Source organism: Gymnoscopelus microlampas (genome assembly GCF_963454915.1).
Source record: "Gymnoscopelus microlampas genome assembly, chromosome: 15".
Classification (NCBI taxonomy): domain Eukaryota; kingdom Metazoa; phylum Chordata; class Actinopteri; order Myctophiformes; family Myctophidae; genus Gymnoscopelus; species Gymnoscopelus microlampas.
In genome coordinates this window covers 42655719-42727807 of record NC_139952.1, presented here as the reverse complement: position 1 = coordinate 42727807, position 72089 = coordinate 42655719, and the positions used below count along the sequence as shown (strand labels likewise).

At 41.0% G+C, this 72089-nt stretch overlaps 1 protein-coding gene across 1 annotated transcript; it reads left to right on the top strand.

Moving 5' to 3' along the window:
- The first annotated feature begins 18536 nt into the window (after positions 1-18536).
- sla1a (Src like adaptor 1a) lies at positions 18537-32279 on the top strand. The gene is made up of 8 exons (XM_084080158.1): positions 18537-18717; positions 19620-19738; positions 21404-21497; positions 22778-22864; positions 23884-23987; positions 25741-25872; positions 29190-29319; positions 30583-32279. The coding sequence occupies exons 2-8, from the start codon at positions 19648-19650 to the stop codon at positions 30791-30793; spliced, it is 849 nt and encodes a 282-aa protein (XP_083936284.1). The 5' UTR covers positions 18537-18717; positions 19620-19647; the 3' UTR covers positions 30794-32279.
- The last annotated feature ends 39810 nt before the right edge of the window (positions 32280-72089 follow it).

Genomic DNA, 72089 nt, shown 5'->3' with positions numbered 1-72089 from the left:
TGACCATACTTTGTCTGTCTGTCTGTCTGAAACACTACTTACTGCTCCCCTCGGTCGCTGTGTTAAAGCTGCACTATGTAACATTCCTCTTCTACCCCGGATTTGAACCCGGTTTCCTGCGCATGAAGTGCTGATTTTCTTTCTTTTTTTTTACAGTTGAGCTAATAGAGCCTGCCTGCTGCTTGCTCAGGGGATACATTTAATCTTGACCATCGACTCAAAATTTGAGTTACAGTAGATCATGTGTCTAGGTGAGACGTGACCTTTGACACGATCTAAATGTCTCAATAGAAGATCATGGAGACCAAATACAACCACCCCACTTGGAGAAGTTATATATTGTATTAACATACTGTACATTACCATATAGAATGGACAAAATGCTACTAATGGTTAGGATGGGTGACAAGTTTAGACAGACAGACAGACAGACAGACAGACAGACAGACAGACAGACAGACAGACAGGGTATGGTCACCATTCCAACACTGTCAGCCTGGGCCTCGTACCCTTATTATATTCCCAGTGCTGGACAGTAACCATTAACAAACGGACACGTTCTGTAGTACTGTACTTAACCCATTAAGACCTGAAGCGATTCTTACATTTCTTTTCTAAATCCTAACAGTTTTTTGAAATAAATCTTAAAAAAAAAATGCAAGATTTGCAAGAAAAATAGCAGATCTACAAGCTCATAGCACGGCACTTTGTGCCGCGCTATGAGCTTGTAGATCTGCTATTTTTGAATAGCCAAAGAAATCTAAAGTGACACAGATGCGTTCCAGGTCTTAATGCTGCACTACGTCACTTTCCAGTTCTATCCTGGATTTGAACCCGTGTCTCCTGTGTGCAAGTGCTGAAATATTTTACCACTGAGCTAATAGAGCCATGTGCCCGCTTGATCATCAGGGGAGACATTTCATGTTGACCTTCAGGTCAAAGAATTCGTGTCAAACCAGAAACAGGATCGTGTCAAAGGTCGTGTGTCACCTAGACACAGGATCGAAATGTCTCAATAGAAGAGCAGGGAGACCAAATACACCCACCCACATTTATATTATACTATGTAAAAGTATCAATAATGCAATGTATAAATACTCTGTTACAAGTAAAAGTCCGGAATTCAAAATGTACTTGAGTAAAAGTACAAAAGCATTGGTATCAAAATGTACTTAAAGTACCAAAAGTAGAAAGTACTCATTATGCAGAATGTCCCATTTCACAAGTTTTCAAATGTATAAATTACATACAAGAGAGAGAGAGAGAGAGAGAGAGAGAGAGAGAGAGAGAGAGAGAGAGAGAGAGAGAGAGAGAGAGAGAGAGAGAGAGAGATACATTGACAGGTATATTACTGGTTGGTCTAAAATATGCTGCAGGGCATAGTCTCTAGTTGACTTCCTGTGCTCTGTGTGTGTGTGTGTGTGTGTGTGTGTGTGTGTGTGTGTGTGTGTGTGTGTGTGTGTGTGTGTGTGTGTGTGTGTGTGTGTGTGTGTGTGTGTGTCACACAAAACGTATCCCTGCCATAACTCGGGCAGCGTCCGACCGTCCGGTCTCAAACTGTGTCTCACATAACTCCGAGGTGTGCAGAGCCCAATGGCTCAGGGGCCAAGCCGTAACCACTAGGATATGGAGACGAGACAAATTATCACCTTTTCATCGTTGTCCTTGAATCCAACCATCATAGACAGACTGGGGAAAGATCTGAAGACTTTCTACACAAGTATTTCTGGCTCTGCACATTCCAATGTGACATACTGTGGAGAGAAAAAACACGGGCGCACACACACACGCACGCACGCACGCACGCACGCACGCACGCACACACACACACACACACACACACACACACACACACACACACACACACACACACACACACACACACACACACACACACACACACACACACACACACACACACACACACACACACACACACACACACACACAAAGGGAAAACAGCCAGTTACAAAGTGCATGTAAGGCAGAGCATTGTTACTGTACATATAAAAAAAATGTTGCCATACTTGTCAAACACAGCGGACAACAATCATGGGTAAAGGAAACAACGCCTCCTCCAAATTGAGCGGCTTCCTATAATAGCTGATACTGAGCAGTACCTTGCTAATTGTTTAGCCCTCCTTTTGGAGAGGCCGGCCATTTGAAGGCCCCTCACAACCAACTTGTGTACATGCCCTAGGCTACCAAAGATAAAAACCAAAAGTTTACATCTGTAGCCTAGCTGAGAGATGGTCTGCCCGAGCTGATGATATTTTAGCACTTTGGTTAGTGCTGATGTTATGGGCTTGCCAGCAGAAGCAGAGGGATCAAGCCATGGATCCACATTTAGATAGTAGTCATTACAGTAGGAGAACCCAGTGAACCACAGCTACACATAACTACTGCTGACCTGGTGCTCATGGAACCAACATTGTTTTTAGGGAAAGAGGGAACTTTGTAGAGTGTCACTGTGACAACATTCCTCACTCTGTTCCTCACCAGAAACACACTTGAACCCCCTATACATATACTTTGCCCAGGGCTCTGTACTTGGTCCCCGTCCCACGGCTCCTTTAGCAGTTCACCGAATGTTGGCCTATTGTCGCTGGATGTTTGTCTGTACTATTATTTATGTCCATGCCCAGAATAGCCATGCTGGGGTTCATGGTTAAGACGTATTGTCTCTGTCGGGTTGGAAACCTCATACTATATCCTACTATCCTACTATAATCCTACTATAATTCTAGTAACCTCTGTGCGTTTGTAGTGGTGAAGACACCCGGTTCTCCTCACTGGCTGGACCAATTGCTCTGATTTTGCACACAGCCATTGACCATTACCATCTGAACTTAACTGTGAAGCCCGTTTTTCAATTTCATCAAATCTCAGCTTCTTATTAGCGTTTTTGTGTCAAACACTGTTGAGAGAGGGTTACGGGGCTGCCCAGCTATGGGACGAACTGCCTCCCGGGTTGCCAGATCATGTGCGCATATCCCCCCACGGATGCGCTGCGCCGACCGGGTATGGTCTAGTGTACAAAACTGTTACTTTTCAGGATTCGAATTCAAAAATAGCAAAAGTAGCAGATCTACAAGCTCGAAACGCGTCGCTTCGCTTGTGGTTCTGCTACTTTTGCGTGACGCTTTAGTATGATCAAGTAGGGCGTTAATTTACGAAAACACACAAAAAGTAAAAACTTGGAGATAAGAGGTTTCTGCCCTGACAGCAACAATAAATACAGTTCAATTCAGTTCAACTCAACTCAATTGTATTCCATGGCCTTTTCTGGTGGTTAAGGATAACCGCCTATCCGACTGACTCGATACCAACCGCTGCACTCCCTCGGGGGTGATCTGTGACGCCTGTGGCGAATTTGAAGTCGGTTGGTCCAACGGTTCTCGAGATATGTGAATTACAGACCCTGCATTTATTGTAAAATGTGATTACCTTATTGTAAGTCGCTCTGGATAAGAGCGTGAAATGTCTACATTGTAAATTGTATAACAGTCCGGAGTCATATTCCATGGTAAACCCTCAATCCACAGTCGGGGGTCTGCAGTCACTGTCAATGGGAGTTACGGTATATATTATGCCCTCATCCTCTCAATATAGACATGGGAAAAAGAAAATAAAAAGATCAAGGGATTTTTTTCTTTCCTCTTTTTTTTTACAGGTTGCAATTTCAGACAGAGAGGGCGTGGAAGTGAGATATCCTTGAAATGTTCAAACACATCCAGAGTTCAACGCAAAACATCAGGGCCGGAACGGAACGGAACACGCTGCCAACGGAGGGCAGTGGCAGCAGCCCACAGACACAAACCAGCTGCCTCTAACAGAGAGAGAGGGGGGGGGGAGAGAGAGAGAGAGGGAGAGAGGGGGAGCGAGAGAGAGAACGCAAGGGGGAATGGAATGGGCAGTCCTGCAGTGGTGTAAAAAGTACTCAAATGTGTTACTTAAGTAAAAGTATCAATACCACAATGTAGAAATACTCGGACATTACAAGTAAAAGTCCGAAATTCAAAATTGACTTGAGTAAAAGTACAAAAGTATCGGCATCAAAATATGCTTAAAGTACAGAAAGTAAAAGTACTCAGTAAGCAGAATGTCCCATTTTAAGTTTTGAAAATGTATAAAAATCTTTTGAAAATAGCAGATCTGCAAGTTCACAACGCGTCACGATGCGACGCGTTGTGAGCTTGCAGATCGGCTATTTTCAAATGGCCGAAATGTATATAGGGCTGAAGTGGTTAATGTATTTGTAGATTTAGAATGTTTTCTAAATCTACAAAGTATCTAAAGTTTTCAAATAATGGTAGTGGAGTAAAAGTACAACATTTGCCTCTGAGATGTAGTGGAGTAGAAGTACAAGTATTGAAAATTGAAAACACTCCACTAAAGTAAAACTACCTCAAAATGTTACTTAGTACAGTACAGTACAGTACAGTACTTCAGTAAATGTACTTAGTTACACCGCTGCAGTCCTGTAACGCAGATACAGCGGAGGAAAAAAAGCGTACAAATCATTGGCCATGTTCAAAGCCAGAGGATACTTCAGACAACCATTCATGCGAGGAAGTTCAGCCCCCGTCAGCCAAAACGTTCACCTTTACAACCCCCCCGTAACACCTGCAAACCGGCTGCAGCTACTGTTATTTACGACCACTTTACGAGAATCAATACGCCTGTAAGAAAACGCACCATCCTGGCTGCATGGATCTGTAAAAAGATAATGTTTGTAATCATAGTTTAACCACTGAATTACAAAGAGACACTGGTTGTAAATTACTGGAGCGTTCACACGTTTGACATTTGTATGTATAGCCAGTAGCTAAATGTCTGCTGTAATTGTCTCTTAACTATTTTTTTTTGCCTGCCGTCTCGATTTTGGGCATGCCCATTATAACCTGAAATATTCCAGAAGTTTCAAAAAATAATAATTAAATAGCAAAGAAAATATGGCCACATCTACAAGCTCACAATGTGTCACTTTGTGAGCTTGTAAAAGCGTCTATTTTCGCTTGCCTACTTTACAAAAAAAAGGAAAGCATAAAATGGGGCCTAAGAAGTGGTTAATGAAACGTGATACATCTCATTTTGTTCAAATGACCCTTGTCTGCACAGGCTCAGCTGGAATTCATGTTTACAGACAATTCAAAGAGGAATCCTGAACAATTTACCTCAGAGAGAACTGGTGAATGTGCAGCCAGCCAGCCAGCCAGCCAGCCAGCCAGCCAGTCAGACAGTCAGTGCATCCCATCCCAGGCTAACAATGTGTTCATTGAGTTGGAAGCAGACGGGCCCATTAAGTTTGGTTTCACCTGTGTTATGTCTGAGGCCTCCTTCTGACTCATACAGCATGAGGCACACTGGGACACTGCATGGCCCGCCGTCCAAAAAAGTGAAACTCTGTCACCGGATGACTGCTAATAGGAACTGACTCAAACTTCTCAAGTGCTTTCTCAAACTTTTTCAAGTGAAGGACCCCCAAATTCATGTGTATTTGGACCCCATCTGAAAATGTTTTTTGCCAGCCTGCCAGGGATTCCAGAAGAGAAGATTTGTGTATAAAAAAAAAGATTCCAAAATTATTCAGCATCTGATATTCAAAAATAGCAGACGTAGAAGCTCGCAGAGTGGCGCTAAGTGACACGCTGCAAACTTGTATATCGGCTATTTTCGAATAGGCAAAGTGTAAAATATGGTTAACTAACACTTAAAGCACCTATAAATATGTCAATGTATAACGCACACACAGTAGGTGGCCAGTGACTTTGACCAGTTTCACTTTCAAAACCTTTGCACCATGCATGTCACACAAACAGAATGCGACACACACAACACCAATAGTTTTGATAATGTGGATTGTGGAAGTTAAAGGTAGGGTAAGTGATATTTTTGGTATTTTTTATTATTTTGTTAGTACTATATTCTGATAGTAATCATTGCTACAGAGCGTTTGTTCGGTCACAGGGGTCTATCCAGCTCTTTAGTAAACAGAATATAGTACATTTTCAGGTACGTGACAAAATGTAAGCCAATCAGGAGAGAGCACTGAAAATGCATATTCTGTTCAATAAAGAGCTGGAGAGACATGGAGACTCCTTTTACTGAACAAACACTCTATAGCAATGAGTACTATCAGAATATAGAGCTAACCAAAGTAAATCACTTACCCTACCTTTAAATGGTGGATTTGTGGAAAGGACTCTATATGAACACACTTGTTATATCAACAAAACACATTGCATTCTGTTTGTGTGACATGCATGGTTTTGAAAGTGAAACTGGACAAAGTCACTGGCCACTTACTATAAGTGCAGTACATTGGTGCTGCATGATAAGAAAAAAAGAGGAACTGTAACTTCGGGGTAGAATAAAATTAGAATAGTTTATAACAACAAAGGTGTCACGTCACGTTGTCAAGGCTGTCAAGGCTGTCATCGTCCCAAAATGAACTCAGCAGCAGCCCACATGGGGAAACCTTAAAACAAGAGTTCTATTCTTAAAGATCAAAGCATGGAACTGAGAAATATTTAGAGAAGCAGCTCCCCACACCTAGCTTGGCCAGATGACGCTCTAATTTGGCCTGGTACGTATTTATTTTAGTCGTCCAGAACCCACAGAGACTTCCTTCCTGGTGATGACCACAACGGTTATGACACCGCCACTTGACACTAACCAACACCCAGCTAACGGTAGCTAACTGCTTCTCACTGGAGGGGTGAACAAAGTGCTCAAAGTACTTAAGTACAGAAGACCGGAGGCCGATTCTACAAATTCCTTCTAAATCATTATAGTTCTCAAACCTTTTCGTGCCAAGGACCCTCTTTCCTTTACTTTCTCTCCCCTTCACTCTCTAGCCTTCACTCACTCTCTCTCTCCCCTCTTATCTCTCTAATCCTGTAGGAGCTCCAGGAAATTCTCACAAATTCCTCAGATGTAGACAGCAGGGTGTTTTGCATGTCATTCATGAGGTCATGTTTGGGTGCTTTCGAAAATCCCCCCCAAGCGATTGAAACCCCCCCCTCCCCTCCTCTCTCTTGCTGTTTTTGTTTTCATAGGAACCCTGACCATTTTTCTACCTTAGGTGGCACCCTAGGGTGGCGTGACGCCAGGCCAGGGGTGACGAAGATTACTTTGATAATATTTGGAATTCATCAACATCACTTCAGTTAAACCACTTAGACCCTCTCTAAGCTTAGTAAAGCAGACCTGAGTTACACTGTACTTGAGGAGTTATTTTTCCATCTACCCCAGCTCTCTCCACCAAAAATAGCAGATCTACAAGCTCACAACGCGTCACGTTGTGACGAGTTGTGAGCTTGCAGATCGGCTATTTTTGGTGAATGTTCCCCCCCAGACTAGGGATGCTGGGGTTTAAGTGGTTAAATGTCAAGTATAAATGTATTTTCAGTCTGTTCTAATAGAAACGGATATTCCTCTGTGACATACTGTATCGTAGGGGGGAAAGATTTGCATATTTACGTAGTGTAATATGACCATAAGATAAAAAAAATAACAGTGTAATTTCAGGGGTGCCGTGGTTGAAAACGTTATTTACAGGGGTGCCCTGAGTCAAAAGAGTTGGAGAACCACTGCACTAGAGCAGTGTGGTGGTGTTTACCTGCAGAAACACACTGCCCTCTCTCTGTATGTTGATGTGTTTTCACTGTTTGTTTCGGTTGCCCCAAAAACATCCCTGTCTACAAAAACAAACAGTGGAAACACCAAAATACAGCGACACCTTTCTTATGCCTATGATGGCATAGCCTCCCAGGCACTCTAAAGGGAAAGCCCCACCTTGTGTACTTTTATAACACAACAAAAACAAAATGTATGGTTAAAATGTATCAAAAGGTATATGTGGGTTTTTGTTTTGTTCTGTTTTGACAGGTTGTTGCTGTGGTATATTTGTATGTATGTGGGACTACGGATGGAAATGAGCTATATTTACATGTTTATAGATCGAAATGTTCATTAATGCATTAGTTCTCAAAGTGGGGTCCGATGACCCCCAGGGGTCCTTGAGGGAGTTCCAGGGGGTCCTCAGCTAAATGATGGATAGTTAGGAACCAAATGGACCCTTATGGTAACGGGTCCATTTGGTTCCATTTGTACACTCTCAGAGTTAAATTAACATTGATTTTACAATATGAATTGGAGTCCCAGAGATTAAATTAAATTAAATGGGGGTCCGTAGCCCTGATGCATGTCAAAACTGGGGGTCCTTGAAATTAAAAGGTTGAAAATCACTGTTAGAGCCGTAAAAATCTTCTCGTATGGGGGTCCCTGGCATATCTTTTCAAATGGGGGTCTGGGGGCTAATAAGTGTCAATTTGGGGGGTCCTTGACATGAAAAGGTTTGAGAACCACTGCATTAATGTACACTGTCCCAGAAATAAATAAATAAATAAAGTAAAGTGCAGTTTCAAGAAAGGTGGAAAGAGACAAGAGAGAGAAAACGCGTGCAGGACGAGGCCGTTAAATAGCAGCAGATGTGATAACAGATGAATCCTATCCTGACCTGTCCAGCAGCACCAACACTAATGTCTGCCAGGATGGAATCAAACCGGGGCCCGCTATGCTTTTATGATCCACAGAGAAATGAAACACACGCAACTACACGCATGCTTTATATCTCTGTGAGCACAGCACACCTGAAATTAAACACATGCAACTACATGCAGGCTCTTTGTGAGCACACACACACACACACACACACACACACACACACACACACACACACACACACACACACACACACACACACACACACACACACACACACACACACACACACACACACACACACACACACACACACACACACACCTGCAGCCCGCTTCACGCTCCCATGATAAACTATACGGTCCAATAAGAAGCTCACATGAATGCCTACCATGCACCAGTGGTGGATGAAGTACTCAGATTTTATGTATAAAATATAAAATACTCTGTAGTAAAAGTTAAGTGAAAGGTCTGTGTTAAAAATGTTACTTGAGTAAAAGTACAAAAGTAGTATTTGATTGCCATCAAAATATATTCATCCTTATGCAGAACGTCCCATTTCAGAATTGTTCTAAATCTTTCAAAAATAGCAGATCTACAAGCTCTCAGTGAGTTGCATCGCCACACTTTTTGTGTTTAACCCTGAGATTGGGAGGTCAGGGTTCGATTCCCCGGCCAGGTCATACCAAAAACTTAAAAAATGGGACCCAATGCCTCCCTGCTTGGTACTCAGCATCAAGGGTTGGATTGGGGGGGTAAGTCCCTGTGTCATGTCCAGGGGGTTTACTTGTACATCATGTCCAGGGGTAGTACATCATGCCGAGGGGGTGTACTTGCTTGCACATCATGCTGCCTCACACTACAGAAACAGCTCCAGCCCCTATGGACAACATGGCTCGGCAAGGCTTACGACCATGATCTGGTAACACCCAACAAAAGCACCCAAAAAAAAACAGCCAAATTTAGAACAAACATGGGAAAATTCTCATTCTACCACTCTGCCAGTAAAATGTGGAATGACCTGACACCATCCATTAAAGCATGTGAATCACTGGTTTCTTTCTGAAAAAACATCTATCAGGAGACCACAAGGGGAGGTGAATGTAAATTCCCATAGAAAGGAGGTGTTATTCTCTGCTGCTGTGTTTCCTTTTTCTCCTTTGTACATATAGTGTTTGTATGTGTTGATGACATGTATTATTGAGGGAACTTTGTTATGCTATGTTGATGAATTGCATACATAGGACCACAATGGAAACAAGTCCCGAGGACTTTTTTTGTGTTATCCTTTTAGCCTTAATGTCTGACTGTACCACGTTCTGTTTACATTTCTGACTAGTATTCAGTCAATCAAAAACGTACAGTGCACTACTTGAGTAAATGTACTGCTAGCCCACAGGCCTCTCTGAAGAAGAGCAAGGTGCGGGCGTAGCTGGTCTGGTGTCAGTTTTCCTCCAATCGAGCCGCAATGAAGTGAATGAATGAATAGTCACGGTTGGCTGACTGGAGAACCTGATTCATCTGTTCAGCGGTCCGGTGCTGACAGACAGGCTGCTCACTATCAGATAACAGAGAGAGGAGATTAGATTGGAGTCTGTTGTTGAAGATTAGAAGCAGCAGCAGCAGTTAGTTGGTCTTTAGATAAGGCTTTAGGCATGTCATGTGTGTGTCTGTGTGTGTGTTGTTGTGGACTGGCTGTGGTTTCTGATCTGCATGCAAGAGGAAGCAGCAGAGAGATCAGCCGACGGCATGTGTTCTGTAAACAAGCTGAGGAATTCTATTTGTCCTAATAAAATACAGCACTGCAGGACTGAGTCCATCAGTGACCACACAGGGCAGAGAGAGAGAGAGAGAGAGAGAGAGAGAGAGAGAGAGAGAGAGAGAGAGAGAGACAAACAGGTCAGTGAGAAAGAGACAGAGATCAACATATTTTTTTCCCCTCTTTTAAAATGCTAGTCGGTGTTTACACTGGCATTAATAACAACGCGTCACTCACAATGTATCACTCACAATGCAATCATAACGTGACGCATCGTGCACACAATGCGCTGTGCCCACAAGTCCACAACGCGCCACGTTGTGGACGAACTACAAGCCCACTTCCGGCTGTGGCGCCTCACTTGTGTGTCAATAATAGAGTAGCAAAGTTCTGACGTCACTCCCACTACTGAGCATTGAGTAATGTTCACGTTGTGACGCGTTGTGGGCTTGTACTTGCACTAGATGCGCCCAGGTTTCTGTTTATGCTATGGTGTTTCACGTATGTTGAAGTCCTGTGCTGTTTGTATGTTTTAAACCACTACCTCTTTGCTGTAAACCTAATTGCCCTCTTGGGACATTAATAAAGACCTTGAACCTTGAACCTTGAACCTCGAACTGTAGTTCGCCTATTTCCAGCAAAGTCCAAATTTGTTATTTTGTTTTACATTTTCGAAAAAAAATAGCTAATTTAACATCACGGTGCCCCACTCTCCCTGTATCCATTTGAGGGAGTGGCTGAGTGCACCATTGTCTTTGTAGGAGCCAACAACACAGGTATCAGCACTGAGTTTGAGAGACTATACTATAACAATTTACAATGTAGGCATTTAGCAGACACTCTTAGTCCAGAGTGACTTACAGTAAGCAAGGTAAACACAAGGTAATACATCAAATGCATAGAGACAGTGTGGTGCATCAGTAATCTAGTATCATAGGTAAACCAAGAACCTATCATCAAACATTATAATATTAAAAAATATATATATATGTACATTGAAACTATACAAACTATAATATGCCAGGTCAATAAAATGAACTTGACTGCAAGGTCGTCAAGGCTAGGGCAAGTGCTACGGTCTAAAGTGCAGTCTGAAGAGCTGAGTCTTCAGATTATGGCGTAAGATTGGGAGTGAGTCTGCAGTTCTAACTGCAACGGGGGAGTTTGTTCCACAGCTTGGGAGCCAGGAGGGAGAAGAGTCTGGGCCGTGTGGAGCGTTGTCCCGGATGTTTTAGGGAAGGTTCTGACCGCTTCCCTGTGATAGCTGACCTGAGTAAGCGGGAGGGGTTGAAGATATGGGGATGCCATAACTTTGATACTATACTATGTTTGTGTTCTCTGTCCTGAAAAAATTAAGACGGAACGTCCAAATGTTAGTGTTTTTGCAAGCTACCGAGCCACAAAAAGGAGCCAAATCACACACAAGAAGTAGCATTGTTTGCACCTACAACACACTGCCATGACAATGATCCCCTTCCCCTATTCGCATATTAGTTGGGTCATTTATGGCACTTCCGTGACCGCGGAGAGCGAAGGTCCGTTTCTCAATGGATTTGTCATCTAGGAGGGTTATTAAACAAATTTAGCCGGGGTGTCTTTTTTAAAACGGCGGGGAAAATTTGTGGGAGACCAAAATCCAAAATGGCTGCCGTGAAAATGAACTTTTTAATGGTTTGACCTACAATGATGCACAATACATGGTTTCAGAGCTTATTTTGGTCAAGGAATACATATATGGTGTTTATATAATGATTTGACCTATTGTCGACCTTCAAATGCAAGATGGCTGCCAATTATGAGCTCCAAAAGGGAGTTTTTTTCAAAATCGTCACAGAGCCTTCATATTAGGCTCAAATGAAAGCTCTGCTCATGATGAGTTGAATAATATACAGTATAAGTACACAGAAGTAATCTCTGAGGTCAATAAAGTCAATGTTTGTGTGTAAACAGCAGTTGCTGATTTGCGGTTTCCCATTAAATAGGGTAGGCTACTGAGAATATGGTGTCCAGTTCATCCCATCACATTTTCATAATGAACCAAAAAGTAATTGTGCAGTATAGCCTAACATAAAATAGTATTATGTATGCAAAGCTAGAAAGGTTAGTTGCTTGAGTTGATTTAAAGGTCAACTCATTTGTCACCCTTATTTTGTGGTATTGCTCCCTGTTTCCTGTCTGCCTAGTTACTGTTACCTGCCTTGTCTAACCAGTCTTGTGATTTTGTCAGTGTTTCCACCTGTGTTCTCTTACTCCCCCAGCCTATCCCTGTGTTGATTGTCTGTTGAGTTCACCTGTGTCCTGTTTATTCCTGTCTATTTAACCCCTGTGTTTGCACTGTGGTCTTGTTGGTCTGTAGTCCTGTGAGGTGAGGTTTTTAGTTGTTGTTCTTTGTGCTCAAGCATCTTGGACATTAGAGCGTCTGCCATTCCAGATCCCTTGAATCGCTTGTAGATGGCATAGATGTAGGACATCAGCTGGTGGAAAGTTACGAGGATTGGGAGGATGTCCTTGAACATTTCTGGATTCTCCGCCTTGAGCTGAGTTGAGCGTCTTATACTGTAGGTGGGCAGGTCACCAACAAGAAAGGAGAATGGAATATTCTTCTGCTGCATGGCCTCCACATGTTTCACCATTATGTCATTCACCACTGACTTGCTTGGAGGTTCATTGTAGGTTGTGTGGTAATTAGGCTTGCTCTTGTTGTGTGGTGGATGACAGCAGGACTGGGCACCACTGTATCCTGGAACTCGCTGCTCTTCAGGTGGTGGTCTTGTGCCATGATTGCCTACACGAGACAGTGCATGTATTAAAGAGCGAGCACGCTGCGGAGCTGACCCATCCACTGGTGGATCTACCCTGGGACAAGCAGGTGACTCACTCTTGCTACCAGGGGGGTATCTGTACTGGCAAACCTTTGTCAGTTCTGCACACTTCTGCTTTAGCTGTGCAGAGATTTCATTCTTCTTGGTGAGCGTTTCAGCAGTCTCTTCGCCTGGTTTCTTTTCATTGCTCTCTGGCTGAATGTACATGACATTTGTTCGATGGACTCCTGTAGAGTCACCTGTCATAGTGTCAATCTTGAAGTCGTCATTGTCGATGATCACGATAGCTGGCTTGCTGTCTGCGATCTCATGTGGGCAGGTTGCTGATGCCTCCACATCCATCAGAGCCCAATGGTCATAGAGGAGCAGTGTATCTCCATAGCTGATGCAGACACCGCTCTTGTGCAGAGTGTCTACCAGATCTTTACTCCTTGTCATGCCATGGACATTTACTCCCAGGTTGATAGCAGAGCTCCGCAGCGTGCTCGCTCTGTGATGCACTGTCTCGTGTAGACAATCATGGTACAAGACCACCACCCGAAGAGCAGCGAGTTCCAGGATACAGTGGTGCCCAGTCCTGCTGTCATCCACCACCCAACAAGAGCAAGCCTTATTACCACACAACATACAATTAACCTTCAAGCAAGTCAGTGGTGAATGACATAATGGTGAAACATGTGGAGGCCATGCGGCAGAAGAATATTCCATTCTCCTTTCTTGTTGGTGACCTGCCCACCTACAAGACACTCACTGAGCTCAAGGCGGAGAATCCAGAAATGTTGCAATGAAGGACATCCTCCCAATCCTCGTACCTTTCCACCAGCTGATGTCCTACATCTATGCAATCTACAAGCGATTCAAGGGCTCTGGAATTGCAGACACTCTGGTTACAGCAGGGGTAGTAGTGGAGGGGTTGGTAGACCAAGCACTACGAGGAAAGAACTACAGATGGGGCGTGCGGTGCATACTGCTCTGGAGAGAGGTTCTTATCCAAAATCACGTCCAAGATTCTTGAGTACAAAGAACAACGACTAAAAACCTCACATGACAAAGGTCTACAGACCAACAAGAACACAATGCAAACACAGGGCTTAAATAGACAGGGATTAACAGGACACAGGCAAACTCAACAGACAATCAACACAGGGATAGGCTGGGGAACTAGGAGGACACAGGTGGAAACACTGACAAAATTACAAGGCTGGTTAAGGCAGGTAAAAGTAACTAGACAGGAAACACTGGGATCAATAATACAAAATAAATTCACCTCAAGCAACTAACCTTTCTAGCTTTGCATACAGAATACTATTTTATGTTAGGCTATACTGCACAATTACTTTTTGGTTCATTATGAAAATGTGATGGGATGAACTGGACACCATATTCTCAGTAGCCTACCCTATTTAATGGGAAACCGCAAATCAGCAACTGCTGTTTACACACAAACATTGACTTTATTGACCTCAGAGATTACTTCTGTGTACTTATACTGTATATTATTCAACTCATCATGAGCAGAGCTTTCATTTGAGCCTAATATGAAGGCTCTGTGACGATTTTGAAAAAAACTCCCTTTTGGAGCTCATAATTGGCAGCCATCTTGCATTTGAAGGTCGACAATAGGTCAAATCATTATATAAACACCATATATGTATTCCTTGACCAAAATAAGCTCTGAAACCATGTATTGTGCATCATTGTAGGTCAAACCATTAAAAAGTTCATTTTCACGGCAGCCATTTTGGATTTTGGTCTCCCACAAATTTTCCCCGCCGTTTTAAAAAAGACACCCCGGCTAAATTTGTTTAATAACCCTCCTAGATGACAAATCCATTGAGAAACGGACCTTCGCTCTCCGCGGTCACGGAAGTGCCATAAATGACCCAACTATATACTAGTCGCTGTAGCTAAAAGGAAGAGTACATGCATTGTTTTCCAGTAAATTACCTTAAAACAAGCATAGATTGGGGGCGTTTCGGGGCAACACCAACGCACGTGTGTGTGTGTGTGTGTATAATGTATGGACAAGGTTTTTGCGCTTGTTCTTAGGTAGTAGTCATACCAAGAACCGCGGAAGCTGTATGTCAAAAATAACTTTTTTTGACAGACCACACGTGAAAGGTGCCAAAAAGCTCGGGCTTCCTTTTCTCATAAAGCGCTTCACACACACACACACACAGAGCCCGTCATGTCGTCATGACACATAAAACAGACGTAAAAGCCATGCCACTTTCTATGTGTCCTGGTTAATAAGAAAAGCAGGCTGCTTCTCTTATTATCTGGACCCAACTCCCTCCTGTTGTGACTGACTGACTGTGTGACTCAGTTCTTTTTGCTTTTTCTCTTGCCCTAGTCTAGTCTTCTTTGTCTTGTCCAGTGGTGTAAAGTAACTAAGTACATGTACTCAAGTACTGTACTTAAGTACAATTTTGAGGTAAACATTTACTTTACTGGAGTATCTCCAATTGTCTATACTTTTACTTCTACTCCACTACATCTCAGAGGCAAATGCTGTACTTTTACTCCACTACGATTATTTGAAAACTTAAGTAACTACTTACTTAATAAAAATCATTACATTAGAAAACACACATTAACCACTTTAGCCCTATTTTATACCTAGGCTATTTGAAAATAGCCGATCTACAAGCTCACAACGCGACGCGTTGTGAGCTTGGGAGGAAACCATGCAAGGCACCAACCTGCTCATCGGGAGCAATTAGGGGTTCAGCGTCTTGCTCAAGGACACTTCGACACTAACTCTGGGGGAGCCCGGGATCGAACTGGGAACCTCGCGCCGGGTTCAGGCCGCTCTACCGGCCACTGAGCCACCGCCGCCCCTACATCTTCGTCTGGTAGTGCCTTTATTGTACTTTCCGTATACATGTTCTGTTCCTGAGATGCACTGGACCAGCCCGAACCCATGGCTTGAGGTACGTGGAACCGCCCTTTGTTCTGGACCCTTAGCGGTCTCGGGTACGTAACTCTGAGAGTGTACAAATGGAACCAAATGGACCCGAAAGGGTCCATTTGGTTCCATTTGTACACTCTCTGAGTTAAAAAAGAAAACACATTTTACTGTGTACATTGGAGTCCCAGGGATACAAATCATATCAACTGGGGTTGTGTGGCCCTAAACGCATATCAAACATGGGGTCCTTGGCCCGGGACTGCTGGCCTAGTGGTCCGGGCACCTATAGGCTCCATTGTAGCCTGACAGCGCGTCGCAAGTTCGAGTCCCGACCCCGACGGCCTTTGCTGCGTGTCACTCGCCATCTCTCTCCCATTTCCTGTCTACCCACTGGCATAAAAAAAAATTAAAAAAATCTAAAAAGAAACATGGGGTCCTTGAAACGAACAAGGTTCAGACAGAACCACCGGTTCAATGTACGTATATACTGTGACATATATATAGCCATATCAGTAATTCATCCTTTGTGCAAAATGTGTGTCAAATTCGTCTTTGATTCTGGCTGCCATGGCAGAAAAAGAAAACACAAGCTTCTTCAACCACGGTTTCTTTTAGCGCAAACACATGGTTTAAATGCTAGGGCTTGACATGGTCAGTAATTAGAGTGTGGAGGACACAGTTTCTCATACTTAAAACCACTCTGAAAAACTTTCTCTTGCATTCCTTTTTGCAACATTTATAGACGCTGCTGACCCATATTGGCCTTTTTCTACAGTATGTGCAAAAACAAGAAGACGGTTGTCAACGAGACAGTCTAGGGTTTTCTTTTTTGGCCCAGTTCTAGCCTGTGTTACTCAGTCTCTCATGGAAGGTTATCGTTGCTGTCAGGCAGAAACATGTCCATATTTTACGTCCAAAATTTGGACATAACCTCTTATGTCCATATTTTAACTTTTTGTGTATTTTTTACTTTTTTTTTTACTTCTATGCCTTTATTGATAAGATAGTCAGGGGATGCGGCGAAGGCCGCTGGGATCGGGATTCGAACCCGCGACGCGCTGTGAGTCAGGCTACTTTGGAGCCTATAGGTGCCCGAACCGCTACGCCAGCGGCCCAGGCCCATATTTTAACTTTTTTGTGTTTTTTTTTGTAAATTAACGCCCCTACCTGATCATATTACTGCATCACACATAAAAGTATCAAAAGTAGCATATCTGCAAGCTCGAAACGAGGCGCTAGCTACTTTTCAAGCTACTTTTGATGCTTTTGAATTTGAATCCTCAAAATTCATAGTTTTGAACATATGAGGTTTCCACCCGACAGAGACGTTATCCAAATGCGGACATTTTTTTTCACATAATATGATTCAGGCTGTACAAACAGACAGCATGATGAATAATGACTGTCGACAAGACAAACATGCCACATTAATTATTCCTTTAAAAAAATAACTAAACTCCTGAGAGTCTGAATCTGTCTCCACTGCTAATGCCTGTCAGCAGTGGTGTAAAGTAACTAAGTACATTTACTCAAGTACTGTACTCAAGTACAATTTTGAGGTACTTTTACTTTACCGGAGTGTTTCCAATTGTCTGTACTTTTACATCTACTCCACTACATCTCAGAGGCAAATATTGCACTTTTACTCCACAGCCAATTATGTGAAAACTTTATAGTTACTAGTTACTTTGCAGATATAAATTATTACATAATAAAACATGCATTAACGACTTTAGCCCTATTTTATACCTAGGCTATTTGAAAATAGCCGATTTACAAGCTCACAACGCGTCGCAATATGCTATTTTCAAACATTTTAGTACTTTTACTTTCGGTACTTCAAGTACATTTTGATACCAATACTTTTGTACTTTTACTCGAGTGAATTTTGAATTCCGGACTTTTACTTGTAGCAGTCCTTAGAGTACTTCTACATTGCAGTATTGATACTTTTACTTAAGTGAAACATTTGAGTAGTTTTACCACCACTGCTGCTGCTAGGCATGTCAGCTTGTTTATTTGCAGTCAAAGTCACACAGTCTCTACCCCGGCCTGGTCCCTCTTCCTCATTTCAGTGACAGGAAGTGAGCGTGCAGACGCTGTCACCACACTCTGTGTGCCAGGTCAGTATAGGCTGGCTGGGGTGTTAACCCATACAGACCGGGAACGCGCCTGTCTGTGTGTCTTTTTTTTAGATTTATTTGGGCTATTCAAAAATAGCAGATATACAAGCTCATAGCGCGGCACCGAGTGCCGCGCTATGAGCTTGTAGATCTGCTATTTTTTGAAAAAAATCGTGAAAACTGTGTGCAAATCTTTGAATATATACATGTATTACAGTGACTCAAATCTTTGCTTCTGGGGGATTCTACAAATGAAAAATATATACATTCAATGATTTTCACACATTTTCACGATCTTTCTAAAATAGCTCCGCTAGCTCAGCTTGTAGATCTGCTATTTTTGAAAGGCCAAAAAAAATCTTAAAATGACACAGAGATGCGTTTCCCGGCCTTAATGGGTTAAAACTTGCATCATTGTGGAGGCTGTACATGTATGTATAGGAACGAACACACAGCAGAGATGATACCTAAGAGGAACTGTGACAGCCACACCATCAGCTGCATGTCCACGGCGGGTCAAAGGTTCTGTCGCCGAGCTTGATGTCGTTGTTATAGCGCTGGAACCCAAGCTCCATGTAAGACCGGCTTTCACAGGTACAGTATTACTGCAGTGAGGTGCTCAAATATGATGCGTTTACTTAATGATAGCTGCGGTATCTCTACTGTGTTGACTGACTCCTTTCTCTCAGTTGACGGAATCATTGCTTAATTGCCAGTGGTGGAAAAAGTGCTCAAATGTTTTTGCTTAAGTAAAAGTATCAATTGTGCAATATAGAAGTACTCTGATACAAGTAAACGTCTGTAATTAAAAAATGATTTGAGTAAAAGTAAAAATGTATTGGTATCTTTTTTTTTACTTCAAGTACCAAAAGTATAAAGTACTCATTATGCAGAATGTCCCATTGCAAGTTTTCAAAACTTTTGAAAATAGCAGATCTACAAGTTCACAATGCGTCACATGGTGACACATTGTGAGCTTGTAGATCGGCTATTTTCAAATGGCTGAAATGTATATCGGGCTGAAGTGCTTAATGTATGTTTTGTAATAATAATCAAAATCTACAAAGTAACTAAAGTTTTCAAATAATTGTAGTGGAGTAAAAGTACAATATTTGGATCAGAGATGTAGTGGAGTAGAAGTAAAAGTATTGGAAATTGGAAATACTCAAGTAAAGCACAAATACCTCAAAATTGTACTTAAGTCACTGCTCGAAGCGAGAGCAGCAGGAGTGGAAAATTGAGGTGCGATACCATCGAAGTTTCAGCTTCCCCTTTTGACCGCGGGTGTCCTGGTAGAGATAGCGACTCTGGTCCGCAAATAGGAAGTTACAAAAACTGAACTTCAGCGTGTTGCGGGAAGAAGAAGAAGTGTCAAAACACACCCTGACTAATAGAACAGTCTGCTGTGTGTGGCTTCTAAACTGAGACGTGTGTTTTTAACGTACGTACTGTGTGCATATGACTTAGGGTAAAGACTGTATACTGTATGTGTTCAGGCCAGTGATCGGGGTCCCTGTAGAGGATATGGGGAACGTGATGGCCAACGTGATGGCCAACAGAGGTTTGAGCGACCGAGGGAACGCCAACACGCACATTGACAATACACTAAAGGGGGGTAAGTAAGGTCTTCTAGATTCTTTCATTTACACTTGAGGTCATGACTTCTGTTTAGTTCAGCCTGTGAAAGTTACTTTTCAGGATTCAATTTGTTTTTGTTGCAAAAGTAGCAGATCTACAAGCTCAAAAGTTTCATTGTGGATCAGCTACTTTTGTGTGAATATGATCAAGTAGGGCGTTAATTTACAAAAAAACACAAAAAGTTAGAATATGGAGATAAGCGGTTTCTGCCCCGACAGCAACGTGCACTCTGTGCACATGTATTCACACAATGTAAACTCAATGTGCTTCACAAAAAATAACTATTGGTGGAGGTACTTCAGTGGCCTACTGGCAGGGTGGTGCAAAATATATTTGCCGCTGATCAGTGCAGCGGCTTGCAGGATTATCTCTGGACACAGACAGACAGACAGACAGTACTTAGTTACTTCCCACCACTGCACGCACACACACACACACACACACACACACACACACACACACACACACACACACACACACACACACACACACACACACACACACAGACACGCAGTCTGACCCTCTAATAGACAGACGGCTAGCTGTCTATCAGAGGCACTCCATAAAAATAATGAAACACACATGTAAACAATATTCAGTACTCCCCCCCTCCCCCCCCAAAAAACACACAGGCACGCACACACACACACACACACACACACACACACACACACACACACACACACACACACACACACACACACACACACACACACACACACACACACACACACACACACACACACACACACACACACACACACACACACGGCTAAAGCCTGATTTATAGGTCGTCTTATGACAGAGTCTCATGCCGAATCGATTTAGTTTGTATAGTTCCAATGTACAGATTTTGTATATTATATTGTTTAGACTGATGCTAGGTTCTTGGTCTACCTATGATGCTAGTTTACTGAGGCACTACACTGTCTCTATGCATTTGATCTGTCTTTACCTTGCTTACTGTAAATCACTCTGGATTAAGAGTGTCCGCTGAACACCTTAAATTCTAAATTGATGTGTAATTTTTGGAGTGCGACTCCATTTGACAACAAAGTGTAAACAGTGGTGGAAAATAACTAAGTACATTTACTCAAGTACTGTACTTAGGTGCAGATCTGATATTTTTTTTACTTTACTTGAGTATTTTCAATACTTCTACTCCACTACATCTCAGAGGCAACTATTGTACTTTTTAACTCCACTGCAACTATTTGAAAAGTTTCGTTATTAATTACTTTGTAGATTTGCATCATTATTACATACATTCACCACTTCAACCCTATGCTGTGTATACTTTGGCTATTTGAAAATAGCAGATCTACAAGCTCACAACGCGTCGCAAAGCGACACGTTGTGAGCTTGTAGATCTGCTATTTTCAAAAGATTTTTATACATTTTGAACACTTGTGAAATTCTCACTTTTGTGCTTTTACTCAAGTAAATTTTGAATACAGGGACTTTAGCTTAACAGCGTAACAATTGTATTCCTACATTGTGGTATTGATACATTTACTTAAGACATTTTTTTTAGTACTTCGTCCACGACAATTTACAGTGTAAATCAGTCATAAATCATAAGTCATAAAAATATGTGCTGCTCGATCCTAACCCTCTGCTTGTCATCCCCGGGGACGTTCAGAGAGCGACACGCTGATGGTGATCCAGGACTACCCATGCTCTGACGTCAGTGAGCCCATCTTCAAGATAGGAGAGAAGCTCAGCGTCATCGCACAGTGAGTCCAAGAACCAATCATGATCCCAGCGGTTCTCAAACTGTGGTCCGGGGCTCGCTGGCGGACAGTGAGGATATTTGCAAGTTGGCCCCCAAATAATTTGCAAAACACTAAGATTGTAATGATAATGACATTGATATTAAAAAATAAAATAATGTAATATATATAAATACTACCTTGCTTCCATTAATCAAAGCCAGAACAAAATGGATATATTGATCATTAAAATAAACATGCTCTATCTGACCACTTAATACGGTAGGCTGCCGAGTTAAGTGGTCAGATGGGCGGGCCGTGAAAGCTTTTGAAAATTGCAAGTGTTGCACATGCAAATTGCTTAAATGTGGTTAAAACCAAGTCTGACAAATAAAGGCCTTTGCAGACAGGGTGCGATTTTTCCCATGGAAAAAAACGGACAATATAATTTTTTAAAAGAACACATGGTTCTCTGACCTCATGCACACCGGCTCAGAATTTTCCGTGCGGCAAGTGGCTGTGGCGATGCGGTTTTCTTCCCAATCGAACCCAGTTCGATTTGTGCGTCTTTTCACATGCGGTAAATGGTAAATGGTGCATTTATATAGCGCTTTTAACCAAAGCGCTTTACATTGATTGTGCCATTTACCCATTCACACACACATTCATACACCGATGGCGGAGGAAACCATGCAAGGCACCAACCTGCTCATCGGGAGCAATTAGGGGTTCAGCGCCTTGCTCAAGGACACTTCGACACTAACTCAAGGGGAGCGCCCCAGCCCGGGATCAAACTGGGACCCTTGCGGTTTTCCGGTTCACTCTACCCGGCCACTCTACCCCTGAGCCACTGCCGCCCCGCGGTAAAAACTGATTGACCAATCGCACCCTGTCTGCAAAGGCCTTAACTTGAGCTTGACAAATCACCATGCATTCCATTCAACAACATGGGAAGTTTGGGTGTCGTACTGTAGCATTGGTTCTCTGAGTGGATTCCAGGGACTGTCTGGGTTTTAAATTGACCCTTACAAGTCTGTAACTCTGACAGTGTACGAATGGAACCAAATGGACCCCTTACTAAGACCCAAGGCCGATTCTACAAATGTCTTCTAAATACTAACAGTTTTCTGAAACACTTATGTTGCTATAATATGGTGCTCAAACCTTTTCATGTCAAGGTCAAGGACCCCCAAAATGATGAATGATGTATTTGGCCGCGTTTGAGAGCCACTGGTATAGAGACGTGACCGTCCCGAGGAAAGCAGAGTGGTTGACGTTGTGTTGTTCTGTGACTGTGTTGTCAGGGAGGCTCGCTGGTGGAGGGTGCGCTCCAGTCGAACAGGAAAGGAGAACTACATCCCCCACAGCCATGTCGCTAAAGTCTATCACGGGTAAAAACAAAGTCATTCATTTCCACACTGCACTTCCTCTCCTTTCTTTCTTTCTTTCTTCCTTCATTTCAATTTATTTTTATTACCAAATCACAAGTTGCCTCAAGACAATTTGTTTTTTGTTTTGTTTTCCTTTTGGTACCTTATTTCTAATTCCTCTATGTTACTAACTTCATTATTATTTATTTTTGGTTGTATCTCTTTTTGTCACTACCTGTCCTGTGTTTCATGCTATGGTACTGCCATGACAACTGACATTATACATCTATCTATCTATCTATCTATCTATCTATCTATCCATCTATCCATCCATCTCACATATAACGCAGAGCCAGAGACCCAACATTTCCAACCCTTGAACATGCACTTGGCGAGAGCATCAAGGGAAAAACTCCCTTTTAATGGGGATAAACCTTGAGCAGAACCAGACTGTAGGATGGGCAGACCATCTGCCTTGACCGTGCTGGTCACACTGCAGATAGATATAGATAGATAGATAGATAGATAGATAGATGCTCTACCCTCTATTTTAGGTTTATTAGAGAGCTCATATAGAGCAAGCTTTTCATTTGCTTCAGTTGCTGCTAATATACCATACTATTAACTCTGTGCACTGGACAGATTATACATTTGGAATTGATTTGTTTTTTTTTATCAGTTGTAAATGGTCCAGTGTGTCCACAGCCACAACTCAGCATTTCTTTGTATGTTTCTTTTGCTGCAGCTGTAAGCTGTTGCTATTACACAGTATACAATTACCATGTCAAATTAGTACCAGTACTATTGTGAGTACAGCTGCATCATGTCAACAGCACGTGATCCATCTGAGACGTGACTTTCATAGCACTGCGGTCGGGCAGAAACCTTGTATCTCCATAATTTCAACCTTTCATGTTTTGTTCCGTGAATTCATGTCTTACTATACTCATCATACTACAGTGTCACAGAAAAGTGAAACTAACAGTTTTGCCCATACAAGGCTTCCACCCGACAGTAAGGATGGTTGTGTTGTGTTGCAGGTGGCTGTTTGAAGGGGTGATCAGACAGAAGGCTGAGGAGCTGTTGCTGTTACCTGGAAACCGGGTGGGCTCGTTTATGGTGCGAGAGAGCACCTCGGAGAGAGGTGGGTTGAACCACATGGTCCCTAGCATCCCTATTCTGAACCACATGAACCCTAGCGTCCCTATTCTGGGTAGGGTTTAAGTGGTTTCGAAAAAAATAAAGTGTTGTCTAACATGTTGCTGGACAATAATACATCATTTCTGTTGAGCAACATGTCATATGACACTTTTTGCCAAAGCATATATACATTTTCGCAAATTTCAGAAAATCTACAAGCTTGCAGATCAGCTATTTTTGCAAAGCGACACCTGTGTACAACTAAGTATCAAATAGGGCTTATTTTAGTCTTTGTCTGAATGTTTCTCAGAAAAATCTCTAAATAGATTCAAAAAACAAAAATAGGGCCCATTCAATCCGGGAACGCATCTGTGTCATTAGATTAGATTTTAGCTAAAACCATTATTTTATACATTTTTCAAAAATAACATCTATAATAACATCTACAAGCTCAAAGCTACAAGCTTGTAGATCTGCTATTTTGTGCAAATCTTTGAATAGATATATTTTTTAAAGCCTACATTTGTAACTCAAACGAGTTCATAGTGCGGCGCTCGGTGCCGCACTATGAGCTTGTAGATCTGCTATTTTTGAATAGCCAAAGAAATCTAAAAAATGCACAGAGATGCTTTCCCGGATTGAATGGTTTCTTAAGTGGTTAAAATGCCAGTAATACTAACATTGTGTGTGTCGAGGTGTCAACACAAACATACATTAGTGTAGATCAGGGCTATACTTTAAACCACCTCAGATGTGCTAGGCCATCATCAGGCCTTATTCAGAGGCCAAAACGTGGTTGATCTCAAAGCATGGCTTTGTTTGGGTGTTACTGTTACTGGAGTAAACATTAGAACAGTGGGCCCATCTTTTCAAATCTATAACGATGATTATTCTCAATCGCGTTCTCGGCAGAATATACTGATGGAAAATTAAAACCACTTGTTTTTTACTGTAACATCTTCAGATCATCTCCATTGGGGTGTGTGTGTGTGTGTGTGTGTGTGTGTGTGTGTGTGTGTGTGTGTGTGTGTGTGTGTGTGTGTGTGTGTGTGTGTGTGTGTGTGTGTGTCAGTCATACTGTACGGGACATGATTAGGAACTGCTATTTTATTACTTGTTCAGGGGCCAAAACATGGTTTATCTCAAAGCATGGCTTTGAGATATACATTAGAACAGTGGGCCCATCTTTTCAAATCTATAACGATGATTACTCTCAGTCGCGTTCTCGGCAGAATAGAACACTTTGCACATGATGGAAAATTAAAACCACGTGTTTTTTTTTTTACTGTTAACACCTTCAGATCATTTCCATTGGTCTAGCTGTCTGTCTGTCTGTCTGTCTGTGACATACTGTACCTTACGGTACAGGATTAGGAACTGATATTTTCACTACGACTAAAATGTCGTTCCATTTCCTTAAAATAACGGTTTAGGACATACTGTATGACAGTTTCACACTGTTATAAGGAAGTATATGACTTCATGCATTAACAGAAGTATATCGATGCTGTCAGGGCAGAAACCTCTTATCTCCATATTCTAACTTTTTGTGTTTTTTGATAAATTAACGCCCTACTTGATCACACTACAGCGTCACACAAAAGCATCAAAAGTAGCAGATCTACAAGTTCGAAACGCTTTGAGCGTGTAGATCCGACAGAGACGATATGAATCATGTATTCACAGTGTTATAATGAAGTATATATGACATCATGCATTAACAGTGTAATAATGGATCACATGTCATGTGTCCATAGGAGTGTATTCACTGTCAGTGAAACACAGAAAGATAAAGCACTATCGCATCTTCAGACTGGACAACGCCTGGTACTACATCTCCCCTAGACTCACCTTCCAGTGCCTGGAAAACCTGGTCAACCATTACTCTGGTGGGTGTTATGCACGCACGCACGCGCGTGCGCATGCACGCACACACACATGCGCGCTTAACATGTCGTTGCTGTCGGGCAGACACCTCTTATCTCCATATTTGAACTTTTCGTGTTTTTGTGTAAATTAAAGCCCTACTTCATACAACAACGTCACACAAAAGCTCAAAAGTAGCAGATCTACAAGCTCGAAACGCGGCGCGAAGCGGCGCGTTTCGAGCTTGTAGATCTGCTACTTTTGATGCTTTTGAATTTGAATCCTGAAAAGTAACATTTTTGGACATATGAGGTTTCCACACCGACAGAGACGATAGTTATTTGCGTTCACATTTAACAAGAAATTCTCTGACGCAAACAATAGTATATGCACAAGCGTGGGAAAAACTCAACAACTGAATTTAGCCAACGCATTAGAGCTCTTGGCCTGGGCATTCCTGTTAAATCTGCACTTCTGCAGGCCCTCTCACAACTAATTTATGGACATTACAGAGGCTTCCAAATATGAACACAAGCCGTTTACATTAAGGAGCCAAGCTGTGTAATAGCATCCTTAACACGTTGGTACTTTAGCACCTTGGTAAGGAATGCCTCTTCCAGGCTGTTGTCGAATGTACAACACACTTCCTCAAAATGGTCACTTCTCTACTGTCATCAACAACATCTGTTGTATTAGCTGTAACACGCACATGCACGCGCACACACACACACACACACACACACACACACACACACACACACACACACACACACACACACACACACACACACACACACACACACACACACACACACACACACACACACACACACACACACCAAACCAAAAACGTGTGCAACGTCTGTCAACACAGTCATTTCTTATCTATAGCGCAAACCCACATTTCTGGCTGTGAGAGGATATTTTTGGAAAGCAACTGGAAACGAGATAATTTTGACTTGATTGTGAACACTGATGTTCACTTTGTGATAAGGATGAATAATTACAGTATCAGATGTTTAGGCTGTTTTCCTTTCTCCCTTGCTTGGGGTTTGCATGTTTGAGTGAGGGGGTGTATGTTGCAACTCTGCCAACGTCATGTTGTTTACTGGTAGAGTCTCTGTGTGTGTGTGTTAAGTGCAACAGAAACAGAAAGTGCTCTTTCAAAAACCACTAGTCTCTTATGTACTTAAAATAGAGTTGAGTTCTTATCTGTAGCTTCAACCACATGTAGCAGACACTCACTCTTATCCAAAGACTTGCAAAACGCAAGATCAGAGTAAATAAGCATGAACCCATAAGTCGACACATGACAGGGCAAATAGTGTGCCAAGAAAACTATTAAGTGCTACAAAGTAACTAGGATATTTTAGTTTATTTGCACATGATTTAAAATATAATATTTGTTTTAAAAAGTGGAAAAGATAGAGAAAAGACAAAAAATATAAACATGATGTGCCGGAAAGGCCCCCCCCAAAAAGGGCTCGTCGGGTGGCCTTCCTAATTTTTTCGTGGTCAAAGTTAAAGGCGTTCTTACTGTATGGCGTGTGATATGAAATCTGAGCTTACCATAATCACAGTAAACATTATAATATCTTCAATCATATTCAAGGGCTTTTAGGGGGAAAACAAAACTAACTCCAGTAACTTTCAGTTCAGCACAGCAGAGGTGTGTGTGTGTGTGTGTGTGTGTGTGTGTGTGTGTGTATGTGTCCAGCTACGCTCGTTGACGCTCGTTAATGTTACTTGCGTCAATGCAATTATGTTGTGTTTCTGCATCAAATAGAACTACACCTAATCTAAGATACCATCAAAGCTAATCATTTTTTCAAACGATCCCCTCTGGTATTATACAACTTTTTGTTTGAGCTGTTGGAAATAACTATAGGCTGAATTCACTTGGTTGTTAAAGTCCAGATGACAACAATATAACTGTTGTGAATTAAAATAGATGAAACTGATTGGGAATATTTTTTAAATCGATTTTTTAATCAAATCGTGACCACCAAGAATCCGAATCGAATGGTGAGATAACAGAAGATTCACAGCCCTACTTAAAACGCTTCTTTGCACGATGTGTCTCATAACAACATTCAGTTTTCGCAACAGGCCGACAGCGTTGCCACAGAATGTAAACAAGGAAGTGACTGTAGTCTGGTGCACCTCTGCGGTTAACGGAGCCTTACTTGCGTCTTCCCGACCAAAGTACAGTATGCTACATTTTATGAAGGCGTCTGTCTGCGGGGGGGTCAATCATTCCCCAGCAAGGCAGGCGTTTCGTAGGGAGTGCTCAGACACATGCATGGAATAAAGCAAAGTAAAATCTCATGACTGAAACATGTTGACAGGCCAATTATGGTGTTAAGGTATTATCATTCTAAACCTTGTAGATAGGCAATTTTTTGGGGTACATGACATGCTTCCATAGAACAGTGCTTCTCAAACTTTTTCATGTCAAGGCCCCCATATTGACACTTAGTAGCCCGCGGACCCCCATTTGAAAAGATATGCCAGAGACCCCCATAAGAAAAGATGTTTTATGGCTCTAATAGTGATTCTCAACCATTTTTATTTCAAGGACCCCCAGTTTGACATGCATTAGGCTATGGGGTATGGACCCCCATGGCATTTCTATCTTTGGGACCCCAATTTAAATTGTAAAATCAATGTTAATTTAACTCTGAGACGGGTCCATTTGGTTCCATTTGTACACTCTCTGAGTTACAGACCCATAAGGGTCCATTTGGTTCCATTTGTACACTCTCTGAGTTACAGACCCATAAGGGTCCATTTGGTTCCTAACTATCTACCATTTAGCTGGGGACCCCCTGGAACTCCCTCAAGGACCCCTGGGGGTCCCCGGACCTCACTTTGAGAACCAATGCCATAGAAGACATGCTGGCTTCTATGGAATCCAAATGACTGAAATCGGTCGCCACGACTGATAACTGTAATCCATGTACATGTCTTTGACTGACGTGTGTTGGCTATAAATAGCTGTTCCATCTCATCAGCAGCACACAGATGGATGAGGATATTTTTGGAACGCAGCTGTAAATGAGAGATAGGATTTTGATTTGATTGTGTGTGTGTGTGTGTGTGTGTGTGTGTGTGTGTGTGTGTGTGTGTGTGTGTGTGTGTGTATACTGGTGCATTAAGGATCACTTTTTCTTTCTAGCCCTGTGGTTGAGGGAGTATGCAGCCAGCTGTATCGCGTGTGTGTGTGTGTGTGTGTGTGTGTGTGTGTGTGTGTGTGTGTGTGTGTGTGTGTGTGTGTGTGTGTGTGAAGCACAACGTCTCACTTCCCCTTTCCTTCCTTCTTCCTCGTTGGTTTTATCAGACGCAGCAGATGGCCTGTGCTGCGTGCTCACCTCCCCCTGTCTGTCAGGAACCTTCCCTACGCTCTCCTCCACCCTACACACCCCGCCTGTCGTGATGCGCCGCAACTTTGACTGGAAGAATGTAGACAGGTACAAAAAAAGGGCCTTTCTTTTTGTTTTATATACATTTCAACCATTATTTCAACAGCTAGATGTATGCATGTTATAATGCCTTATAAGCACATTATAATGCATTATATATGCACTTATATTGCATTATAGACCTGACCTTAATCTCGTCTCTGTCGGATGGAAACCTCATTATGTCCAAAACTGTAACTTTTCAGGATTCAAATTCAAAATTAGCAGATCGCCAAGCTCAAAACGTGTCGCTTTGCACCGTCTTTCGAGCCTGTGGATCTGCTACTTTTGGTGCTTTTGTGTGACGCTGTAGTATGATCAAGTAGGGCGTTAATTTACAAAAAAAACACAAAAAGTTAAAACATGGAGAGGTTTCTGCCCGACAGCAGAAAGGGATAGTTCACACAAAGACATTTTTTTTTCTATTGATTAGTCACCAGTGTTGATTTTGACAGCACATTTTGATTTAGTTTCAGTCATAGTCTTTTGAATACAATTTCATTTAGTTTTAGTCATATTTTAGTCATTCGAAAAGTTTTAGTTTCAGTCTAGTTTTAGTTGAATAAATATCATAAGATTTCAGTCGACTAAATATACAGTTGATTTTGTCGACAACAATATATTTTGGCGGTGCCTTGATGGCATCGAAATAGCTGATACACTTGTTGCATGCTGAAAATAGCCGATCTACAAGCTCACAACGCGTCGCGCTGCGACGCGTTGTGAGCTTGTAGATCTGCTATTTTCAGAGTGCAACACCCGAGCGCAACCATAAAATGACTTGTCTTTTAGTTCTACTGGATCTCCCTCCCTAACATTTTGGTCTAGTTCTTATTTGTTGACAAAATTGTCAATATATTTAGTCTTAGTTTTAGTCATCATAGCTTAGTTTTTATTTAGTTTTCGTCAGTGAAAAAAGGTAGTTGACAAACATTTTTCGTCATAGTTTTAGTCGACGAAATCAACACTGTTAGTCACCCCATGGAGACTTGAATTCATGGACATTTTTTTGTTTTTGTCGCATTCCTAAACCAATAATTTGCGGTTCCGGAAAACAAAGGAGACTCTTTGTGTCTCCTAACGGAACCGCAGCCGGTCATCAAATTATTGGCTTAGGAATGCGACAAAAACAAAAAAATATCCATGAATTCAAGTCTCCATGGGGTGACTGATCGATAGAAAAAAAGTCATTTTGGGGGTGAACTATCCCTTTAAAGTTATCTCAGAGATGTTGTACTAATCATAATGTGATCTCTCCTCCACCCATGGCAGCAAGCAGCTGATTGGCTCAGAGAGTCCCGGCATGTCCAACGACAGGGAGTCCATGGTGAGCTACGGCGTGAGGAACAGCATGGCCTCCTACATGTCCATGTCCACCAATCAGGACGCTTCTGCGAGGAGCGCCAGCAGGAAGAAGAAGAGCAGGTCCATGTACGCCCTGCCAGACAGCAACCATGAGGAAAACTACGATGACGAATATTAAGGGGGGAGAAGAGCGGTATAGAGCTTATACCTGACTGGACAATCAGAGGAACTAAACCCCCCCCCCCCCTCCTCCCCCCTAATGATCACAAAGTGCGTTAAATGTTGATGGCAACAGTGGACATCCTTGACCGTCGCCCCCACCGTATTCTGTGCGATGGCTTTGGACGATATACTGATCAAACATTGATGTTACGGTCATCCCTGTATTAGCCCGAGCTTACACTGGGCAAGAACTGCTACTGAGAGAGTCTAAAGCGGGAAGTACAGGAAGTAACCGCCCGCGTAGGTTATGTCGACGCTGTGCAGATGTTTACAAAAAGCCGTGTCGTGATTGGTTGGAAAAGACAATTTCTGGGGGGAAGTCCCGCCCCCATAGACACTTTCAGCTGTAATTTGATTCTGTGTCAAAACATATTTGAAAACCGCAAAAAAAAAAGGGTATTAATTAAATATTGTATATATTATAATTAAATATTCAAATAAGTTTGACACGGAATCATGATTCACCAGATATATTGATTCACCAACATAATTAATTATAATAATCAATATTTTCGCAAATCTCTATGGGAACGATTTATGGGCTTTCTATCTGTGAAACCACAAAATGGCCGCCACTGCTATGCTCTATAGCCTGGGGAACGAGGTTATAGCCTTACGCTTAATTTATAGACATTGTATGCCGGTGTTGCCCAGCGGAAATAGCACGTACGGTATCTACAAGCTCACATTCACGGCGTGTTGTGAGCTTGTAGATCGGCTATTTTTCGTGGTGGGTGAAAACATTCCAAATAATCAGTGTCCCGTCATACAAGGTTTACCTGCTGATTATGAGCACTTTGAACTGTTAACGTGATTAAACTATACAAGTCTACTTTACACTTTACTCTACAACCTGAGCTGTTAAGCATGAACTGAAGGGAGAAAGGGAGCTGTAGGTGGAGTTTGGTGCAATTGAACTGTGACGTACATCGTGCGAAGAATTCTGGACTATAGGGTTGGGATTCGGACACCGGACGGAACCGGATCCAACATTGAGGAACCGGAATTTCGGTTCCATCACATTTGTAACCCTTGGTCCCTGGACCCCCTCACTTTGAGAACCCCTACAATAATATGTATGAAATACTGTATGTACGATTGAATTTGTGTTTATCAAAAATCATAATAATGGCCAAAATTATAGATTTTTTTAAAAATATAGGAATCGTTAACGGTCCGATTCCTTTACGGTTCTCTTTAAGTAACGGGAATCGTTAAAATCCCAAAGGAGCCCAACCCTATTCTGGACAAACAAGTTTTAGTTTGCTAAAACAACCAAACAGCTTCAGCATCATGAAAGTCGACTATAGAGATTTGAATGCTTTCTTTGTTTGTGTAAGTAGCATGTGTGTCTTATCGATGTAGCTCTCTCAAACTATTTTCCACTGTTGATTTACTGTAATAATAATACCTGATAAATAAATGTCAAAATGGTCACGCTGTGAAAATGAAAAGAATCTAGGCATGTGTGTGTGTGTTTGTGTGTACTCTTAATCTCATTAAGACCGGGAAAGCCTCTATATAATTTTTAGATTTCTTTGGCTATTCAAAATCAGCAGATATACAAGCTCATAGCGCTTGTGAGCTTGTATATCTTGTATATCTGCTATGAGCTTGTATATCTGCTTTTTTTTGGAAATGTTGTGAAATTTTGTGTAAATATTTGAACATATCTTTTTTAAAGCGAACATTTGTAACTCAAATCTTTGCTTCTGGGGGTCCCTGGAACAAAACATTTGGAGATGGGGGTCCGCGGCCAAATACATATGTAAAAATGTTTTCAAAATCCTAAGAGTATGTTGCTAGGTCAGTGGTGCTCCAACTTTTCCATGTCAAGGACCCCCACAATTATATGTATTTGGCCGCGGACCCCCATCTCAAATTATGTTGTTCCAGAGACCCCCAGAAGCACAGATCGTAGTAAAGAAATTTCTCTTTAAAACACAAATGTTCATGATTTTAAAAAAAAATAGCAGATCTACAAGCTCATAGCGCGGCACTCGGTGCCGCGCTATGAGCTTGTAGATCTGCTATTTTTGAATAGCCAAAAGAAATCTTAAAATGACACAGACGTGTTCCCGGTCTTAATGGGTTAAGCTGACGATGTGGAAACATTCTAGGAAGAGGCCAACGTCATCTCTTGAGCATGAGCTCGCCATTATTCATTTTTGTTATGTTGACAACTTAGTTGCCAAGAGATCTTACTTCTGCGAATCCGTGCTCTAAATCTACCATCGCCGACTCCACGTCCAGCATTCTGGGAGCCTATCGTCTTGCTTTAAACTATAACGATCCAGGGATAAACATTTTTTTTCCTGTGACAAGAATTGGAGGCACTAGATGTTCCTTTCGAATTCCCGTTATTTCAAACAAACATCCGGGAAGAGCGTCTTGATGCTCCACGGTTGACCTCATGACAGCACGATCGCATCAAGCTGTTTTATTGTCTTTATCATTCAGCATGGTCGCCATATGGATTATGATTACACACAATAACATCAGCTACTGCCTTGCAGGCAGATAAAGATCACATTGCAACACATTTTGAGCTTGTAGATCTGCTTTTTTCCAAGTCAGGCTCAAAGGGATAGTTCACCCCCAAAATTACTTTTTTTTCTATCGATTAGTCACCCCATGGAGACTTGAAATCATGGATATTTTTAGTTTTTGTCACATTCCTAAGCCATTAATTTGATGACCAGCGGACCGGTAGGCAGTGGTTCCGGTAGGAGACACAATGGAGACTCTTTGTGTCTCCTAGGAATGCAACAAAAACAAATAAATATCCATGAATTAAAGTGTCCATGGGGTGACTAATCGATAGAAATAAAGTCTTTTTTGGGGTGAACTATACCTTTAAAACTCTGTTTGGTTTCGGTGAGGGATGGTGACTGGGTATAGTGTGCAGCATAGGCACGCATTAGCTCCTCCCAATTAACGGTGCAACAGAGAGAGGTGCGAAGATGAGATTCTCATTTTTTTTTTCTATTCATCTCCTTCCACATCATCAACATGACAGATGTGAGAATAAAATGTGAAATATGCATATAGGAACTGTTTGACATGCAGTCTCCATCTATAGCTAGATGGTGTGCACACATGCACACCATCTAGCTATAATGTTTACTGCTGTGTAAAAAACAATCTAATCATTATAGAATGTGTACGTGTGTTTCACTACACTGAAATGTTTATAATGAAGGGTGCGTGTGTAATCTTGGAAGTGGAAACATGGTGAGCAGAAGTTGCAGTTTATCTGTAGTTCTGTGGCCCAGGCAGCTGAGTCACAGAGAGGAAAAGCATGAGAAATATGTCTAAGAATGTAAGCAGAGTCACTGGTCCAACTCCATACAGTACGTGTCTAAATAACATTATCTAAATGACATTTGTTATATTGTGGTCATGAAAAAACAAGCCCACAGTAAGTAACAAAAACATGAGAACAAATGACTATAAGGTATGTCTGCATGGGCAAGTATCTATAGGTCAAGTGCCTGGCACAATATCTTTTTTTTCGTTAAAATGTTAAAGCTATAATATTCGGATAGTAATGATTGCTATGGAGTGTTTGTTCATTAACAGGGGTCTCCCCAGCTCTCCAGCTCTTTAATAAACAAAAAATAGACTTTGAGATGGGTTGTCTATTTAAGCCAATCAGGAGATACCCATCTATCAGCTTCAATTTTATAGCATTTTCATGTCTTTGCTTGTTTGTTTTCATTCAAAAGAAATATCACTAACTGTACCTTTAATACGTATCAATTTGGGGTCCTTGACATGAAAATATTTGAGAACCACTGCCCTACAATGTCACACATACTGTACTGTACATGGGACATTTCTTTTTTTTTATCAACACAAGTGCACACAGGTCAGTGTTTCCATTTCTCTGGGAATATTCCGTATTACCAGTAAAACCTAAATAAAGAAGAATGGGCTCCTAATGTCCTAGTACTCTGACTCAGCCCATGTTAAGGGGAAATTGCCTGTATACTGTACTCATACAGCTACGAGGTCGGGTTGCCACGCAGCCCAGTCAGCAACCTGGCCAGTGCAATTCATTAGTGTTTGGTTTATCAGCCATCTGACTGCGGTTTGCTCTCAACAGTCAACAACAGACAAACTCAGCGCTTTTCTCACTGATTCCAATTAAAAAAAGGACCAAAGGATCACATAGCGGTGCTGCTGCACGTCTGCTTCTAATGTCTCGTAAAAATATCTGCAAGCAACACAAAGCCAAACCGTACAGAGGTAATATACAGTTGAGCAACAAGACAGTGTGTTGTTCTTCTTGTTCACGAGCGGGAAGAAGTCAAGGGTGTGTGTGTGTGTGTGTGTATTCACACACGCATGCGTATGTGTGCCTGAGCGGGTGCATGCATAAAAGAGGAACTGGTAGTGGCTATTTACGTGTGTGTGTGTGTGTGTGTGTGTGTGTGTGTGTGTGTGTGTGTGTGTGTGTGTGTGTGTGCACGCACACGCATTACTATACTTGTGAGGACCGCGAATGTCCCCATAAGTATAGTAGAATATGAGAAATAGACGTTGTGAGGAAGCATTTTCCAGGTCCTCACAAGAAATAATGATGTTTTATGGTTTAAAAAGATAATTATAATAAAGATTACTATTAAAAAGATTATTACAGGATAGGTTTAGGACCACACATTGGGTTTAAGGGTTAGAGACAGAGTTATGCCTGATTTATATACTTGGATGCATGCGTGCTGGTGTCGCACAACCGAAAAACTGCTGACGTACAACAAGCTCACAACGTGTCACAGCTTGACGTGTTGTGGGCTTATGTATTTCTACATTGTGGTATTGCTACTTTTACTTAACCCATTAAGACCTGAGGCGATTCTTAAAAAAAATCTAAATCCTAACAGTTTTTTGAAAAAAAATCTAAAATATTTTTTTCAATATTTTTCAAAAATAGCAGATCTACAAGCTCATAGCGCGGCACTCGGTGCCGTGCTATGAGCTTGTATATCTGCTATTTTTGAATAGCCAATGAAATCTAAAGTGACACAGATGCGTTCCAGGTATCAATCAGGGTTAAGTAAAATATATGAGCAGTTTTTCCACCACTGGTGTGTGTGTGTGTGTGTGTGTGTGTGTGTGTGTGTGTGTGTGTGTGTGTGTGTGTGTGTGTGTGTGTGTGTGTGTGTGTGTGTGTGTGTGTGTGTGTGTGTGTGTGTGTGTGTGTGTGTGTGTGTGTGTGTGTGAAAGCATGGCATAGCGAGGCTCAAACTCAACACATCTGCTAGCCTACCGCTGCACCACGCTGGGTCTGCTGTCCAGTCAGCACATCACCCAGCCTGTACTGTGTATCACTCACACCATGTGGAATCATTCATTCTGGGGGAAAAGGGCAAGTGTGCAAACTGATGCAAAGATCCAAAGTGTAAAAGTGACGAAACGCCTTGTCTGACTGTACCCGACACAGGCTGCTGTTTATCAGAGCCACAAAAAGTACCTTATTTTATCTGATTCTTTTTTTATTATTATTCGTAGAAAAAAATTGAGAAGCTTCAGGTATAAGAATTTCACTTCCTATAAAAGCCTAGTTCAGACAGACAGAAAGATTTGTATTACACGACTTGGTTGAATGCTTGATTCTGATTCGTCAATCACTGGATTCAGCGGTCAGTTATTTTTGAATAATGACCACTGAACTCATTAACAGACCGCTGTCTAATCAAAGACTCAGAACACCTGCTCATATCAATCTGCACTGCTTGATTTTGTGCCGTATCCAACATCAACAGCAGCTATGTAAACAAACACACAATGTCATTTATAACTAAACATTGCTCTCAAGAATTTTTGAAGAGTCTCAAGAGTTTTTGAAAACATTTGAAGCGAGAAATAGACGAAGCAGTAAACGAAAATTGATTCTATTTTATCAACACTTCCCGTTATTTTCTGAGTGGACGCGTTGCACTGGACACACCTGGCATAAATTAATGGACTACTTTCATTACCTATAATCACCCTGTCTGGGTTTATTTCTCAATAATGACCCGCTCCCCATCGATTATCCCTTGCTTATACTTGTTTCACGCACCAAAAAATAGACCATCTACAGTTTGCAGATCAGCTTTTTTTGGACGCACGACACTATTGTTACAATGAAGCATAAATTAAGCTTTAAAACGTTGCAGAGAAGAAAAAAAAACATCACAAAAAACTTTGAAGTGCAGTCACAGCCAGTGAGAGTTGACCTCGCACTCTGAGTGAAGTTTCACTGTTGGGAAACACGGCGTGTATGAATCATATCAATGAGCACTTAAAAGTAAGCCTCTAGCCTGCCTTATGAATGCATATCGCTACAACAAACTCTTCCCTGGAATCTCACCGGGCGTTTACCGTAACACAAATGCAGGGGGGGGGGGGGGGGATGAAATGCAGCTTTGGCCCCTAGCTAAACCGGACACCCGCCCGCCCGCACGGGGCATGCATGTCCTAGGAGGAAAAGAGGAAACCTCTCCTCCGGGTCGACGTGAGGTTCTGATGACACAAGAAAGGTTGGAGATAAGTTGGTTGCTGGGTCACAATCCCCCCCCCTCTCCCCCCTCCCCCCCACACACACACCCCCCCCTCCTCTCTCTTCTCCATCTGAAGTTTGTTTGATGTTATACAGTCGTTACGCAGGAACCAAAGGAAAACAGTCAGCCATAATGCACAAAGGACTGAACACTCTGGTCCTAACGAAAACAAAGCAGGGGATGAAGGGGAGGTAAGGTCTCTACTATGCTTCTCCTCACCACCCGTCAGGGAGAAAAAAAAAGGCATTGAGGGGAGAGAGAGAGAGAGGAGAGAGAGGAGAGAGAGAGAGAAGCAGCCGCAGAAGCAGCTCCGGTCCAGCTGTCCAAACCTCTGACTTCTATAGTATAGATGCTCGCTCGTGGGTCTCGGAAAATCCACATGAATGTTTTGGTCCGCTCAATCCTCAATGAGGTTTGGTTCGAGCGCTGCGGTTAGCAGCCTTGTTAAAAGGAGGGGATGATGAAATACGTCAAAAACTACAAAACTACAAAAAAAAACAGTGGATCTAATTACACGTAATGTAAGCAACACGGCCGCAGCGACTCAATTAATAATGCAATAATACATGTAGGTGTGTCAATACTGTATGCCTGCACATTGGTACACCCATGGCTCTGGTACCCAGACCCATAGAGAGAGTGGGTTACAACATGCTTTGATCTCACCGCAAAAGCGGGGCAGCTATGGGCTGTAGTTCCAAACATTGGAACTTCCTCATTGAGACAGATAGAGCATTTCCGCATTCCATTCTTACAATAGGAGTCTATGCTAGTGTCGTCACTCTCATACTAGATCACGCTGGGTACACACACCTAAACCTAACCCATCTATTGTGCATTTCATTAGCTGCAGATGTGTTGCTCACTAGCCTGCCATATTTTTTTATAAAATCTACAAAATCAGCCTGGGGTGTCAAGCCTGTTTAATAAAAAAACATCCTTTCGATTCTACATCCTTTCTACCATGCACTGAAAGCTTGGGTGGTCACATTCACAGAGCGGAGGTGTTTCAGAGATCAATATGAAGAAGAGTAATCACTTGCATGAGGGTTATTAATAGCCTTACGTAAGCGTTGCAAAGAATTTACGGGGTAAACGTAAATACGTTTACCCCGGTCTCCATCAAATAAAACAACTCAAGTTTTGGTTTAAGCCTGCATGCATGCATGCAGAAACATTTGGAGTGTTTTTAGAGTATATTATCTCACTAGAACAGGCCTGTCTCACACGTTGCTAGGTGCAGGGCAGGCCGTTATTTTCCACTCCATCTCACACTTTGACCACTTCCCCAAAGTAGACTCAGAAAGGAAACTATAGTCTTCCGCTTCTTTATCGCTTGACATAGTCAAACTTGACCTGAACACAAATTTAGCAAGCCGCAGAATGACCTCAGTTAGTAACGGCCATTTGCGTGAGCATTTCCTTTTTCCACTCATCAACCAAGGTATGTGGAAGGAATTTTTGTGAGTGCAATGTCCGAAGGAGTAAAACAATTTCTCATACCGCCTGTGCAAAATAGGCCTGCATGCATGCATAACACTGCATGCATGCATCCATCAAAAAAGGTCAGTCAATATATCTACAACAACGTCACCAAACACATAGCACCTCCTGATCATTGCGCAAACCCTGACATTTAAAACTCCCATGTATGAACATCAAAACAGGACACAGTGCACATATTTTTTATCAATACAGCCTCCACCCCCCCCTCCCCTTCAAGGGCACTCACTTTAAACACATTTACACTCAAAGGACCACTATGGAAATAATTAAGCTCTCGAGCTTTATTTTGTGGTCTATCCTATTGACAGTGTTATGGATTATTAATAATCTACATGATTTATCTGAATAATATACAACTTTATACATTTGATAGTAAGGGCAGAGGTCAGACAGACTAATTTGTCTGCCTCTTAGATACATGTTGTGTGTACCAGTGACTCTGCAAAGTCTAAATAAAAACATGTCATGCCCCAGTCAGCAGATAACACATCAAGGCCAAAAAAGCAACTTAAGACCAAAGGCTACTTTTGGAAAGAACTGGCACTATGTAACAGGGTTTCTCTGCTTGACCATTACGTTTATTGACATCGTCTCATCTTTTGTTTTGATTGTGACAGAGGCTTGAAAAGGGCAAACATCTCACCTGTTTTCTGATGGCGTTAATGAATGATACTTTGACCTTCTCTGTTAGCTATAAGTACCACTGTTTGTACCAGTCCAGCCTTAGCTGAACCTTCACGATGGACTCGTCCACCACTAAATAATATGCTTCTTGCATGCACTCTCTATCTTGATGTTCTGAATAAACGATTGTGCCGCACTATGAGCTTGTAGATCTGCTATTTTTGAAAAATCATGAAAATGTGTGCAAATCTTTGAATATATATATTTTTAAAGCGAACATTTTTAACTAAAATCTTTGCTTCTGGGGGGGTCCCTGGAACAAAATATTTTTAGATGGGGGTCGGCGGCCAAATACATATCGTTTTGGGGGTATGACATGAAAAAAGTTTGAGCACCACTGATATAGAAACACATACATACACACATACATTTTTCTGAAAAGTGTCTTAATGGGTTAATGTGGCCTCAGTCAGACCTCAGTGAGGCTCGTATTCTCAGGGATGAAAGCATTGTAAAGACCCTCCTCCCTATACCTCCCTCGCTTCTTCTTTCTGGTAATCCCCATCAGGGGTCACCACAGTGGATCGTCTGTCTGTTTCCATCAACTTTTGTATTCTGCAGCTCCATCTTCAGCATCCTTATCCCAACGTACCCCTCATCCCTCCTCCACCTCCTCTGCACATCACCGCCACAAACCATCTCAACCTCACCTCTCATGCTTTCCTCCCAAACCATCTAATGATCCTGATCCTCAAATGCAGGGGTCTTCAACAAGGGGTCCGGGATCCCTATAGGGGGTCCTCAGAGTTACTACAGGGGGGGCTGCCAAATCTTTTTACATTAACCACTGGAACCCCTAGCATCCTTTTTCTTAGGAGAACTTTAGCCAAAAATAGCCGATCTACAAGCTCACAACACCTCGCAGCGCGAGGAGCTGTTTTCTCAGTTTCATGATATTGTTGAGCCTGCATTGCACATAGCGGGCATTCTCTTTGTTGTATTTTTATGCCAATGAAACATTTCTATTCTATTCTCTGATATTGCAGCATCCAGTGTTGATTTTGTCGACTAAAACTATGACGAAAAATGTTCGTCGGCTACCTTTTTTCACTGACGAAAACTCAATAAAAACTCAATAAAAACTAAGCTATGATGACTGAAACTAAGACTAAATATATTGACAATTTCGTCAACAAATAAAAACTAGACTAAAATGTTGGTGAGGGACTAGTGGAGAAGAGATCCAGTAAAACTAAAAAGACATGTCATTTTATGTTTGGTTGCGCTCTGTGTTACGCTCTGACAATAGTAGATCTACAAGCTCACAACGCGTCGCAGCGCGACGCGTTGTGACATTGTAGATCGGCTATTTTCAGCATGCAACCAAGTGTAAAATCAGCCATTGCGACGCCATCAAGGCACCGCCAACATACATTTTAGTCGACTAAATCAACTGTAGATTTAGTTAGATCGACTAAAACTAGACTAACAGTAAAACATTTCAGATGACTAAAATATGACTTAAAACTAAATGGAATTTGATTCAAAAGACTATGACTAAAACTAAATCAAAATTTGCTGTCAAAATCAACTACTGATCCATTGTGACATCACCCCCCACGTACTGTAAGACATAAAAACAACCCTGGGGTGGGAACACCGGTCCTCTTGCAGCAGTCTTTGTCTTGTTCCCTCCACACTGGCCTGGCACGTCCAGTGTGGTGCGGTGTTCCTGCCACGTCGCCTATCATGTGGTCTCCATCACTCGCCACTTATGGGAAGGGAAGTGACTCAGTCCAATCCTCACACATCACGCTCGCTGGCTTACAATGTTCATTGTACTGTAGCAAAACGTAGTATTTTGCGTGCACCTTTTTTTTTTACGCAATGAAACAAATGTGCCAATGCTAGCGGGAAATATGACATTCATAGACAAAAAAAAGTGGAACAGTACAATCTGTTTTTAGCTTGTAATGTCAATAGTTGAATGAGAATAGCCGTCGGCAGCACAATGACAGTTGTTTTTAGTGTTTTTGCATTCTCATTTTGAAGAATAAAATGGTGTTGACATGTTCAACCAGCTCGGAGGCGTTGTGGCTAGACAGTCCGCCTGAGACTCCTCTGAGACTGGGAGGTTGAACAAGTTCAACATTTACTTGAGTAAAAGTACAAAAGTACCAAGTACTTAAAGTACCAACAGTAAAAGTACTCATTATACAGAATGTCCCATTTCAAGTGTTCACGTGTATAAAAATCTTTTGAAAATAGCAGATCTACAAGCTCAAAACGCGTCGCATTGTGAGCTTGTAGATCTGCTATTTTCAAGTGGTCAAAATGTATAAAGGGCTGAAGTGGTTAATGTATGTTTTGTAATAATAATTAAAGCCTACAAAGTAACTAGTAACTAAAATTTTCAATTGTAGTGGAGTAAAAGTACAATATTTGCATCTGAGATTTAGTGGAGTAGAAGTAAAAGTATTGAAAATTGGAAATACTCAAGTAAAGTACAAATACCTCAAGTAAATGTACTTAGTTACTTTACACCACTGCAACTGGCTCACGCTAAGGAAACAGGAGATAGGCTCCTGACCTCTGGGCCACGTGGTTTGGGAACAGTTGGTTCTCAAGGCTACTTACTATATGTGTTAATGGTGTGGGGTATTTATTTAGGCACATTTGACGACGGCGTCAATGCAATTTAGGACAAACTGTAACAGTAAAACTGAGGGTCCTGGCCAATAACACACACAGTAATGCCAGGGGGAACACAAACTAAATTTAAAAAGGTCCAAACTGCTGCAAGCAGGGACTAAAATGGCCCCCATAAGGGTCTCTAGTCTGCCTTTCAGTCTTAAAAATATATTTCTCATAAATAGTTTGTAAATGAGGTAGTGAAATGTGTTTTATTTTTAAACATCATCTTATAGCATGTTGAAAACCACAAGCAGCAAACCGTCTCTGTCAGCGTGGAAACCTCATATGTCCAAAACTGTTACTTTTCAGGATTCAAATACAAAAAAAGTAAAAGTAGCAGATCTACTTTCGAGCTTGTAGATCTGCTACTTTTGTACGCTAAGGTGGCCGTACATTTTTGGTATTTTCGTATTCCTACATGTCTCTAGTTTATATTTTGGTATGATACATCTTCCAATTCAGTAGCTTAATGACAGTAATCACTCTAAACCGGCTAATGTATCCGGTAGGAGACACAAAGTAGAATCTTTGTGTCTCCTACCGGAAATACACCCGGGCATCAAATTATTGCGACAAAAAACAAAATATATCCATGTATTCAAGGCTTCATGGGGTGTGCAATTGATAGAAAATAAATCATTTTTTGGGTGAACTCCTCTCTTACGTTTCCCAGGGGGACTCTCTACCCATTCAGCTATGACCACCCTAGACCGAAGGAGGGTCAACTTTTACAAGCTTATGGAAAGCAGTCTTTTTGCAAACACCAAAAATCTGAGAAGTTATCAATTGCACACCCCATGAAGCCTTGAATACATGGATATATTTTGTTTTTTTGTCGCAATAATTTGATGCCCGGGTGTATTTCCGGTAGGAGACACAAAGATTCTACTTTGTGTCTCCTACCGGATACATTAGCCGGTAGGTAGTGATAACTGCCATTATGCTACTGAATTGGAAGATGTATCATACCAAAATATAAACTAGAGACATGTAGGAATACAAACATACAGAAACTTTACGGCCACCTCAGGTGGTACCAATTTGTGAAAATATCAGTGTTGGCCCCTGGACTATACAGTACGCTGTAGATCATACTACGCTGTAGTATGATCAAGTAGGGCGATCATTTACCAAAAAAACACAAGAGGTTAGAATATGGAGATAAGAGGGTTCTGCTCCGACAGCAACGATATGATGAGAAGATTAGGCGTGGTTGTCAGTCAACAGGAGTTCACACGTACAGAAAGAGCCGTTTTAAAACTGACAATGTGGTTAACAGCTCAAAGTGGCCCCATTTGTTCTTCTCTCGGATAGAGAGAGAAGTGCCTTATTTGTTCTTTGTCTTTTTAAGGCGGAACAATAACTGTCTTCTGTCTTTTCTCTCTCTCTCTCTCTCTCTCTCCCTCTCTCTCTCTCTCTCTCACATACTGTGAGAGTAAAGTCCTTTTTGCTCGGACATTGTAGCAGCATTAAACAAAAAACAGATATATTTCTCTGATTCAGTTAAAGCTGCACTATGTAACTTTCCTCTTCTAACCCGGATTTGAACTCGGTTTCCTGCGCAAATGCTGAAATGTTTACCATTGAGCTATTATTGAGCTAATAGAATTTGTGTAAGATCCTGTGTCTATGAGATCCTGTGTGGTGAGACGTGACCTTTGGCATGATCTCAATGTCTCAACAGAAGAGCAGGGAGACAAAATACAACCACGCCAACTGTATAACTTATATTGTATTAACATACTCTCTACCATACAGATTGGACACATGTTTTATTTATTTTTAAAAAGTTGCATAGTGCTGCTTTAAGACTACATTGTCATTTCAATGTCACAGATGAAAACAGGCATTTGTAGCAGCTCGTTTGGTATTTTATTTTCCCATGCAGAGCTGGGTGATTTGGTATGCACGTATTAAAATGACCCGATTTATGTGGCATGAGCTAAATGTAGTATTTACACAGCAACCAAATTGTTCACAGGTTCTGCTCGCACTTTATGTGTAACAATAAACTTAGGTTAATCAGAGAGAGCGTCAAAACACAATAATAAATGTTTACCACACAAAAACAGTCGTTATTTCAACAATTTAGCCGTTACTTGAGGAACTTCCTAGACTGCTTTGAAGTGAGGATAATTACCCAGATGAGCCAACATAAGCCACTGATTGTTAATGCTCTTTTATTGGCCAACATTGGCCATTTTGTGGTGCGGATATCCTTTTCAAATGGGCAAAACCGTAACCACTTAAATCCTATATACTTTATTGACCGGAGTCCCCCAAGGGTCTATACTAGACTCCCTTCCTTTTTCTATCCACCCCAAATATCATTAGCAAAAAATATCTACAAGCTTGTGACACATTGCGAGCGTGTAGATCAGCTATTTTCTGTGAGTCTGTTCGCCTATAAAAAGCTTTAAATAAAACTAAAGGGCTCTAGCATGATAGTCTATGGGACCAGACCCCTATGACCTGTTTTGCAAACTATACAGTAGTGTACTGCCCTAGGTTATGACACAATCTCATATTTCGATGTTACTTACAGTTTTTCACTCTATGGTAAGAAACTGATGAAAAAACATATACGTTTAGCATCAACTTCATGTTGACATTAATTTCCCAGCAGGTCATATCAAGTGGTAATATAATCATCCAACGTAATTATACAAAATAGTAAATTAAATGTAACTAAAGTGCACAAGGAACTAATAATAAAGCTTAAGTTGTGCAATGATTCTCAAAGTGCTGCTTGTGCAAAATAAATTGTCTAAGGTCATTAGATTTAAAGGACCATGCCAGTCTAATTTTTCCCATTCACAGATTGTCCCCGTCTTCAACAAGTTTTGTGTACATAATAGCACAGTACATACTTCAATAGTTGTCAACGTACATTTGTAAACATCATTCACTGCCATTTATGTTGAAACAGTGTGGAAATTCACTCTACGACACTTTAAAGTTACTAGGCATAGGTAATTCACCCTTTCAAAAGTCACTATGCCATTTATTTGATCTAAACTCATTACTAATACAAGCTATAAACAGAACCTAGCTAGCTCACACATTGGGTGTAATGTCCATTGTGAGATAGAGCCATCAGCCAGGTACCTGAAACCAGACACATCACACCCACATGTCTCAGAAAGGCAGAGAGGAAGGCCTGGGGCTGTTTCCTTCTGCTCCTGTGCATTATTAAAAGTGTTACATACTTATTTGCGAGTGCTGACGACTTAATTTGGTATTTTCGTGCCATTTGCGTCAGCGCCCCATCATACTCTGAATGCCTGTGAGTTGAGCGTGCTAATTCCCTTGTTTCATTCTTGCTAAAACCAGATTTATCAGGAGGGGATTTTTTTTTTTTACCTAGCCTAGCCTTTGTACTGAATGAGAGCTGGGAACAGAGCAACTGTGGTTCAGCAAGATGAGGATTTTATATTTATTGACCTTTATTTATTCAGGGAAGACCGTTGAGAGCAAGGCCTCTTTTACAAGGACGCCCCCCCGAGTACAACATGATCACAACATATTAAAATACAAACATCAAAATGCAGATAAATAAGGATACACAAAGCAAGGGCAGTCCTTATGTCTATAGAGACAAATCCCTCCAGTTTCAGAGAGTCCTGGAGTTCGTTCCATTTTTCTGGGGCATAAAAGATGAAAGCAGTCTTTCCTTGTTCACTGTTCATTCGTAAATGGTAAAAGGTGCATTTATATAGCGCTTTTATCCAAAGCGCTTTACGCATATTGTGCATTACATTCACCCATTCACACACACATTCACACACCGATGGCAGAGGCAACCATGCAAGGCACCATTCTGCTCATCGGGAGCAATTAGAGGTTCAGCGGCTTGCTCAAGGACACTTCGACACTAACTAAGCCCGGGATCGAACTGGGAACCTTGCGGCTGCCATCCGGCCGCTCTACCGGCCACTCTACCCCTGAGCCACTGCCGTGGAGTGATACATTTAATGTGTGTCTAGCCCTATGCCTTTGTATTGAATGAGAGTAGGGCAGAGAGCAACTGTGGTTCAGCAAGAGAGATGTACTGTACCTGTAGTGAGAGAGAGAAATGATGTAGGAATACAAAAGGGTACTCACTGCTATGAAGGCAACAGGGCAGGGGCTGCAGGCACTGGTTGGCTCCTACTGTATGTGTGCACGTGCCTGCCAATGACAACAACAAGGGACAAATACACAATTATAGACATGACAACTGATTTGAAAGATTGAGCCTCGATTTTGAGCTCTTCATTGATAAAAAAACTATGCCTATTTTCTTTTTGCATTTCTTACTCGGCTATTTTTCTATAGTTCAAATAGCCGATCAACAAGCTCACAACGTGTTGATGTAGATCGGCTATTTTCACTATTTTAAGATGTTTAAAGTTTAGGCATAAGGGGTAAGGCGGCGCGAAAGATAGCTGGCCCAAAACCTCTTGGCCGAAAATAGCGGAAGCCGTCATCATCACCCCTACAGCTGCATTTCAGACCATCTGCAGGTGAGAGCATGAACACTGGGGTTATTGCCAACAGAACAGACCAGACGTGATGTAATGAAGGCAGGAATTACTTCCATATCGTAACTGATACGTTCCTTAACTGATAATAAAACTTTTATATCTTTTTAACTACTCAAGCCCTTTTTGATAATTCATTTTATGACTGTACTTCATGTTGTGCAAAAATAGCCAATCTACGAGCTCACAACATGTCACAAAATTATGCGACGTGTTGTGAGCTTGTAAATCTGCTATTTTTTGCAAAATAGGGATGCCAGGTTTGAAAGTGGTTAAATTGGCTGCTGAGAAACAAACAAACAAGCACATTTAAACTAATAAACCCCCCAGATACAGATAGTACAGCATGTGTGCTGGGATGTGCCTCCCTGCAAAAGTGTGACTCCCCCTCCTCTATCAACATGTAAAACGTTCTTTGCTAGAACTCAACTCATTATTCTTGGCAATATCAATTTACAATTTAGGCCAGGGGTCTTCAACAGGGGGTCCGGGACCCCCTGTTGAAGACTAGGGGGTCCTCAGAGTTACTACAGGGGGTCCGCCAAATCTTTGTGTGATATGATATATTTCTTTGCATTAACCACTTGAACCCTAGCATCCCTTTTCTGAGGAGAACTTTAGCCAAAAATAGCAGATCTACAAGCTCACAACGCCTCGCAGCGCGAGGCGTTGTGAGCTTGTAGATCGGCTATTTTTGGCAAAGAGTTATGGGTGTAGAGGGAAAAAAGAGCAGCAAAGGTTTATCTGAAACACCATTTTATACAATACACAGGGGGTCCCTGCTTCATCGCTCTCTCAGCTAGGGCCTGAAAAGGTTGAATACCCCTGATTTAGGCCTTTAAGCAGACACTCTCATCCAGAGCCACTTGAGCAGGGTCAATAATCACATACAGAGACACACTCAGTATAAACTAGGATCACAGGTAAACCAAGAACCCTGCATCAGACTAAACAATCCTCTTTCTTCTTTTTCTATGGGCTAAATCCCCTCGGGGTTTCCACAGCGGAGCATCAGTTTCCATCTGGTTCTGTTTTCTGCGTCTCAGACTAAACAATATAATATCAACATACTAGTCTGTACATTGAAACTATAGGATATACCAGGTAAACAATGAACCCAGCCTCTGTCTAAATAACATGCCATCTAAATTACATTTTAACCTTGTGGTCAAGAGGGGAAAAGATGACATGGGTAAGTCTGCATGGTCGTCAAAATCATATTTAAGTAAAAGTATCAATACTGCAATATAGAAATACTCTGTTACAAGTAAAAGTCCAGAATTCAAAATGTACTTGTGTATTAGCATCAATATGTACTTAAAGTACCACAAGTAAAAGTACTCATGTCCCAGAATGTCCCATTTCACATTTTCAAATGTATTAAAATCTTTTGAAAATAGCAGATCTACTGTACAAGCTCACAATGCGTCTATCAAATTATCAATTTCTAATCAATGACGAAACCTCTACCAAAGTGTCCTATAGAGAGAGAACCAAATTTCTCTTTTGGGTTCCGAGCTGAAAAGGTTTGGGAACCCCTGCTCCAGGGTAAGAACCAAGCTCTCTGCCCACCTATGGTGCTCCCTAGCCCTGCTACACTGACACTCCTGCCCCACCACCTCAGTCCTGCTGACCCTCCAGGGTCAGGAGGCCTGTGGTTCACACTCGCACAGTGGTTCTCAAATGTTTTAATTTCAAAGTAAGCCTTGCCGAGCCATGTGGCGCATAGGGCAGGAGCCTGTCTCCTGTTTCTGTGGGTTATACATGGGCAACTGGCGGCCCGGGGGCCACATGTGGCCCCCACCTTCACTTAATGCGGCCCGCAGGTTAATATGTGAATACTGATATATTATTGATTTCAGCTGTTACAATTTCAAACAAGCAAATATGACCCGCTTTAATTACTTCAGTCTATATTAGTAGCTTAATGACATAGTATTAAAATGCTATTGTCTTTTTTATGTCCAATGTATTTATATTTAAGTTCATAAAGTTAACATAAGTATAACTAAATGCATTTGAAATTAAATACAAATTGTACTTTTCAGGATTCCCCCAAACAAAGAAGCAAAAATAGCAAAAATAGCAGATCTATAAGCTCAAAACACGTCACACTGTGACACGTTTTGAGCTTGTAGATCGGCTATTTTTGCAACTTTTGTGACACAGAATGGTGAAGTACGGCATTAAGTTACAAAAAAAGTTAAAATACGGATATAAGTCTGCCAGTATATGCAATGTGGCCCCCTGGAGTGAGTGTGGACATAATGGTGACCCTCTCCATCATCAAAGTTGCCCACCCCTGAACTAGCGTACTTTCAAGGACCCTCACAACTCTGAGTGTGCAAATGGAGTGTACAAACTCTGAGTTTTGTAAACTCTCAAGAGTTACAGACCTGTACGTGTCCATTTGGAACCCCAAGGAACCCTGGGGGTCCCTGGACCCCACTTTGAGAACCCCTGTCCTAGCTCCGCTATGTGAAGAGGAAGTTAAGTTCCGACATGGAGTCAAATCTCAGCTATAACAGCGGCAGAGATTTCTTTTTCTTCTTCTTCTTGGAGAAACCTCTGCTTTCCATGAACGGCACCGACCGCAAGGCAAAGCAGCTGTTTGCCAGATGGTACTCTTATAAATAACACTAGTAGGACGTGTACTGTAGCCACGCACGTTGTAATTTCAAATGCAAAATATGGTGAACCTAACCAAGCCTACATGTATATACATCCTTTATAGGATGTTGTAAAACTTGTGACATAAATAAAGACGGGTTTTGGGTGGTTTTGGTAAGAAGCAAGGAGGGGGATATACAGTATAACCTGGGCATAATTCCTGGTGCATTGTATATTGTCACTGTCAGGTGGAAATGTCCAAAACTGTTCCTTTATTATAAATGTTTTTTTTTTAAATGACAATAGTGAAAACAGCAGATCTCTAAGCCCTTGTAGATCTATTTTCACAACATTTGTGTGACAAACGTGTATGATGAAGTACATTTAGGGAAACATAAAAAAGCTGTAATCAAAATAGATTAAGTACTTGTAGATACCTCCTATATTATGTTGTATTCCCCTTGCCTTCATGCGTACATAATATGTCCATTACTTCTTTCCTTTAGTGTTTCTCATTTTCTTATCTCCTTTTGTGTTCATTTGTGTTCATTTTTGATCAGTATTCTATAGCACTCTTATCTCATTGCTGCCTTAGTCATATACTTATCTGTTGTAAAAGTAGGTTGATTGTCAATGTCAGTAATAGTCAAATTATATTAATGTTAGGGGTGTGCCGATACACTAATTTCACCAAACGATACGATACGATATTTGGCTCACAACTTCGATACGATATCGATACGATATGATACGCACTTTTTTTATTATGAAAATATATGGGGGAGGAAAAAAGTAAATGCAATCAAATAATTCTGTTTTTGCATTATTCAGACATGCAAACTTGTAGCTTTTCAGCTACAATAGCCGTTTTCAATCCAAATAGGGCAATAGTGTGACACCTGACCCGAAAAAAATACAACATGTTGTCACCCTTTTCACCTCGGGGCTGTTTGCATGCCTGATTATAATGATTGTAAAAAAAAATAATAAAAATAATAATTTCAAAACAATATTTTTTTTTTCCCAAAACGATATTATCGTCACGAAAACGTATCGCGATATATCGTGGGACCGTATATCGGCACACCCCTAATTAATGTATCTTGATTTATGCTTTTTATTCATTTATTTCTGTTTTAAAGTTAGGGTAAGTGATTTACTTTGGTTAAAATAATAGCTTTATATTCTGATCATTGCTATAGAGTGTTTGTTCAGTAAAAGGAGTCTCCATGTCTCTCCAGCTCTTTATTAAACAGAATATGCATTTTCAGTGCTCTCTCCTGATTGGCTTAAATTTTGTCACCTACCTGAAAATGTACTATATTCTGTTTACTAAAGAGCTGGAGACCCCTGTGACCGAACAAACACTTGATGATTACTATCAGAATATAGTATTTTAACCTTTTTAACCAAAACATTTTTTTACCAAAGAATATTACGCTACCTTTAAGTCTAAAACATGAGACAACAGCTGAAAGAACAGGGGAAAAAAACAAATATATATAATGTTTTTGTAAAAATTGCAAAAATAAAAACAATATGGAGATACAAGATGTCTGCCTGACAGCGACGGTGTCTCACCTGGCAATGAATGAACGTGCTCAGTATCACATTTTTTGGCTCATTCCATTCCCTTCATCTCCTGCTGGACCTCATTTTGTCTAAAGCATGACAGCTGTGAACAAATTGGTGTCAGGAATGTGTCTAGGTAATTCAGACGGCTGCGATTCTTCTCCGCAAGGCTCTGATGCTTAATTTATGCTCAATTTATGCTCAGTCGTATAATGGTGTCTCACGCAACAAACGCATGGTGGCGATGCGTTGTGAGCTTGTAGATCGGCTGTTTTGGGCACTCCACGCTTCATCTAGCATAGCATGTATATATTGGGCTTAAAATGTTTTTTGTCTCGTTACAAATCTTTGGTCTAAACTGGGCTTAAAGGACCACTTCACCCATTTTCAACCCACAGTATCTTTATACAGAATATTTGGTTCTCACTAATGCTCATTTTAAGATGGCCCCATTTCGGCCTACTCTGTGTCTCAGAGGAGGCCTGTGGACAGTTCAGAAACCTGCCTATGAGTCGTGACATCATTAGTAGGCAGGTTTGGTCATTTCAAACAAGATTTGTTTTTTTTATTTTTTTCATTAATGCAAGAACAATTCTTATTTCAATTCTCGTGTATTTGTATAGGGAGAGAAAGGCTGTCAGCTTGGAATCCTCATCGATGATGTCATTGGCCGGCAGGTTCATGAACTGTCCAATAGCCCACCAATGAGACACAGAGTGAGTAGACTGTAATTGTTCCATCTTGTTATGAGCAAGGATCAATTATATGAAGATAAGGTTATGCAAGGGATAATCAATGGGAGCGGGTCATTATTTTAGAAATAACCCCCTTCAGGGTGACCACTGATTATCCCTTGCTTATTATATCAGGATGACCAGCATGTGTCTGTGTGCGTTTCAGGCATCTCATTTGATTACAGCTCCTGGTATAAAGGGAGATTTTACTTCAAACTTAAAAGGTTTCATGTTGACGTCCTATGTTAGTTAAGGGGCCCTGTCTCGTTGTGCTAGCCGACACAATGGGAGCTGCAGCTTGTTGTGTAGAACATCTCAGCTCATGCATAAAAAGATTACGGCCGAAGTAAACTTATTTTAACGTATATGTGATCTCATTTGTCTTTTCTTTTCTTTTTATAATCTATTATTATCTCTCTTATTATCTTATGTTGTACTGTACTTCTGCTCTTGCAGAACATGCCACACCAACATTTCACTGCTTCTACTGTGCCTGTATGAGTGAGTGAGAGACAAATAAAATCCCTCTTGATTCTTGATTCTTTAAGTGTGCAGGCTGCAGTAGCATCATGCACATATCTCCTGGGTGTGTCGTTTCGACATATGGCTTTTTAGCCCAAACGCATCTGTGTTTATCAGTGTATATTTTCCTGTCTGTGTCCAACCTGTCAGTGTGTGTGTACTTTATACCGACCCTTACATCGCTCCACTGTTGAAACGAAACACACTCCAACCTCCCACTTATATCCACACTCTCTCTCTCTCTCTCTCTCTGCTACTGGGTTCACTGGCAGGCCGACAGACAGGCTTCTTGAGTGTCTCCAGCTGTACTTGCAGTGTTGCCATGTCCCGCTAATTCTAAGCAACTTTGGACTTGTTTTTTCTGTAAAGTTGCTTGTAAATATTGGTTAGTTGTGGGTTGCGTTTATTTTTACGGGGGGCTTGTTTCTAAAGTGTGGTTGCTTATTTGGGCTTGTTTCTAAAGTGTATTTGGGCTTGTTTCAAACGCGTGGTTGTTTATTTGGGCTTGCTTCCCTAAATGTTGTTTAAATGAGTGGTTGTCAAACATTTTCATGTCAAGGACCCCCGAATTAATATGCATCCCCATCTGAAAGCATTTTGTGCCAGGAACCGCCCCCCACACTTTTTTCAACAAGATTTATTTTTCAAATAGCAGATCTACAAGCTCACAACGCGCCGCAGATTGTAGATCTGCTATTTTTTTAAAAATCAGCTATTTTCAAGAAAGGCAGACGAGGATTTTAGCGTAATATATTGGAGGGTTGGTTGTTGCTGCTGTGTGGTTTAACTTTAGAGTGGACCACATATGGAGGGAATTATTGTTAGGAAGGACATTGTTTAGGTTTGTTATACATTTAAGATTAGTTTCTCTCTGGAAGTAATCCTAATATCCTTCTAGTCATATATAACACAAGCTTGTAGATTGCCTATTTTCAAAAAGCCGATGTGTATACTGTAGGTTAAAGTGCTCGTGTGTTGTAGTCACCTCTTTTGGGCTCGTTTTCATAGACCTGGTTTGCTTATTTCTCTCGCTAAAACCTGGCAACACTGGGTACTTGGCCTCTGTCCGGGGTGACTGCGCGCCTGGCCTGGCCTAGCCTTAGCTCCACGTCAGCTACTGCTGCTTCAGGCCTGCAGTAGCTCTCTCTCTCTCTCCTTCTGGCCTACGATGCGAGTCTGTCTGTTTTACCGGCGCTACGGTCTGTCTCTCTCTCCCTCCGGCTTTGCGGGGAAATCATTTGTCTTAATACCGGAGTTTAGCTGGTCCTCCTCGGTGCCAGAGGAGAGCCTGATAAGGACAGAGAGAGGCTCTCCATGAAGGGAGGGAGCATTGCTCCACTCTTTAGATCAGTGGTTCTCAAACCTTTTCATGTCAAGGACCCCCGAAATTATATGTGTTCACGATTGAAACAAAATAGCAGATCTACAAGCTCATAATCTGCTATTTTTGAATAGCCAAAGTATAAAAGTGATTAAAATTATTGTGATGCTATAGGCCTATCAACAAATTTAGCTGGGGACCCCCTGGAATCCCCCCAAGGACCCCTGGGGGTCCCCGGACCCCACTTTGAGAACCAACACTTTAGATGTCATCAACCAGTGTTGCAAGATGGGAAATTTTAAAATTACCGTACCGGAGGCTTAAAATTATAGTATTTGAAAGAAAACTATCGTACACAGCCAAAAAAAGATAAATCACAGGTGTAAATATGTTTGTTTGAGACTCCTACGGGATAAAAACGCATAACATATGCTGCGTGGAATCAGAAAACTTCCTGGACCTCACACAAATAAAAGCCTGAAACTGGACTGGAAAGACGCGACCGGTGTTTTTAATGCCTCCTAAGTACAGATCTATGGTCAGATTTACTGATTTACTGACTTATTTTGAAAAGCCAAACCGGATAACGAATCAGCAGCCAGGGCATTTAGTAAATTCACACACTTTATTGAATGTGGCCAAATTAGTACAAATACGATAATTATCGTACGTCTGGCAACACCGTCATCGACTGACAGAAGCGGGGGTCACGTGTGATGGAGTCATCCTGCAACGTGGAGAAGATGATGATTTCCATGGTTTCTCTGGACTCCATCATGAAGGATGTGTTAGTCAGTGCAGAAAGGCAGACGAGGATTTTAGTGTAATATATTGGAGGGTTGCTTGTTGTACAGATCTATAGTCAGATTTACGGACTTATTTTGAGTCAGATTTACTGACTTATTTTTAAGCCAAACCGCATCCCGAATCAGCAGCCTTCACACACTTTTTTGAATATGGCATAATTATCGTACATTTTATTATTGATCGTACATCGTACATAATGTAAAGTTATAGTACAAATACGATAATTATCGTACATCTGGCAACACTGTCATCAACTGACAGGAATGAGAAATGGGGGTCACGCATGATGGAGTCCAAATGATGATTTCCATGGTTTCTCTGGACTCGATCATGAAGGATGTGTTAGTCAGTGCAGAAAGGCAGACGATGATTTAGTGTAATATACTGTATTGGAGGGTTGCTTGTTGCTGTCTGTGCGGTTTGGAGTGGACCACATATGGAGGGAATTATTGTTAGGAAGGACATTTGTTTAGGTTTTTTAATTGTTTAATGCCATCTGTTTTATCAGTAAAGGCTTGAGAAGTTGACTGCTGCTGTTTAGGAAGGCAGTTTTAGAGGAAATGTTTCTCTCTGGAACTAATCTTAATATCTAGTCATACATAACACAAGCCTTACAGTACATCACGTTGATTCTGATGGAAAGAGAGAACTTCTGTTTTTGGACATTCAGTTGAGGGATACAATAACAATATTACAATAATACCTTGTATGTCCCAAACAGTTACTTTTCAGGATTCAAATTCAAAAACAGCAAAAGTAGTAAATCTACAAGCTCAAAACGTGTCACTTCGCGCAGCATTTCGAGCTTGAATATCTGCTACTATATCTGATACTTTTGTGTGACGCTGTTGTATGATCAAGTAGGGCATTCATTTACAAAAAAACACAAACATTTAAAATTTGGTGATAAGAGGTTTCGATATAATAGTCTCAGTTCTGCATTCTCTGGAGTGTAAGTTCCACTGAAACAACCGGGTAGATTCACTCCAGCACTTGGGAGTTTTTCTGTTTTTTTTTTGTCTACTAAAAATGTGCTTCTGTGGTTTCCGTTTTCTAGGTGCACGGTGGTTATGTGAGGACAGGAATCTGATCCCAGTGGCAGTTCACTGTAAGCTGAGGTCTGAGAGCCCCAAGGCTTGGGGAACTCCCACTGCCTTAACCCTTTAAGAACGAGAACGCATACTGTGTCATTTTAAGGTTTTAGCTATAACCATTATTCTATACTTTTGGCTATTAAAAAATAGCAGATATGCAAGCTCGTAGAGCGCCACTATGAGCTTGTACTGTAGATCTGCATTATTTTTGAAAAATCATGAAAATCTTTGGATATATATTTTTTAAAGCCAACATTTGTAACTCCAATCTTTGCTTCTGAGGATTCTACAAATGTCTTCTAAATCCTAAAAGTTTTTTTTAAACGCATGTTGCTATAATCAGTGGTTCTCAAAACATTTCCATGTCAAGGACCCCCAAAATTATATGTATTTGGCCGCGGACCCCCATCTCAAAATATGTTGTTCCAGGGACCCCCGCCCCCAGAAGCAAAGATTGGAGTTCTCTAAAAAATATATATATTCAAAGATTTGCAAAAACAAGTAAATGTCCCAAATTTAAAATTTACTTGAGTAAAAGTACAAAAGTATTGGTATCAAAATGTACTTAAAGTACTAAAAGTAAAAGTACTAAAATGTTTGAAAATAGCAGCTCACAACGTGTTGTGAGCTTGTATATCTGCTATTTTTGAATAGGCAAAGACATTTAAAAAAATGACACAGATGCCTTCCCGGTCTTAATGAGTTAAACGGGCTGATCCTAGGATGGCCGTGCCACAGACGCTCGCCGCTGCAGTGACAGATCACTTTGTTTTTCCCTCCTCACTCCTCGAAAAGTCTTCATTCCGACGCATGCAGCCCTACTTGGAAAAATATTCTTAGAAAATAAAGACTTTTGGATTAGAAATGGAAAAAGCTGTCATAGCAGCCAGCAGGCCCAGGCCATGCAGTGAAAGTTTCTCAAGTATGTGCGGGAAGTCAAGTCAAGTGGCAGATCTCTTGAGAGCCCCAGAGACCCGTATTAGCAAAAAAAGGCCATGTCTGCACATAATCAGAAGTCACTCTGATAACTATAAGCTGCGAGGCTCAGATCTGATGTGTGGCAATCGGTAGCATATGGTACGATCAATCATGTCTGAACGACTCTGTTATTACTGGCCTCTCTGCCAACAGAAGCAAAGATCTGACACACAGTGTGTGTGTGTGTGTGCGTGTGCGCGTGTGTGTGTGTGTGTGTGTGTGTGTGTGTGTGTGTGTGTGTGTGTGTGTGTGTGTGTGTGTGTGTGTGTGTGTGTGTGTGTGTGTGTGTGCGTGTGCGTGTGCGCGTGCACGTGTGCGTGTGTGTGAGCATGCATGTCTGTCTGTCCGCAAGTGCACTGTGTACATAAGTAACATACTGTATCAGTAATGTGTGTGTTGGTTTCTGTCAAGGCACATGTCATTTGTTTTCCCGCCACAAGATAAACATGCTCGTGTATCGTTGCTGTCGTGCAGAAACCTCTCATCTCCATATTCTAACTTTGTGTGCTTTTTTTCTCGTAAATTAACGCCCTACTTGATCATACTACAGTGTCACACAAAAACATCAAAAGTAGCAGATCTACAAGCTCGAAACGCGGCGCGAAGCGACGCGTTTTGAGCTTGTAGATCTGCTACTTTTGCCGTTTTTAAATTTGAATCCTGAACAGTTTTGAACATATGAGGTTCCTTTCCACCCCTGACTGGTTGGTATAGCCCAGACGTCATAGGATACGACTGCAGAGCACGAAAATAGCAGATCTATAAGCTCATGATGCATGGTTGCATATACTGTAGCGATGCGTCGTGACCTTGTGGATCTGCCATTTTGGTACGCAACACCGTCATACGACGTTTAAATACTAGCTTTGCGCACGCACACACACACACACACACACACACACACACACACACACACACACACACACACACACACACACACACACACACACACACACACACACACACACACACACACACACACACACACACACACGAAAGGTCTCTCTCCCAGGAGTTAACTAGCATTCCATCAGTCACAGCCAATCTCCTGTTCTGTCACCATTAAGAAGTTGTATGTATGCTAATACTTCTGAGAACCTTTCAACACCAACTGACTCACTTTACTTTACTTTACTGTACCACTCCTTGTGTGACCCACTACAAATAACACAGGACATGACCTCTTATACATTGTGCGCCCCCCCCCCCAAAAAAAAAAAGAAAATAAAGAAAGAGCAGATTATATGTTAAAGGAGTAGTTTACCCAAAAAATGACTTATCTATTTCCTATCAATTACACACCCCATGAAACCTTGAATTAATGGAGATGTTTTAGTTTTTGTCGTATTCCTGAGCAAATCATTTCATGATAATAATAAAGACCCTAAAGTATCCGGTAGGAGACAAAAAAGGACACTCTTTGTCATTTTTTGGGTGAACTACTCCTTTAAGGCTAGCGTTGGAGTAGGTCCACCCACTTCACTTGGTCGCTGTGTTGTTACCATTGCGGAGTGTCCCAAAGACAAACCCTGTTATTTTCCTTTGACCTGATTTGTCTGCTCCCTGTCTCTCCAGCTCTTTAGTGAAAGAGAAAATTACATTTTCAGGTAAGGCTACCAATTTTATCCAATCAGGAGAGAGAACTCATACAGGATAGGCTACAGGATGAAACGCAACAACAACAAAAAAGAGCAGACAGAATTGGAACTGGAACACTATAAAACTGACGCTCTGAAATTATCTTTGTGGTGTCCTCTATCCTGATTGTATAAAATTTGTATCCAGAACTGAAAATTTGAATGGAATGAAATGGAATAACACAAAAAAAAAAGATCATGCCTTTAAAGTTGCAAATAAATGTCATGACTCATGTCCATCTCTCATTTGGGAGACAAACCTTCTACCACTTATCATGCCCAGCATGCGATATATGACAGACTGGTCACTATAATTCTTTGTCCCCAGTTGGCCTGGGAATATATTGTGCATATGAACTTCAGGCAGCACTACTTGGCAAACAGTTGGTGTCCTACAATTTAAGCATTTAGCAGCCACTCTTATCCAGAGCGACTTACAGTTATCAAGGTAAACACATACATCAAATACATCCAGACAGACGGTGCAGTGCCTCAGTAAACTAGGATCACTGGTAAACCAAGAACCTAGCATCAGTCTAAATAACATAATAATATGCTATCTAAATGACATTTTAACCTTGTGGTCAAGAAAAAACGAAATAAGAGAACAAATGACCAGGGTAAGTCTGTGTGGTCGTCATTACTACAGTAGGTCATGTGCTTTTTACAATAAAAAGGCATGCAAAGAGCCCCGAGGTGAAAAGGGTGACAACATGTTGTTGTTTTTTCGGGTCAGGTGTCACACTATTGCCCTATTTGGATTCAAAACAGCTATTGTAGCAAAAAAGCTACAAGTTTGCATGTCTGAATAATGCAAAACAGAAATATTTGTTTGCATTTGCCCCCCCCCCCCCCAATATATTTTCATAATAAAAAAGTGCCATATATCCTATCGTATCGATATCGTATCGATGTCGTGAGCCCAATATCGTATCGTTTCATGAAATTAGTGTATCGGCACACCCCTAAGGTCAAGTGCTATGGGCTGAGGATAAGTCTGAAGAAGTGACACCTGCCTGGGTTCTACATGTCTCAGTGGACAAGTAAAATGCACTACTCTCTCTAACCACTGCAGAATAATGTACTAGTTATATTGTATTCATATACCCTACACACTACAGATCGGTTAAAGTCATATTTTATTCCGTAAAAATAAGTTCTGGACAGCACTTTAAGGCAGAAGGATGCACAGACGGAGCCAGTAGGCCTACATGGGATGAACAAACAAACTGTGCCATACACAGTGGTGGAAGAAGTACTGTACTCAGACATTTTACTTAAGTAAAAGTAGCAATACCACAATATTAAAATACTCTGGTACAAGTAAAAGACTTGTGTTCAAAATGTTACTTGAGTAAAAGTATAAAGGTTTTGGCATCAAAATATACTTAAAGTACCAAAAGCAAAAGTATAAAATGTTTGAAAATAGCTGATCTACAAGCTCACAACGCGTCGCGATGCGACGCGTTGTGAGCTTGTAGATCGGCTTGTGAGCTTGTAGATCGGCTCAAAATTGTACTGAAGTACAGTACTTGAGTAAATGTACTTAGTTACTTTCCACCACTGGCCATACACACCTGGTTCTAATACAAAAAAAATGAAATATTAGTCACTAAGAGCTGTGTGTGCGTGCGTACTGTGCACTTACGCAGAAGAGGGATTAGATGTCCCAGGCCAGCCTGGTAGCTAAAGGAGGAGACAGCACTCGTGGCTCAGTGATGAACAGCTCACATATATCACCTCACACTGGGCCTGTGTTGTGTTCTGGAAGGATGCTCTAGTCTAGACGGTGTGAGCGGCTCATAATTCAGAACTACTTTCAGGACATTATCTATTCTCTCCGTCTTGAGAGCAATGAATGAATGAATGAATGAAGGCACGTGGCTTCATTCAGTGTGCAGGTCAGGATGGCTTGGTTGGAACAAAAGCAGTGAATAAAATGAATACGCCAGGAAACTATTATAGTGACCAGTCTGTTGTATCGCATGCTGGGCTATCAGTCAGTCAGTCAGAGGTGGTTTCTCGGAAATCTCTTATTTTGAGTTATTAGTGTTGATTCATGAGCTAGGCCAGTGGTTCTCAACCTTTTCTGGCTGTGACCCCGAAAAACAATCATATTTGAACTGGGGACCGTTGAGGCATTTTGACTCGTTTCCACAGAAAATAGTAGATCTACAAGCTCACAACGCCTCGCAACGCGAGGCGTTGAGAGGTATTAAAAAGGTCTTATAAGTCCTTAAATTGTCACTTCACTGTCATCTGGGGACCCCCCTAAAAATCATGTGGGGACCCCCCCTGGGGGTCTCGACCCACATGTTGAGAACTACTGAGCTAGGCGACAGCTTCTACCCACAATTTTTCCTGTAAGTTTCTCCTTTGTGCAGTGAAAATAGCCAATCTATAAGCTCACACCACACGTCACAAATACAGTGTGTTCACACACCTATACCCAAATAAACAAAATGAGCCCGGAGATTTGACTCATATGGATATGAAGCATCAACTTCGACAGCGAGAAAACTCTAACGTTACCGCCGCCAAATCAATTAAACTTGAAACAGACTGTATTAAATATGAGTGACTGACTATCGTAAAGAGCTACCTCCTGACAATAGTTGTTGTCAGGGTCTCAGGGAGGAAGTTATTCTCCATAGAAAAATGATTTCCGTGACCCAGGGGATGATGAACTAGCCTGGTATCCAGCCTGCTTCGCTACGTTCGGCGGACTTTTTTTTCTCTCTTCGCTTCTCAGTCTGGAATGCCTCCTATCTCCAAGGGAGGCGGGACATGACAAACGTTTCGAATCGTGCCGTGGCTTCTGATTGGTCTGTGGTGCGGGGCGGGACGAAAAAAACAGTGTGATCGTTGTGATTCGTCATTCGTTTGAACAACATCCAATCAGCAACGACGTTGCCTAACGTAATATATGTAGTTCCAGTGTAGTTCTGCAAAACGAGTCAATGGGGTGCATTCCAGACTGATAAGCGGAGAGAGAGAGAAAAAAGTCCGCCGAACGTAGCGAATCAGGCTGGATCCCAGGCTAATGATGAATGAGTGACGCCAGGACTTCGGCACTCTATGGGCCACATGGCTCGGCAAGGCTTACTTATAATACTGTACTACTAATTGTAAACATCAAAGCGAGGAGGATCGTCTCGTTTATTGAACATGAGTGTATTATTTCAAACCTGAAGAAACAACCCATGTGTCTGTTAAGGCAGGGGTCTTCAACAGGGGGTCCGGGACCCCTAGGGGGTCCTTAGAGCAGATAGCAAAATATGGGTGAATCAACGTTGAAAAATAGGCGGCCATAACGGTTGAATCAACGTTCGATCTCAACGTTGAAACTGTACTGAAATCGCAACCCTAATCTTTGTTGATTCAACGTTTGTGTTTCAACCACTAACTAACACTATATCAACGTTGATTCAACCATCATCCAAATGGTATTCTGCACGCTGATTTTATGTTGAATCAACGTTATGAATCAATATTGATTCAACCATCATCTAAATGGTATTCTGCATGCTGATTTTAGTTGATTTTATGTTGAATCAACGTTATGAATCAATATTGATTCAACCATCATCTAAATGGTAATCTGCATGCACATTTTAGTTGATTTAATGTTGAATCAACATTAGGAATCAACATTGATTCAACCATCATCTAAATGGTAATCTGCATGCACATTTTAGTTGATTTTATGTTGAATCAACATCAGGAATCGAACACTGATTTAATTTATAAATTGATTATACTGAATCATGTTAGGAATCAATATTGATCCTGATCATCCAACAACCTAATGGTAATCTGCATGTACATTTTAAATTATGTGTATGCTGATATACTGTAAGGCTACATCTTGTTCAAAATTACCTTACATTTCCCAAAATGTGAAAATATAAAAATAAAGACAGACAATATGATTTGAATCTTCACATTTATTGAACCAAGGCATTTAGACCTGCTTTGAACTGCTTTAAGCATTGTTTTTATTATTTAACAGATGAAATATATAACATATAGAAGATTGTAGATCTGCTATTTATGAAAGAAATCGTGAAAATGTCTGCAAGCATTTGGATATTTTGTACGTGAATATATGCCACATGAGCACTTTACACCTATATAAAAATGCTATTTGAAAATAATTGATCTGCAAATTTAAATTACAAACCAAACCACCATTATTTACAAGCGATTCCACAAAAACAATACCCAACATGGCTTATAATGACCAAACGTGTACTAACTTTGCAGACTAAACCAACGGTCTGACAAAACACACTGACAAGTGCTCTAGTAATACAAATGGCGTAATTAATAAAGCCTAACGGGCCATCCACACCAAGCACTATATGTACACATTTTTAATTTATTTTATAGAATTTAGAGTAGCCAATGATTGTGAACCTCTTTTCGTCCACAAAGTCATTATGCTAATTAATTCCTCACACATTTCTGTGTTGCTACTGCAATTGTAGCCTAGTAGCCCCTCCATCCTTCTCCTCCTGTTCAACACAACTAAAGACGAACAGTATCTGTGTTGATGATGACAATATGAGTGATTTGCTGGAACTCTGGAAGACATGAGCAACTGCCCACTGAAATGATCATGTCTGCACTGTATTTAAACTAAATAATTCTACAACGATAGGATTGACAAAAGTGATATGCTTAGTGTGGACAGCCCCATTACAGTTTGAAAGAGTACATTATTTCACACATGAACAAGTGAACACTTGTCAATTTCAAAAAAGTGCCTTACTTTTACTTAATGGTATTACATTCAAAGTCTTAATAATTTGCAGCTCTAAAGTACTTAAAATGAATAAAAGTGGCTTCATTTAGAACTCCTATCACTTTACAACATTTTCTCATGCATGAGAAAAATAAAATGCATGCATTTTAGTCTACTGTCACAAAGGAGGGCTGAGGACAACCTGCCTACCAGTTATCCACTATACAATCTTTCTAAAATGACAGGAGGTTTTTAAGACTTTGCAGTTTGGGGGGTAGTTTTTTCCTTTCCCAAGCCAAGCATCACTCTTTGAATAAAGTTCAATATGTTCTTCATATCATTAGGGTACTTCAAATTGAGTGCATACGTCAGGCTAGACAGCAGGCACGGTGCTTGAGGGAGGTTATGGAAATTATCCATCACAATACCTCCTTCAAGGATGATGGCTGTTGACACTGGCTGAAGGTCGACACCATCTGAGGGAGGTGAATCTTCACTGCTCACAGTCAGCAATCCGACCGATACCTCTGACCAGGCGTCTTCACTTTCGCTGTCACAATCCTGTACAGAACCAAACAAAAACAACATTACAACAGGGAAATGTAGACACTTCACACACATCTGCATTGAGAAGTTTTATCAACATTGGTTGGCCTACTGTTTTTGACAGTATATTACTCATGGTAAACAGCACAGTAAAATATGTATCTGAAAACATTTTAGGCTAGAAATAAGCAACTTGGTAACAAACATTCTGCATAGTGGCCATCTCTCTCTCCCTTGAGCAACGTGTGAGTGCAGGCTACAAACACTTACACTGCACACCATGTGAGTGAGATTCCACCGTGCTATAGCCTGAAGGGATTGAACCTTCTGATTGGTTTGCAAGGCCGTTTCAGACTGAAACTTCAAAATAAAATTAACGAAAATGTAATTTCACTGGACCTTTAAGGTGTAACTATGATAACTTACCAAGACAGTGGTGTAGAAACTGCTGTGGTCATCTCCAAGCAGAAGAAGGAGGCCTCGGAGAACAAGCCTACCCAGCGCGGTCACGTCGGGTTTCTACAAGTGGATAATGAACAAATAAAGTTCAAGATCTGACCATCACAAGTTACAGTACAGTTACAGCATGAAACACCACAATATATGTTTGATGAACAGTTGCAGAGAACAGTTGCTGATTGGAGATGTGATTTAAAAATAGTACAATCCACAGCATTTAGTTATCAACAACGATCAATAGTTAGCAATACTTTAACACTCTGTAATACAGCCGGGAAGCAAGTACTATTTGGGGTAATAGGTTGTACATAAACTTAGTCATGATAATTACAAATATAAGAAGCATGTTGTAGACTTACCCATCAATTTGCTGCACAATTCCGGATAATTTATCTCTAATGGCACCTTTCTTGGACTTTAAGATAGTGACCAATTGTGGTGTATAGCGATCCAGAGCATCAAAGAAGTCTGTCTCTAGGTGTGTGGTGGCGATCCTGTTAAACTCAGCATAAGCCTACAACACAGCAAACCACAGAACAAAATACAGTGACTAAATACATTTGAAAAAGTGTGTAAATTAGGAAAACATTTGGTTAATTGTCATACAAATAATTATGATCAACAATGTAACCGTTTTGGCATTAAACATTGGACGAATTACATTTCGGTTCCGACTTTTAGGCTTTGTAAACAAAAAAGAAATGACTGACAATGACCGGGGCCAATAATACCATTATGTACTATGGCCAGAACAGGCCAGGCATTTAAAAATGTTGAAAAATAGTGAGAGTAGCCGACCTACATGTTCACAACACATCACTTTGCGAGATGTTGCGAGCTTGTAGATCTGCTATTTTCACTATTCTTCAATAGATAAATGTATACAGATGAACGCTTTTTCTCATAACTGTGATCAGACAATTACCTATATTAAAATTGGCTTACAGGAGATCCCCCATGCCACGCTCATGTCACCATGAGTCAGCCATAACAGGGCAGGGGTCTTCAACAGGGGGTCTGGGACTCCTAGGGGGTCTTCAGAGTTGCTACAGGGGGTCGGCCAAATCTATGTGATAAGATCATTGTTTCTTTATACAAACCACTTGAACAATAGCATCCCTATTCTACGGACAACTTTAGCCGAAAATGGCCGATCTACAAGCTCACAACGCCTCGCAGCGCGAGGCGTTCCGAGCTTGTAGATCGGCTATTTTCGGCAAAGAGGGGAAAAAGAGCAGACCAAGTACAGAGTGAAAGTTTACTAAGTATTGACGTCGTTAAATGTCTGACAATACACATTAACATGAATCCAACATCTATGAAAAGCTTTAATCTGCAACACAATTTTATGTAATATATAGTGGGGGTCCCTTCTTCATCTCTTTCTCAGTTAGGGGGTCCTTGGCCTGAAAAGGTTGAAGACCCCTGATATAAGGAGTTCCAAATGCAGCTACGCCCAATTATGGAGTGTCTAACCTCAATGTGTCATCATGGAATCAACAAACAAATTAGTCAGCTCCATATATACACCTCTTGTGTAATGGTCTCAATCACCTTACATCCTGGGTTCCAAACTGCATACAGCACCAGACATTCCTCTAAAGCATATTTTCATATGTCGCCCTGATAGTTCAATTGGACAGTTAATTCCCAACTAAACTTATGTTGCTCTGTTATTCGTGGGTAAAAAGGTGCTAACCTGTTCCCGGATGTCCTTGTAGACAGATGAAGATGGGCACAGTGCGTGTTGGCAGGAAGGTAGCTGAGGGGATTCTGGTCAGGGCCCAGGCTGACTCAAACTGCATGTGTTGTGCACCTATACAAACACAGAGGAGTGATTTTACACCAATGTCACATGGTCAGAATACAAGTTTTATCTGAACACCAAGGGCTCAGTCACAGGCTGACCCGGTCAGAGAATGCTTTTCATGTCAGCTGATAGAAAACCACCCAGATATCATTATGTGAAACCCCAAAGTTGTGCCGAGGGTAACCGCCTTGGGGTCTAAGCGCTCTGCCCTTCAGAATCTCTATGACCAGAGGACAGTGATGAAAGCAGGAAAGAATCCAAGAGACCCAACTCATAACCTCAGCACCTGCTAAGAAACATAGTTACAGTTCATTATTGTTTATTTAACCATTATGTTAAATGAAACCCCCACCTGAAGTGTGCAGTTCTTCCTCTTGAGGAATCCCACAAATCAAATTCTCCACACCAGGTGGAGAGATTAGGAGATCGAAGGATTGGGTCTACACAGAAGAGAACATAACATTATATAAACAATTGTAAAATGAGAAAATTAAAATAAAATCACTTATGAGTCTACTTATAAGAGTGTATGCAAGCAGTAGGGTATTGTAGATAAGCTCTTTGATAAACACACCATTGTGTGACAACAGTTTGAGAAAAAAGGAGTGGACCAAGTAGAACCCTGTGGACTCCTGTCTACAAAGTATATATTGTAGGGTCTAGGTGGTTAAACATAAACTTGTAGTGCATTGCAGAGTATCAGTCAAATAGAGTATCATTCAAATAGGCAAAACTGCAATAGCAAAATAATGTATTACCATGCCAGGATTGTCTACAAGCCTAGGGAACTATACGCCAATATTTCCGGTAGGCCTTTAGTTCCATTGCTGCGAATCCACTTGCCTCCATGTAGAGATGTTTGATTCATGTAGTCCTCAACCTGGGACACTGGACACCTATTGACCTTCATCCATTCAACCATTTCAATAAGTTTTTCAGGAGGCACATCAGATTCTGTTGAATGATAAGTACAGATTCATTATAGCTGATTTCAAGTATTTGAGGTTCTGGCCTACTTGGAGTGTGTGAAAAGTCGCCAATCGGTCCAGCGGTGCCTGAGACTAGTTTTTAGAAGATGATGGACAGAAGAGTCATGGGACCGCAAATATAATCCCTTGCATCTGTCCAATCTAGCCTGGTGGGGATAATTAACATTGGTTATTAGTATTACCTGGTGTACTAGGGACGGTCTGTTCCTCTGGTTCTTGGTGGTGTGGTCGTTTCAGCCTTCTCATGCGCTTCCTGGTGTTCCTCAATCGCTCCTCCAGGAAGTCTGTAGCAGGTTTTTTTCCCCGGCCAGGTGTGTACCAAGCTGCCTGTAAAAGAGACAATTAGGTTCAGCTTAAATTTGCCTGGCGTAAACCATGAAGATGGTTACATGGGATTTTAAGGAGCAATCCAAAAATGTGCGTGTGACTGTGCACTAGGAAAAACTTTGAGCACATTTCTTTTAGGTGTGTGTGTGTGTATGGAGTGTTCTCCTTTTTGTGTTGATTGATTGATGACTTACATAGCCACTGCCAACTGTAGTACCATCCAAATTAAGGCAAGGGCTTTCTTGGTGACGGCCTGTTAAATAGATGGTAGAAGTTTGTCAAAGAACGATGAAATGAGACAGTAATCATTGTTACAAATATATGACGATTCAAATCCCTGAATTGAACACTGAATGGTTATGCGCTTTTTAAGTGCATTCGATTCTGTGTCATTTTTAGATTTTACCTAAAAAGCATTATTTTACACTTTGGCTACTCAAAAACAGCAGATATACAAGCTCATAGCGTGGCACCGAGTGCTGCGCTACGAGCTTGTAGATCTGTTATTTTAGAAAAATCTTGAAAATGTGTGCAAATCTTTGAATTTTTAACGAACATTTGTAACTCAAATCTTTGTTTCTGGGGGTCCCTATAACAAAATATTTTGAGATGAGGGTCTGTGGCCAAATACATATACATTTTGGGGTCCTTGACATGAAAAAGTTTGAGAACCACTGACATAATAACACAAGTTAAAAACAAATAAATTTAGAAGACATTTTGTAGAATCGGCCTCAGGTCTTAATGGGTTAATTGAAGGTGTGTGATAACCAGTTCTTCTGATGAACTTGGCAAAGTGTTTCACAATGCATACTGATTAATGAACTCATGTTATACAAATGAAATCAGTGGTTCTCAAACATGTTCATGTCAAGGACCCCCTAATTAGTATGTACTTGGCTAAGGACTCAAGATTTACAAAAGTGTTTCAAAAATATTCCACAAATGTTGTTTATACTGTTTTTTAATAGCTGATCTACACCCTCACAACGCATCACCATGCACTGTGAGCTTGTGGATCTGCCATTTTCAAATAGGCAATTTATAGGGTTTAAGTGGTTAAACTGAGTTTCATGCTATATAATCTCATTTAGCTGGGAACCACATGGAAACCCCCCAATGACCCCTGAGGGTCCCTGGAGCCCACTTTGATGATAAACATTACCTGCTTTTGTTAGCTACTGTCTGCAAAACAAAACTTAAGTTAAAAAACGGATTACCAAATTTGTCTGCACACTAAAATCCTCAATGTTAATTTATTCTCCTTAAGGATACATTGGTACCATTTGTACTCTCTCTCTCTTAATTAAATTATTTTACTTTTTACTGTAGGTTAAAAACAAGATTCATATTAAAATAATAATTACAGTCAAAACAAATGTGGCCTCACCAAAGGGATATGTGGCCAAAATTAGCTCTCTTTTAAGAGCTAATGTTACAACTAACAAGTTGAATCATATTTTAACGTTTTAGGATGCCTGGTCGCATTGTAACATCATACATTTATATTAAATGGTGCAAACACATTGCTTTCTATGTAAACGCGGTTGATAAACCGTTAGTCCTGAAACATGATCATATCATGACGTTTTCTACATTTACAACCCATACATAAACGTTCAGATTTCAAATATAAAGCACTTAGCCCAGGGCCAAGGATGTTACAATTTGAATCGGGAGGGTCTAAGTATCCGTACCTCCTGTATTGTTCAATAAAAGTAATTTTAATCCGATCGGTGGCCATTTTCTCCGAGTTTTCTGTATGCTTTAAACTACGCGACCGTCGGTTGGGAGGTGTATTACATTATACACATGCATTACAACTATGAGAAAATGGCCACCGATCGGATTAAAATATCTTTTATTCAACAATACGGAAGATGCGGGTACTTAGACACACCCGATTAAAATTGTAACATTCGTGGCCGTGGGGTAAGCACTTTATAGTTGAAGTATGAATATTTATGTTGATGTACGGGTTGAAAGTGCAAAAAACAGGTTGAAATTCCGGCTATGAGGCTCGTGAAAGGACGAGCGTCGTGTGAACCATGGCTAAAACTCGGTCGTGCACGGTTACATGAACGTGTTAGTTCATGTAACCGTGTACGACCGTGTTTGGATAACATTTTAATTCCATAAACTAATTAAACTTACCTGTTATCTAGTACAGTAAACACGAAAGCACCCCGGTTTGAAAAAGAAATCTCTCAGCCAACAGCCGTTTCCTCTGCCTTCCGGTGTGATTTCAAAACTAACAAGCTCCGCCTTCAGTGTTGCCATATCCGCTTATTATAAGCGACTTTGGGCTTCTTTTTCTGTGAAGTTTTTTGGGCTTGCTTCCTTACTGTCGTTTAAACCAGTGGTGGTTCTCAAACATTTTCATGTCAAGGACCCCCAGATTAATATGTAGGCTATTATCCAATCAACGGACCCCCATCTGAACACATGTTATGCCAGGGGGGACCCCCAATACAAGATTCGTATTAAAATGTTTCAAAAATATTCCTAATTTTTCACATTTTCTTCCAGATAAGAGTTTTGTTTTAAAATAGCAGATCTACAAGCTCACAGCGCGTCGCATCGCAACCCGTTGTGAGCTTGTAGATTGGCTATTTTCAATTAGTCATAGTTGCTTCTTTTGGGCTAATTTCCATAGACCTGGTTGCTTATTTCTATCGCAAAATCTGGCAACACTGTCCGCCTTGTGCATGAAGGATGTCTGCGGTTCTCAACCTGTGGGTCGAGACCCTGACAATTTAAGTAATAATTTTAATACCTTAGAAAATAAATGAAAACAAATCAAAGAAAAAGACTGTAATACAAGTAATCAACAAACTATACTATAAACTGGTCAAACATTGGCCAAATTGTCAAATAATATAAGAAAGAGAGAAAAAAAGAAAATAGCCGATCTGCAATAAGAAGTTATAGATTTTTGAAATAGTTCAAAGTTTAGCTTTTCTCACATTTTTCTAAAATATTTTGTTTTAATTAAAAAACATGTTTTCAGACTCAGAAGAGGACGCTGAATTGAATGGGCTAGGTTTTGATTTTGTATGACCCTTAAAAAGTGGCTTAAACAAGCGTTAAAGTTTCATAAACTTGAAGCTTTTTTCACAAACATATTATTATTATCATTATTTTATTTTGACCCTTCAACCCTCTTATTTAGATGATTTAGAGTTGAATGGTAGGTTAAACAATAGTCTAGAATTGTTTAATAAGAAGTTAAAGATTTTTGAAATAGTTCAAAGTCTAGCTTTTCTCACATTTTTTAAAAATATTTTATTTTTAAATTAAAAAAAACGTTTTCAGACTTAGAAAAGGACGCTGAATCGAATGGGATAGGTCTCGATTTTCTATGACCTTGGGAAATACAAAAGCTCACCAAAAAGATTGGACGTTGACTTTTGAATAAAAAACAGATTTTGTTGAGCACAAAATCTGGAACTAATCGCTCCAGATATTTTTTAAAAATCTAAAACTTCTCTCCATCCATATTGAGAGTAAGCCAGATTTTTTGGCACCAGCCTTGATTTTTTTAGACACTGATAAAGCTCAAAGTTCAGCGAAAAGACTGCAAAGGTCAACCCTCGTTACATTTTTAGAAATTGTATTTTTCTTCGATACTCTGGCTTTAGACTAATGTGATGACGCTGATTCCAAATATGTAAGTTATATTTTTCTCGGAAAACAGGAAGTGCCTCAAAAGGCCACTTTCTGGTTGGTTTTAGGGTGTTCCAGGCCCGTGATAACCCCGATATATTTTTTTTCCAAATCTACATGTAAAATAATGCTAAAATTTGAAATCATCAAACCCTCATATCAAATCATGATTTAATTATCCCTTAATTGGCTATGGTTACGGCTTCGCTATCTCGCTCAATGTCTCGAATACGATAAGGACTTAGGGTCCACTTTTTGGATATGTTGTAGAGCTGGCTGAGACGCACGTGTGGATGTCTTGTTTGTCCCAGTACGGCACTTTTTTTTTTCTGACTTTGTCCTTTGGTATGGTCTTAAGGTTTAAGACTCTATGTGCCTTCCGATAGTGTAGGAGGTCAACTTAGGAGTGTCGTACCGGGACAAACAAGACATCCACGTGTGCGTCTTGGCAAGCTGTACAACATATCCGAAAGGCGGATTCGAAAAACGTATCGTATCGAGATATATTGCTTTATTGCGCATATAATAACTTGACATTGGACCCTAGCCAATTAAGGAGAACGGTAAGGCCGTGTGTTAGGGGAGTTATATGTTCGCGTTCGGGGCGACGCGCTGACCCAGAATTTGGTGTCCAATTTAGTTTTTACTCCTTTCAAACAGTTTTTCACTATTGTCTCGGCCCCTAGGGTGCGCCGAAACAATCGGACAATGGATTATCGATCAGCTCTTCAGTCATTTTGGGGCATAAACAAGAAGATGAAGGATACAATTAATAATGATGATAATAACTGATAATGATGATGATGTTCAAGTTTCTGTAATGATTTTTTTCCCATGATGCATTGCAAAATACAGTTAAACATTGTAAAATGACAGAACAGTAAATTACTGTACATTTTTACTGTAGAAATTACAGAAATTTGTTACAGTGTATACTTTGCACAGTATTGTACCATATTACAATTAATACAGATCCCTATAATGATCCCCCTCATTATATGAATATAGGTCAAATATAGTGATAAAATATAGGTTACGTACCTTGTGTTTTCATGTGAGAAGTGACAAAAAGAAGGTATCAGAATGATTCACAAGTGGGAAAATGAATAAAGCAACCTCTGGGTTAAAAATAACCCAGGCAGGCAATTGAAGCCCTAATAACCCCTTTGACCCATCAGTTTACAGTACCCAAATAACTCATAATTATGACCCAGCCAAATCAACCCAGCAATGTGTTTATAGAAATAACCCAGCATTTTTAAGAGTGTACTAAACACAGTGCAATTAAATGTTACTGATTCTGGGCAAGTAAACAAAGATGTCTTTACTTAATAACAATAAGTAAATTGTATTTTTTAGTACACGTTACTTGATTAAACCTAGTATTGTAACAAATGAGTAAAGCTAACTTATATTTATTTAAGTATAGATAGCTATTGGATTTTACAGTGTAGATTCAACATTGAATCAATGTTGGTATTTCAATAATTAAATGGGAGGAGGGGGGAGGGGGTTGCCCCCCCTCCCCCCAACAAGAA

Bases quoted from the DNA above. Each gene is read 5' to 3' on its own strand.
- sla1a (XM_084080158.1), top strand. From the start codon at position 19,648: ATGGGGAACGTGATGGCCAACGTGATGGCCAACAGAGGTTTGAGCGAC. The intron at 19,739-21,403 runs GTAAGTAAGGTC...GGGGACGTTCAG, and splicing joins TGACAATACACTAAAGGGGG to AGAGCGACACGCTGATGGTG. The intron at 25,873-29,189 runs GTGGGTGTTATG...TGGTTTTATCAG, and splicing joins CCTGGTCAACCATTACTCTG to ACGCAGCAGATGGCCTGTGC.